General features: G+C 41.9%; 1 protein-coding gene across 3 annotated transcripts; it reads right to left on the reverse strand.

Moving 5' to 3' along the window:
* Window positions 1–16253: 16253 nt before the first annotated feature.
* On the reverse strand, window positions 16254–54915 carry ufd1l (ubiquitin recognition factor in ER associated degradation 1). 3 transcript variants are annotated; one of them, XM_078553900.1, is made up of 12 exons: window positions 54762–54915; window positions 50642–50771; window positions 45887–45919; window positions 45139–45260; window positions 42662–42792; window positions 36513–36585; window positions 32319–32387; window positions 29303–29368; window positions 27755–27805; window positions 25617–25705; window positions 23094–23175; window positions 16254–18406 (listed from the first exon to the last, which is right to left on the reverse strand). In XM_078553900.1, the coding sequence occupies exons 1-12, from the start codon at window positions 54762–54764 to the stop codon at window positions 18332–18334; spliced, it is 924 nt and encodes a 307-aa protein (XP_078410026.1). In that variant the 5' UTR covers window positions 54765–54915; the 3' UTR covers window positions 16254–18331. The 3 variants fall into 3 exon arrangements, with proteins under 3 accessions (XP_078410026.1, XP_078410025.1, XP_078410027.1); XM_078553899.1 differs by lacking the exon at window positions 54762–54915 and adding an exon at window positions 51465–51614; XM_078553901.1 differs by lacking the exon at window positions 54762–54915 and adding an exon at window positions 51465–51600 and having other exon boundaries at window positions 17264–17373.
* Between the last annotated feature and the right edge of the window lie 14435 nt (window positions 54916–69350).

Consider the following 69350-nt stretch of genomic DNA (forward strand, 5'->3'; position numbering starts at 1 on the left):
TGGGGAGGGTGAACAGCCAATCGTCATGGTTCGTATTGGTACCAATGACAGTTAGAAAGAGGGATGAGGTCCTACAGACAGATGCTAGGGAGTTAGGAAAGAAACTAGCAAGCAGAAACTCAAAGGTAGTAATCTCAGGATTAATCATGGTGCCACGTACTAGTGAGCATAGAAATAGGAGGATAGTGCGGATGAATACATGGCTGGAGAGATGGTGTAGGAGGGGAGGCTTTATATTACTGGAACATCGGGACTGGTTATGAGGACATATTAAAAAGACAGGCTGTACTTATCATTGGCCAGTCACCAAGATAGGATCAGATATATCCAAGGATAATGAGGGAGGTAAGGTTAAAAATTGTGGAGGCACTGCTACTCCATAAATACAGGAGTGGTGCCAGAGACTGGAGAATTGCAAATATTCCAGCCTTTTTCAAAAAGGGTGTAAATTTAAGCCCAGCAACTGCAGGCCAGTCAGTTTAATCTTGGTGGTTGGAAAGCTTTCAGAAATGATAATCTGGGACAAAATTAAGAGTCACCTGGTCAATTGTGGATTAATTAAGGAAGGCCAGCACAGATTTGTTAAGGGCAAATCGTATTTAACTAATTTGGTTGTTTTTTAATGACCTAACAGACGATTGATAAACGTAATGTGGTTGATGTGGTGTTCATGAATTTCCAAAAAGCATTTGATAACGTGCCACATATCAGGCTTGTCAGAAAAGGTGAAGCCATGGAATGAAAGGGACAGTGGCAGCATGGATGCAAAGTTGGCTCAGTGACAAGAAACAGAAAGTAGAGGTGAATAGTTGTTTTCCGGACTGGAGGAAGATCTATGGTGGGACTAGATTGGTTGATACTGGCTGAATTCATGAGGCCAATTATACCTTCTACTAGCATGGCAAAATTGCAGAGATCCACTATAAACATGGACTGGGCTTTGCTGTCAACAGCAGATTGATGCACATAATTGAGATGCCTGTCACAACTTCGAACGCCTCATATCTCTTGGTCTACCATCAGACAGAGGCTTTGTCACCATCACCTGTGCTTATGCACCAACCTTGTCTGCAAATACCGAAAACAAAGGTAATTTCTATAACACTCTAGATGATATTCTGGAGCTTCTGCCAAATGGAGAGAAGTTATTTCCCTTGGGGGGACTTTAATGCAAGAGTTGGATCAGGCAGAGTTTCATGGCAAACGTGTCTCGGTCATGGTTTTGGCAAGATGAATGAAAATGGGTAGCATCTACTAAAACTTGGTCGGAGTGTTACCAACACCTTTTATCAGTGCTGACATCAGCACATGGTGTCACAATGCCACTCGAGTTATAGCCACTGGTACAAATCTAATCTGATAATCACAGGAAGACACGATCTGTCCAGTGTTCTTTACATCTGCACCTACCATAGTGAAGATTATGATACCAATCACAAATTTGTCAGTAACAGGGTGAAGGTACAAACATGGAAAATACATAAGACTAAACACAAAAACATGCAGCGTATCAGCATTCCATACACAAGATATGATGTCAAATGTCAGAGGTTCTCACAAGGTCTCAGTCAGTTCCTTTCACCTGAGGACTCATCAGAAAATGCTGACAAAGCATGGAAGTCTTTGCAGTCAATCAAATAAGGTCAGAGTAGGGAAAATGATTAAAAGACAGAATTAAAGGCTCTTCATCTGAATGCATTCATCATTCATTACAAGATGGATGAATTGATAGCACAATAGAAACAAATGTGTATGACATAATAGCCATTACAGAGACATGGTTGCAAAGTGACCATGGCTGGGACCCGAATATTTAAGACTATTCGACATTGCAGAAGGACAGGAAGAAAGGAAAAGGAGGTGGTGTAGCTCTGTTAATAGAGGACGAGATCATTGCGCTAGTGAGAAAGGATCTGGGTTTAGAGGATCAAAACGTAGAATCAGTTTGGCTGGAGCAAAAACAGCAAAAAAGTCACTGGTAGGAGTGGTTTATAGGCCCTCTGACAGTAACTACACTGTAAGACAGAATATAAATCAAGAAATAATGGGGACTTGTAAGAAAGGCACTGCAATAATCGTGGGATACTTTAACCTTCATAAAGTTTGGACAAATCAAATTGGCAAAAGTAGCCTGGAGGATAAGTTCACAGAGTGTATATGGGACATTTTCTTAGAGCAATAAGTTCTGGAACCAGGCAGGGAACAGGCTATTTTAGACCTAGTAATGTGTAATGAGACAGGATTAATTAATGACATCATAGTAAAGGATCCTCTAGGTAAGAGTGAAAATAACATGACAGAACTTCATATTCAGTTTGAGGTGAGAAACTTGGATTTGAAACTAGTGTCTTACCTTCGGGAAGAGCAGCCAGAGAGGCAGACCTGCGGGAGATACACGGAGCGGGGAGAGAATAAATACAGCCCAGGGAGCGCAGCCTACATCACTCACCTTCAGGAGGTGCAGTCAGAGAAGCGGACCTGTCAGATGCTTGGAACTGGCCCGCACTCGAAATGAGAGTGAAAAAACAATTGTGACATCACAGGAAAGAAGCAATTTGATTGGTTGGAGAAGAAGCTAGCTTTTTGGGTGAGTATATGGTGAGTATCTAGTAAGTGTTTAAGGTTCATTCTATTCCTATGGTTTAAAATAAAGTAAGAACTGTACTTTTGGAAAGGTTTATCAAATAATATAAAGTAAAACAAAGTAAAATAAAGTAAACGTAGAAGAAGTACATTGAAGCCACAGCAGGACAGTTCAGTCTTGTGGAATGCATGTCCTGTATTATGTGGGAAGTCATGGATGCTCCCGATGTCCTAGACGGCCATGTGCAGGAAGTGTCAGCTGCAGAACCTGGAGCTTTAGGTTTCAGAGCGCTAGAGGCGGCTGGAGTCACTGTGGCGCATCCGCGAGGCTAAGAGCTATATGGATAGCATGTTCAAAGAGGTGGTCACACCGCAGCTTAGGAGCCTGGAGGTAGAAAGGGAATGGGTGACTACCAGGCAGTCTAAGAAAACAAGGCAGGTAGTGCAGGAGTCCCCTGGGGTCCTGCTCACAAATCAGTTTTCCATTTTGGAAGCTGATGAGCATGCTGGTTCCTCAGAGGAGTGCGGTCAGAGCCAAGTTTGTGGTACCACGAGCAGCTCAGCTGTACTGGAGGGGAGGAAGAAAAAAGTTAGAGTTATAGTGATAGGGGATTTGATAGTTAGGGGAACAGACAGGCATTTCTGTGGCCGTAGACATGACTTCAGGATGGTAGGTTGCCCCCCGCCCTAGTGCCAGGATCAAGGATGTCACTGAGTGGCTGCAGGACATTCTTCTGGAGGAGGGTGATCAGCCAGAGGTCATGGTGCACATTGGTAGCAATGATTTAGGTAGGAAAGGGGATGAGGTCCTGAAAGCAGACTTAAGGGGGCTAAGGAGGAGATTGAAAAGCAGGACCTCTAAAGCAGTAATCTCAGGATTACTCCCAGCCCCACGTGCAAGTGATTATAGAAATAGGAGAATTGAGCAATTAAACACGTGGCTGGAAAGCTGATGTAGGAGGGAGGGCATCAGATTTCTGGGGAATTGGGACCAGTTCTGAGGAAGGTGGGAACTGTACAAGCTGGACGGTCTGCACCTGAACAGGGCTGGGATGAATATCCTCGCATGGAGATTTGCTAGTGCTGTTGGTGTGGAGCTTAAACTAGATTGTTAGGGGGATGAAACCTGAGGGCAAAGTCAGAGCAGGGAACGGGGGATGGAGAATAAGTGAGTGACTCCGAAAGGCAGAAGAAGCACAGGTTAAAAAGTGTACAGCACAGGAATTTGGCAGTGTTAAAAGGTATTTATGTAAATGCAAGGAGTATGGCAAATAAAGCCGATGAGTGGAGGGCACACATAGACACATGGCAACATGACATTGTTGCTATAATGGAAACTTGGCTTAAGGAGGGGCAAAAATGGCAGCTCATATGGATATAGAGTTTTCAGACCAGGATAGGGAGGGGTATAAAAAAGGTGGGGGTGTAGCATTATTGGTTCAAGAATCAATTAAAACTGTGAGGAGGGATAATATACGAAATGAGTCATCAAATGAGGCCATATGGGTTGAGCTCAGAGATAAAAAAGAGGCAGCCATACTTCTTGAGTTATTACAGACCCCCAAACAGTGGAAGAGAGTTAGAAGAGCAAATATGTAGGCAGATTTCGGAGTGCAAAAACAATAGGGCAGTAATAGTTGGGGACTTCAACTACCCTAATATCAATTGGGATATGAACAGTGTGAAGGGCACAGTGGGTGAAAAATTCTTGAATTGCATTCAAGAGGACTTTTTTTAGCCAGCAGGTAACTAGCCCAGCGAGAGGGGGTGCAATTCCAGATTTAGTCTTAGAAAATGAAGCTGGGCAAGTGGATGAAGTAGTAGTGGGGGACCATTTTGAAGATAGTGACCATAATAATTAGATTTAGCATCATTAAGGGAAAGGACAAAGATAGAACAGGAGTGAAAGTTTCAAACTGGGGGAAGACAAATTTTACGAAGCTCAGAGGTGAGCTGGCGAGAGTGGACTAGATACAGCGATTAGAAGGGAAAACAGTGCCAAATCAGTGGGAGGCATTCAAATGCAAGATTCTACGAGCACAGTGTAGACATGTCCCCACAAAAAAAGGGTGGTACTGCCAAATCTAGAGCCTCCTGGTTATCCAGAAGCATACAGGCCAAGATAAAGCAGAAAAAGAAAGCTTATGACAGTCACAAAATATTGAATACTGTAGAAAGCCTAGAGGAGTATAGAAAGTACAGGGGTGAAGTAAAAATGGAAACTATGAAAGCAAAGAGAGGATATGAAAAAATATTGGCAGGTAAAATCAAAGAAAACCCAAAGATGTTTTACCAATACATTAAGTGCAAAAGAATAACTAAGGAAAGAGTTGCACCTATCAGAGATGTACATGGTAACGTGCATTCATGCAGAAGATGTGGGCAGGGTTCTCAATGCCAGTCTTCAATAAGGAGAGGGATGATGCAGACATTCTAATTAATGAGGGGTGTGAAACATTAGATACAATAAGCATCGTGAGAGAGGAAGTACTGGAGCAAGTGACACCCTTGAAGGTGGATAAGTCACCAAGGCCAGATGGATTGTATTCCAGGATGTTAAAGGAAGCCAAGGAGGAAATAACAGATGCTCTGAGGATCATTTTGCAATCCTGACGAGATACAGGTGAGGTACCAGAGGATTGGAGGTCTGCAAATGTTGTACCATCGTTTAAAAAGAGTGCAAGGGATAGACCAGAAAATTATAGACTGGTCAGTCTGACTTCAGTGATGGGCAAATTATTGGAATCAATTCTGAGACACAGGATAAACTGTCACTTAGAAAGGCATGGGTTCATCAGGCACAGTCAGCATGGTTTTGTTAGGGGAAGATTGTGTGTTACTTCCTCAAAAAATTCTATTAAGTTAGTAACAAGGAGGATTGATAGGGTAGTGCAGTGGGTGGTGCACCTGTCAGATACTGGAAAGTGGGATTAAAATGAGCGACCAGTTTCTTTTTCATCTTTTTCTGGCCGGCACAGACATAATGGGATGAATGGCCTCTTTCTGCACCGTCACTTTTTTATGGTTTTATGGTTCTTAAACTTAAGTAAAGGAAATTACATGGGTATGAAGACAGAGTTGGCTAAAGTGGAATGGGTAAAATAGGTTAAAAGGCAAGATAGTAGAGGCAAGCTGTGGTAAACATTTAAGGAAATATTACATAATTCTCAACAAAGCTGTATTCCATTGAGAAAGAAAGCCACGACAAGAAGGATGCACCACCTAGTCAAGGAAGTTAAATATGGTATCGAAATTGAAAGATGTATAATACTACAAATATTAATGGTAGCCCAGAAGTTTAGCAAAATTTTAGAAATCAGCAAAGGATGGCTAAAGGAATAATAAGGAGGCAGAAATTAAAATACAAGAATAAACTAGCAAGATAAAGTTAACGCTTTCACAAGTATATAAGGATAAGCATAGCTAAAGTAAGCACTGGTCCCTTAGAGGGTGAGACTGTGGAATTAATAATGGGTAACAAGGAAATGACAGAGACTTGGAACAAGTATTTTGTATCTGTCTTCACAGTAGAAGACACAGAAAGCATCCCAAGCATAGTAGGAAATCAAGAGGCAAAAGGGAAGGAGGAAAGTGACAGAATCACTTGGGATTGGGACTAAATAATGGGACTAAAGGTTGACAAGTTCCCTGGACCTGACGGCCTGCATCCTGTTGTCTTAAAAGAAGTGGCTGCAAAGATAGTGGATACATTGGTTGTAATCTTCCAAAATTCCCTAGTTCTGGAAGGGTCCCACCGGATTGGAAAACTGCAAATGTAATGCCACTATTCAAGAAAGGAGGGAGACAGAAATCAGGAAACTCTAAGCCAGTTGCCTAACAACTGTCATGGGAAAAATGCTATAATCCATTAAGAAGGTAGTAGCAGGACATTTAGAAAATCATAATACAAGCAGGCACAGTCAACATGGTTTTATAAAAGGGAAATTGTGTTTGAGCAATTTGTTGGAGTGCTTTGAGGATGTAACAAGCAGGGTGGATAAAGGGGAATTCATAGATGTAGTGTATTTGGATTTGCAAAAGATGTTCAATAATTTGCCACATAAAAGATACCACACAAATCAAGAGCCCATGGTGTTGGGGATGCACAGAGAATTGGCAAACTAACAGGAAACACAGTCAGGGTAAATAGTTCATTTTCAGGTTGGCAAACTAACTAGTGGAGTGCCGCAGGGTTCAGTGCTAGGGTTTCAACTATTTACGATCTATATTAATGACTTGAAGGGACAGAGCGTATCGGAGCCAAATTTGCTGATGAAACAAAGGTAGGTAGGAAAGTAAGTTGTGAAGAGGATACAAAGAGTCTGCAAAGGGATATAGATAGGTCAAGTGAGTGAGCAAAAAATTAACAGATGGAGTATGTCGTCGGAAATTGTGAGGTTGAACACTTTGGCAGGAAGAATAGAAAAGCAGAATATTATTTCACTGGAGATTGACTGCAGAGCATTGGGGTGTTCTTGTACATGAATCACAGTTAGTATGTAGGTACATCCAGTTATTAAGGCAAGTAGAATAATGGCCTTTATTACAAGGGGGATGGAGTATGAAAGAAGGAAACTCTTGCTACAACTGTAGAAGGCTTTGGTGAGACTGCACATGGAGTACTGTGTACAGTTTTGGTCTCCTCACTTAAGGAGGGATTATACTTGCATTGGAAACAGTTAAGAGAAGGTTCACTAGGCTGATTCCTGGCATAAAGGGATTGTCTTATGAGGAAAGGTTGAGTTGATTGGGTCTATACTCATTGGAATGTAGAAAAATGAGAAGTGAACTTTTTGAAACAGATAAGATTCTAAGGGGACTTGACTGGTATGAGAAATATATATTTAAAAAATATTTTTGGGGAATGTGTTATTCTGTGGAAAAGCCTGTGCATGCGTATGATTTGATTAAGCTGAGCAGAGATTAATAGGAGACAGGATGTCTGGGAGGGTTTAAAACATAAAAAGGATAGAGGGGTTAGGTTTGAGGTACAAGTAAAAAGGTTAGATCTAACATTTGCCTTTTTAGATAAGTTGAGAGTTTGTTTGACTATTGTTGGGAAGTCAGAGGCAGCAAGAAGCACGTTTGCATCTTGCAAGAGTTCCATAGGTAAACAGAAGTGGGGATATTATATTTTATTGACCCAAAAGTAAAGACAGAATAGAGATGTGAAAGATTTTATATTTGAAAGGATTTGAGTTTCAAAGCAGTGTGAAAACAATGGAACCTGAGGTGAAAGGGGGGAAAAAAGTATTTTAAGAGTTACCATGGAGAGCTTAAGGGAGCTATTTGAGCTGCGGTAGCTGGAACTGGAGCTAAGCTGCTGAGTTGATGCTGAGTTAGGATCAGTGGCTCTGGGCTTGGGAAAGATGCAGGTTTGAATCAGCCATCCAGTCAAGCCAGAAAAGTCTTGGGCTGCAAAAAGCAGTTTTGAAGTTTGGATTTTCACAACAGAGTGGAAGAGAGTTACAAGTTATATGGTATGCCTTTGTTAAAGCTACAACAGTTTGTCTTGGGCAATATTACTGCATTTATACAGTTAAACATCTATAAGGGAGTGTTGCCTGGAAGATATTTACTTGTGGGTCTGACCAATTAGAGTCTTTTATGGGGGATGTGTTGTAAGACTAAGTTTAATGGTGTAACTGCAATCTTGTGTGCTTAAGTTTTCTTTCATTCTTGTTAATAAAACTTCTAATTTTTAAAATCCAAAAAGTGTTACTGGACTTCTTATTGCTGAGATCAATACGCCCGCTTCTTGTTTTCAGAACACAAAAAAACGGTATGTCCATAAGCCAAGTATCCCCCTGGGATTTGGTTCGCACAGCAATTAACATCGGCTGTGGTCATAACACTGGGTAGATGCTGAAAGGATGTTTCCTCTCATGGGGGAACCTAGAAGCAGGGGACACAGTTTAAAAATAAGAGGTCTGCCATTCAAGATGGGGATGAGGAGGAATTTCTTCGAGGAGGGTTTGGAATTCTCTTCCACAGAGCAGTGGAGGCTGGATCATTGAATATATTCAAGACTGAGTTAGGTAGATTTTTGATCAACAAGGGAATTGAGGGTTATGGGGGACAAGCATTAAAGTAGAATTAAGGCCACAATCAGATCAGCAATGATATTATTGAATTATTGAGCAGGCTCAATGGGTCATATGGCCTCCTCCTGTTATTTCTTCTGATTTTATGAACTTCTATAAAACACTAGTTTGGCCGCAACTGAAGTATTGTGTCCATTTCTGGGTACCACACTTTAGGAAGAATATGAAGGCATTTGAGAGGGCACAGAAAAGAGTTGAGCATGTTTCCAGGCATGAATAGATTGCAGAGTCTGGGGCTGTTCTCCTTAGAGAAGAGATTAAGAAGAAATTTGATAGAGGTGTTCAAAATCATGCTTGGCAGAAGGATCTAGAACCAGAGGACACAATGTGAACAGCAACAGAACAAAATGTGACACGTGTTTTTTTTTTAAAAACACAGTCTCTGGATAGGACCTGAAATGCACTGCCTGAGAGTGTGGTGCAGACAGATTCAATCATGCCTTTCTAGAGGAAATTGGGTGATTACCCAAAGAGAAAAAATTACAGCGCTACACAAAATGCGAGAGGCTGGGACTAGTCGAGCGCAGGGTACTCTGCTGGCATAGACATGACAGGCTGAATGGTCTCCTTCTATGCTGTAAATATTTTATAATTGCATGATTCTGTCATGGTCACCTCCTCTGGTTGCCACCATCACAGAAGGCAACTTTCAACCAATTTGATTCAGTCCACATGATACTGGCTGAGCTCACCAGATATGGAAAAGACTGTGGGCTCCAACAACAACTGAGGACTTGTGTTCAGGAACTAGCCATACCTCTAACCAAGCTGTTCCAGCACTGTTGCAACACAAGCAACTACTCAATAAAGTGGATAGTGTATCCGGTATGTACTACCCACAGAAATCAGGGCAATTCCAACCCAGCCAATTACCAGCTCAACACTCTATTCTCAATCGGCAAAGTGAGGAAAATTGTTGTCAACAGTGCAATCAAGTAACACTTGTATAGCAATAATCTGCTTACCGATGCTCAGTTTGGGTTCCGCCAGAATCACTCGAATCCAGAACTCAAAGCCTTGGTCCAAACATGGACAAAAGAGCAGTGCCATGACATCTATGCAGCATTTGACCAAGCGTGGTATCAAGGAGTCCTCATAAAATTTAAGTCAAATGTAATTGGCGGGGGAAGCTCTCTACAGGTTGGAATCATGCCTAGCACAAAGGAAGATTGTTGTAGTTGTTGGGGGCAAATCAATTCTGGTCCAGGCATTACTGCAGGACATCCTTAGGCCATTGTACTGAGCCAAACATTTCCATCTGCTTCATCAATGACCTTCCTATCAAAAGGTCAGAAGTGGGGATGTTCGCTGATGGTTGCAGTTCCAGGTGCATCTCCTTAGATGCTGGAGTAGTCAGTGTCCACACGCAAGACTTGGACAACATTCAGGCTTGGGCTGATGTGTGGTACAAATGTTAACTTCCCACTTAATTGCAATCACCACCTCTAAGAGAAAGTCTAACCTTCTCCCATGGCATTTAATTGCATCACGAAATTGTCCACCTTCAACATCCTCAACTCCACCATCGTCCAGGCCCATAAATATGCTGGTACATGAGCAGGTCTGAGGTTGATTCTTCTGCAGCAAGTTACTCACCTCCTGACTCCACACAGCCTTTCCACCATCACCAATGCACAATTTAGGGAAATTGATAGAATACCCCACTCAGCTGGATGAATGCAGCTCCAACAATACTGAAGGAGCTCGACAATATCTAGGACAAAGCAGCCCATTTGTTTGGCACTCTGTCCGATACCTGGTGCACCATGGCTACAGAGTATACCGTCACAAAATGCACTGTAGCAACTTGAAGGTTTTTTCAAAAGTATGTCCTAAATCCACGATCACCACCCAGAAGGACAAGAATATCTTATGAACATACAACTTAATAGGAGGAGTAGACCATAAGGCCCCTTACACCTGTTCTGCATTCAATACAATCATGGCTGATCTTCAGCCTCAGTTCCATTTGATAGGCACATGGGAATACCCACCAGCTGTGCATTCCTGTCCAAGTCACACACTATCCCTGTTTAGAAATCTATCGCCATTCCTTTATTATTGCCAAGTCAAAATCTAGCACTGACTACCTAACAGCACTGTGAAAGTACCTTCAGCACATGGATGGCAGTGATCAAAAGTGACAGGTCACCAGCACCATCTCAAGGGCAATTAGAGACAGCAATAAATCTGCCAGCAACATCCACATCCCATGAATGAATAACAAAGAAAGAATGGAGAGGACTGACTATGTACCGATTTACTCTGGGAACATGGAATTTATACTTGAGTATTCATTACAACAGCGATTGCATTTCATTAGCTATAAAATGCTTTAGAGCATTCTAAGCTTTTGAAAGGCGCTATATAAATGCAAGTTTTTCTTTGATTGGATTCAACGGGAAATCAATCCAAAACTAAACAAAATTGCTTAGAATTTCCAGGAACATACAGCAGTGCCAATTTGAAAGGTGAAAATGGCATCAAACTTGGAACTAAAGCTTCCAAAAATTTGAAGAATATAACTTGGCTCTCATTCAATAAGTTGTACTTGGAAACAACTGCTTCTGATGTTAGATTTAAGAAAATGACAATTTTATAGAATCATGGAATCTTACAGCACAGACGACTATTTGGTCAATCGTGCTGGTGCCAGCAGGTTAACAGCTATCCAATTACCCCACTCCCCTGCTCTTCCTTCATAGCCCTGCAATTTTTTTTTGTTTTCAAGTATACATCCAGTTTAACTTTTGAAAGATTGTATTGTATCTGCTCCCATCACCCTTTCAGGCAATCTATTCCCGATCATCATAATTCACTGCATAAAAAGAAACTCCTTTCAACGTTCCTGGACTCTTGCCAATTATCTTAAATCTATGTTCTTTGGTTATTGATCCTCTTGCAAGTGGAAACAGTTTCTTCTTGTCCACTCTATTAAAACAGTTCGTAATTTTTAACACCTTAAATTCCTCATAATCACAGAATCACACAGTGCAGAAGAGGCCCTTCGGCCCATCAAGTTTGCACCGTCACATGAGAAACACCTGATCTACCTACCTAATCCCATTTACCAGCACTTGGCCCATAGCCTTGAATGTTATGACGTACCAAGTGCTCATCCAGGTACTTCTTCAAGGATGTGAGGCAACCCACCTCCACCACCTTCCCAGGCAGTGCATTCCAGACCGTCACCACCATCTGGGTAAAAAATTTTTTCTTCACATCCCCCTTAAACCTCCTGCCCCTCACCTTGAGCTATGTCCCCTTGTGACTGACCCTTCAACTAAGGGGAACAGCTGCTCCCTATCCACCCTGTCCATGCCCCTCATAATCTTGTACACCTCGATCAGGTCGCCCCTAAGTCTTCTCTGCTCCAATGAAAACAACCCAAGTCTACCCAACCTCTCTTCATAACTTAAATGTTTCATCCCAGGCAACATCCTGGTGAATCTCCTCTGCACCCCCCTCCAGTGAAATCACATCCTTCCTATAATGTGGCAACTAGAACTTCAGACAACTGTACTCCAGCTGTGGTCTCACCAAGGTTCTATACAACTCCAACATGAACTCCCTACTTTTCTATGCCTCGATTGATAAAGGCAAGTGTCCCATATGTCTTTTTCACCACCCCACTAACATGCCCTTCCGCCTTCAGAGATCTATGGACACACATGCCAAGGTCCCTTTGTTCCTCAGAACTTCCTAGTGTCATGCCGTTCATTGAATACTTCCTTGTCAAATTACTCCTTCCAAAGTGTATCACCTCTCACTTTTCAGGGTTAAATTCCATCTGCCACTTATCTGCCCATTTAACCATCCCGTCTATATCTTCCTGTCGCCCAAGACACTCAACCTCACTGTTAACCACCCGGCCAATCTTTGTGTCATCCGCAAACTTACTAATCCTACCCCCTACATAGTCATCTATGTCGTTTATATAAATGACAAATAATAGGGGACCCAGCACAGATCCCTGCGGTACACCACTGGACACTGGCTTCCAGTCACTAAAGCATCCTTCTGTCATCACCCTCTGTCTCCTACAACTAAGCCAATTTTGAATCCACCTTATCAAATTACCCTGTATCCCATGTGCATTTGCCTTTTTTATAAGTCTCCCATGTGGGACCTTGTCAAAGGCTTTGCTGAAATCCATATAAACTACATCGACTGCACTACCCTCATCTACACACCTGGTCACCTCCTCAAAAAATTCAGTCAAATTTGTTAGGCATTACCTCCCTCTGACAAAGCCATGTTGACTATCCCTGATCAAACCTTGCCTCTCTAAGTGGAGATAGAGTCTCTCCTTCAGAATTTTCTCCAATAGTTTCCCTACCACTGACAGAGACTCACTGGCCTCTAGTTCCCTGGCTTATCTCTACAACCCTTCTTAAATAGCGGGACCACATTAGCTGTTCTCCAGTCCTCTAGCACCTCCTCCGTGGCCAGAGAGGAATTAAAAATTTGGGTCAGAGCCCCTGCAATCTCCTCCTTTGCCTCCCTCAGCAGTCTGGGACACAAATCATCGGGACCTGGAGATTTGTCCACTTTTAATCCTGCCAACACCTCCAATACCTTGTCACTCCCGATATCAATTTGCTTAAGAACCTCGCAGTCTCTCTCCCTGAGTTTGATACCTTCATCCTCATTCTCTTGGGTGAAAACGGATGTGAAGTATTCATTCAACACTCTAGCGATGTCATCTGGCTCCACCCATAGATTTCCCCCTTGGTCCCTTATGGGCCCTACACTCTTTGCCTGGTTATCCTCTTCCCATTGATATACTTATAGAATATCTTGGGATTTTGCCAACTTTGACCAGCCAGAGCTTTATCATATCCCCTTTGCTCTCTTAAGCTCCACCCTGCACTTTCTGTACTCCACTAATGCCTCTGTTGATTTGCTTCCCTTGTACCTGCTAAAAGCCTCTCTTTTCCTTCTCATCGTAACATGAATATCTCTGGTCATCCATGGTTCTCTGGGCTTGTTACTCCTTCCTATCATCCTAGAGGGAACACGTTGAGCCTGTACCCTCCCCGTTTCCTTTTTGAATGTCCCCACTGCTCCTCTGTAGATTTCCCCACAAGCAGCTGTTCCCAGTCTACCTTGGCCAGATCAAGCCTTATTTTACTAAAATCCACTCTCCCCCAATCTAAAACATTTTTTTGTAACTTGTCTATTTCTTTGTCCATAACAAACTTAAACTGTACCATGTTGTGGTTGTTATCACTAACATGCTCCCCCACCACCACCTCAGGCACCTGTCTGGCTTCATTCCCCAGAATTAGGTCCAGCACTGCGCCATCCCTTGTTGGACCCTCTACATATTGACCTAAAAAGTTCTCCTGTGCACATTTCAAGAAATCCACTCCATCCAAGCCCTAAACACTATGTCTATCCAAATTAATGTTGGGAAAATTGAAATCACCTAATACAATTACCCTATTGTTTTTACACACCTCCGCAAATTGTGCACATATTTGCTCCTCAATTTCCGGCTGACTATCTGGGGGTCTATAATAAACACCTAACAATGTGGCTGCCCCTTTTTTATTCCTAAACTCTACCCACAAATCTTAATTTGATGCCCCCTCCAAGATATCATCTCTCCTTATTGCAGTAACTGACTCCTTAACTAATAATGCAATGCCTCCTCCTCTTTTACCCCCTCCTCTGTCTCGCCTGAAGATTCTATATCCCGGAATGTTGAGCTGCCAATCCTGCCCTTCCCTCAACCACATCTCAGTGATGGCTACTATATCACAATTTCACATGTCAATCCTCACCCTTAACTCATCCATTTTACCTCTAATACTCCTGGCATTAGAGGCCATCCAGCCTTGCCTTACTCCCTTGAAACTTAATGCAGCTGTACTCCCTCTGACTTGATTGTTTTACTGTATTATAATGTGTCCCTACTCTGCTAACATTCTGTGTCCTCTCCCCCTGCCGAATTAGTTTAAACTCCTCCCAATAGCACTAGCAAACCTGCCCACAAGGATGTTAGTCCCGCTCTGGTTCAGATGTAGACCGTCCCGCTTGTACAGGTCCTACCTTCCCCAGAAATAGTCCCAGTGATCCAGGAATCTAAAACCCTCCCTCCTGCTCCAACTCTTAAACCACGTATTCATCTGTGCTATTCTCCAATTTCTGAGCTCGCTAGCACGTGGCACTGGGAGTAATCCAGAGATTACAACCTGAGAGGTCTTGCTTTTTAGTCTACTGCTTAACTCCCTGAATTCTTGATGCAAGACCTTTTTACCTATGTCATTGGTACCAACATGTACCATGACCTCTGCCTTATCGCCCTCCCCCTTCAGGATGCCCTGCAGCCATTCAGTGACATCCTGGAACCTGGCACCAGGGAGGCAACATACCATCCTGGAGTCATGATGACGGCCACAGTAGTGCCTACATGTTCCCCTGACTATAGAACCCCTTATTACTATTGCTCTTCCTCCCCTCCTGTACAGACAGGTTGCTTGTGGTGCCAGAAGCTTGGGTCTGTTTGCACTCCCTGGAGGAACCAGCGCCCTCATCAGCCTCTAAAATGGAATACCGATTTGCGAGCGGGACCCCAGGGGACTCCTGATCTACCTGCCTGTTTCTTTTGGACTGCCTGGTGATCACCTATTCCCTTCCTTCCTCAAGTTCCTTCAACTGTGGTATGACCACCTCTCTAAACGTGCTATCCACGATGCTCTCAGACTCACAGATGCTCCAGTGTCCCCAGCCGCCGTTCCAGCTCTGAAACCCGAGCTTCCAGGAGCTGCAGCTGGACACACTTCCTGCACACATGCTGGTCCCGGGCACTGGAAATGTCCCCGGCTTCCCACATGGAGCACGAGGAGCACACCACGGCTTTGACCTCTCCTGCCATGACTTATCCCTTTAAATTAAACCTTTTAAATCAATTACTCTAGGGCCCTTCTTTCCTGATCTTCATTACTATAGAATATACAAACTATAAATCACAAAAAGACCTTAAACTATAAGCGATTAAAGTAGTAAATACTTACCCGCTACTTGCCAGTCATTCCTTTCCCTTCTAGCCTCTACTGCTGCAGCAGGGCAAGACCATTCTTTGAAGATTTAAGAAGTTGGATAGCAAGGAGAAAATGCAAAGAGTGCCTCTTCCCCTATGCACCGAATTCCCACTGTGCACCAAATTGCCAATACCCACACTCACTCTGGCTGTACCTCACTCAGGATGAGCTATCTCCCCTGTTCATGTACAAGCACACTAACCTTCTTAGATCTAAAGAGAACTATCCAAGCTTCTCCAGTTCCTTCACATAACCAATGTCCCTCATCCCTGGTACTATTCTAGGATAAGTCTCCCCTGCACAATCTCCAAGACCTCAACATGACATGTATGTGTAACTAAAATGGGAGATCTTGCAATTTCTGGCTACAACATTGGAGAGAGAGCCTTTTTCTCCTACTGTTCAACTTACTTTAATTAATTATAGTGTGGTTGAAGGCAAGAATAGTTAAATACAAACACATCAAAGTAAAGAAATGGAACAAGGCTGATAACTCCAAGCCAACAGACAGATGATGTAACTTTCATAAACTCAACAAATTTATTGGATTTCCTTGAGAAAGTAATACAGCTGGTTTTAGAAGGTGTTTAATGAGACGCTTCCTGAGATTTGTGCCGAAAGCAAAAATTTGAAATAAAGGATTTGGTACTTCTGGCAAATTATTTAGCCAAAATGTATCAGCGGTAGTCATTTTAAATAGGCATGACCAGAGTATCTCAGATGTCAGCAATGGCAGTTCTGGTATTATTTAGTGACAATTTGATTAGGTTTTAAAATTAATGAAATCTTTAGATAAAATAAACAATTGAGAGAAAATAGGAGTTAGGAAGAAAAGGCTAAAAAATTAATAGAAATCATATACTTCATATTCAAGTAGATTACTAATTGAAATCTGCAGACTGTCATACACATTTATTTCAAATAGGAAATATGAATATAATCCAAAAATTTTATTAGATAAAGGAGTCAGGAAAATGTATCTACTTGTTGACCTAACATTGAAAAATGTCAGTGTGTTCCAATATGGATACCTGCAAAGCATGAAGGGGCACGTGTGCACGTATGTTTTGTGTGTACATATAAAATTTTCATAGGCTCACTTGAACAGATTGAAACATAGAGCAATATCATGGATTTTGACCTTTTATATAGAGAGAGTATCTGAACAATGCAGCAAAATAGTAGTCTGTCGCTGGTGGTAGTAGTGATGGGAGCAGTTTGATGGTTTAATATCACAAAGGCAGCATATTTTATATTGACAGTGTGAAGTTCATTTCTCTCTCTCTGTTCTGGGGTTCTCCAGTTGTAACTACAGCAGAAACCTTAGCGAAATGGTGCTGATGGGAGTTTATAGTGGTGGTATTCATGTTCTTCTCCCAGAGATTAGACTAATCTCTTACCAGTGAAACCTTTTGGAAATTCCAGCAGCAGATTCAAATCATCCAGGTTTTTGAAGTAGAAAATTGATTAGATGGATATGGAGGGGCATTTTGTGTAAAACCAGAAAGCAAAAAGGACATAAGGTAGTCACAATCAAAAACAAACAATTTAAGGAATCATTTCTTCACATTTAACTCTTCACAATTTAATTCTTTACAGTTGTGGGTTGGCTGCCATCTCCTGCATTAAATATGGACCTGTGAATTGAATATACATTAAATTCAAGGAGTTTTTAGGCAGAAAGACAAAAAGTGTGTCAGAATGCATCTTGAAACATGGCCTGAACAATGGGCCAGACTGCCTGGGTTGAACAGCATTTTGAATTCCAAATTCTTATACTCAACTGCATGTTGACTCGATACTCAAATGAAACAATAATTGGCACATTTTAAGTTCATCAGCCAGCCAGGTGTCTCATTCCATCTTGGGAGCTGCCAGACAGCCTCTGAAACCTTGCTCATAATATGACCAAAAAAAATTAAATGATGAATACAGTCTCAAATGCCACAGTGTAGTGTACTGGAGCTTCACTACGCTGCACCAGCCTTAAGCCATCATTTTGAAACCAGTGTTTGGAGAGTTTTACTGCCCATTCTTCAGGGTTTCTGCCTGAGACTGGGTTTAGATTTCAATTTATAGTATGATTGGCTATGACCTCGTGCTTATTGTGTTACAATTGGAACATTAGTCAACAGGGAATAATAACTCTAAATTTACATTGCATACATTCCCATGATATAACTGTGGGCTAATCTCATCATATACTTGATGCAACACTGGCTTCATAGGATCGTTTTTTACACCAAATCAATCTTTAAAAAAAATTGCAAGCCCAGAATGTCAGAAAACTGGTTTACTAAAGGGATATATACAGATCAAAAGTCACGTTTGTAAACACACCTAATAGTTTTCAGTAATGTTTTCGTTTGACCTGTAGTGTCGAATTTCACTCTTAAACCAGTCACTTCAGTTGAAATCGGTTGTTAATATAAAGCCACACTACAGAGAAATCCAGTCCATGGGAGAGACGATGCAAAGAATTCCATTTGAGAATCGTAAAGGTTTCCTTAAAGGGCTGAGTGAACTAGTCCTTTGCAGCTCGTGTTTTTTTACCTCCCCCAAATGGAAAAGGCTATTCTCCTCCCACAAGGTTTTCTAAGGTTTCCTTCCTTTCTTGCGTAAAGACTGTCCTTCTCCAGAGAATGCAATAAACCTGTTGGCCCCAGTATCCTGCACCAACAGAAAAGATCATGAAGATACAATGTGATCCTGCCTGACAAGAGTCAGAGCTGAGAACTTTATAAATCGAATGAAATGCACATTACATAGGAAAGATTGCCTCTGAACGTGAACTCTGAATATTCCAACACAATACAAACCGAACAACAATTTAGCTGAAGACAGAAAGGACAATTATGTCAACTGCTGAAATATCTAGTTTAATAAACTTAAATACAAAATAAAAACTTATGAAATATGAACAAACAGGAAGTAGTCAATTCACAACAGAGATTAAAATGTATTTTTCCACTCTATGAAATAGTTCAAATACAGGCACACAGTTACTTTATATAGAAACATCATCATAATCTGAACAAGTCAATTTTTTGCTGGATTTGATGCTTATACACTAATCTGACATGGTTTTCATTTGCAGATTAATAAACTAGAAAATACAGCTCCCCCAGATTACCAGAGGTTACAACAGAATGTTGATGCAGGCTTGATGAATCTGCTGTTCCTTTCACCTGCCTGGCATTTTTATGTGTAGTTTGGTGCTATTAAATTTTAAATGGATGCATTGGATATTAAGCTGTTCTTTATAAAGACTACAGGGGTAATTTTAACCCCACACCCACGATTACAAATTTTTAAAAATGGGAAGCACAACACTTACCTGCCCAATTCCGGTTATAATAGAGGTGGGCTATGGGGGCAGGCGTAGAGATCAGGCAAGCCTTAAGAAAGGGAACTTTATTTCGCATCTTGCCACATTACATAGAATCTTGGAATGATTACAGAAAAGAAGTAGGCCATTCAGCATGTCTTGACCATCCTGGCACTCTGCAAGTGCCACTCCTCTGCCTTTTCCCCATAGCTCTGCAATTTTTTTCTCTTCAGGTAATTATCTAATAACTTTTGGAAATCCATAATTGAATCTGCCTCCACCACACTTTCAGGCAGCATATTTCAAACCTTAGCCACTCGCTGCATAAAAAAAGTCTTTTGTCATGTTGCCGTTGTTTCTTTTGCCATTCACTTGAAATCGATGTCCTCTGGTTCTTGACCTTTCTGCCATGATTTTGAACATCTATCAAATCTTCTCTCATCCTTTTCTTCTTTAAGAACAGACCTATCTTCTCGAATCTACCCTCATCTCTGGAGCTATTCTTTTAAATCTTTTCTTCATCCTCTCTAATGGGGGGGGACCAAGTCCAGAGAACCCTGGATGTCAAGGGACATAGAGGAGTACAAAACATGCAGGGGCGAACTTAAAAAAGGAAATTAGGAAAGCTAAGCGAGTACATGAGAAAGCATTGACGGGTAGAATAAAGTAAAATCCAAAGGGGTTTTAAAAATATATAAAGAACAAGAGACTAACTAGGGAAAGAGTAGAGCCAATTAGGGACCATAGGAGGTAATCTGTAATCTGGACCTGGAAGACGTGGGTACAGTCCTCGACGAATACTTTGTGTTGGTCTTCACAATGGGAAAGGATGACACAGGCATAGATATCAGGGCAGAGGACTGTGAAATATTAGAGGAAATTAACATAGAGGAGGTACTACCTGCCTTAAAAGTGTATAAATCCGCAGGCCTGGATGAGATGTATCCCAGGCTGTTGAGGAGGCATGGGAAGAGATATCAGGGGCCCTGGCAGTAATTTTCAAATCCTCTCTGGCCACAGGTGAGGTGCCAGAGGACTGCTAACGTTGTCCCATTATTAAAAAAGGGAGGAAGGGATAGACCAGGAAATTACAGCCCAATCTGTCTAACCTCGGTGGCGGGGAAGTTACTAGAAAGAATTCTCAGGGACAGAATATATCTGCACTTGGAGAGAGACACGGATTAATCAGGGATAGTCAGTATGGATTAGTTAAGGGAAGGTCATGTTTGACAAATTTGATCAAATCTTTTGAGGGGTTAACCAGGAGTGTTGATGAGGGTAATACATTTGATGTGGTCCACATGGACTTTAGCAAGGCTTTTGACAAGGTCCCTCATGGCAGACTGATCAAGAAAGTCAGAGCCCATGGGATCCAAGGCAAAGTGGCATGCTGAATCCAAAATTGGCTGAGAGGCAGGAAGCAGGGGTGATGGTAGAGGGATGTTTCTTGACTGGAAGTCTGTTTCCAGTGGGGTTCCACAGGGCTCGGTGATGGGGCCCTTGCTGTTTGTGGTGTACATAAATGATTTGGACTTAAATATAGGAGATATCAAGAAGTTCGTGGATGACACGAAAATTGGTAGGGTGGTAAATAGTGAGGAGGATAGCCATAAACTGCAGGAGGATATCAATGGACTGGGCAGGTGGGCAGAGCAGTGGCAAATGGAATTCAACCCGGAAAAGTGGGAGGTAATGAACTTGGAGAAGGCTAACAAGGCAAGGGATTACACTATGAATGGTAGGACCCTGGAAAGTACTGAAGATCAGAGGGACCTTGGTGAGCATATCAACAGATCCCTGAAGGTAGATAGGTAGCAGGCAAGTAGATAAGATAGTTAAGAAGGCATATGAGATAATTGCCTGTATTAGCCAAGGCATAGAATACAAGAGCAGAGAGGTTCTGCTGGAATTGTATAAAATGCTAGTTAGGCCACAGCTGGAGTACTGTGAGCAGTTCTGGTCACCACATTATAGGAAGAATGTGATTGCACTGGAGAGGGTGCAGAGGAGATTTACCAGGATGCTGCCTGGGCTGGAGGGTCTGAGCTATGAGGAAAGATTGGATAGGCTGGGATTGTTTTCCTTGGAACAGCGAAGGTTGAGAGGGGACCTGATAGAGGTGTATAAGATTATGAGGGGCATAGGTAAAGTGGAAAGGAAGGCAATTTTTCCATTAGTGGAGGGATCAATACCCAGGGGGCATAGATTCAAGGTAAGAGGTAGAAGGTTAAGAGGGGAGTTGAGGGGAAATCCTTTCACCCAGACGGTGGTGGGAGTCTGGAACTCACTGCCTGAAAGGGTGGTTGAGTCAGAAACTCTAACATTTAAGAAGTATTCAGATACTCACTTGCGTTGCCATAGCCTCCAGGGCTATGGGCCAAGTGCTGGAAAATGGGACTAGTGTAGTCAGATCTTTGTTGACCAGCGCAGTCACGAAGGGCTGAATGGCCTCCTTCTGTACTGTAAAAGTCTATGAGCCTTCATATCGTTCCTAAAGTATAGTGTCCAGAATTGGACACAGAACCCCAGTTTTTTTATAAAAGGTTCACCATAACCTCCTTGCTTTGTACTCTACACCTCTGTTTATAAAGACTTGGATCCTGTATGCCTTATTAACTGCTTTCTAAACTTGTCCTGTCATCTTGCACAATTTATGCACATACAAACTAGGTCCCTCTGCTCCAGCATCCCCTTTATAATTGTATTATTTTATATTGCCTTTTCTCATTCTTCCTACCAAACTATCACTTCACACTTCTCTGCATTAAATTTAATCCTCTACATGTCCACCCATTCCACAAGCCTGTCCATGTCCTATTGAAATTGATCACTACCCTTCTCAGTTCACAATCCTTTAAGTTTTGCGTCATTCACAAATTTTGAAATTGTGCCCTGCACACCAAGTCTAAGCCATTAATATAGATAAAGAAAAGCAATGGTTGTAATATTGACCCCTGGAGAACCCCACTATATACCTTCATCCAAAAAACAACCACTCCCTGCTAATGATGAAAGGTCAGACTTGAAATGTTAAGTCTGTTTTCTCTCCACAGATGTTGCCAGATCTGCTGAGTATTCCCACCATTTTCTTTATTTTGTTCGCCACTACTCTATTTCTTGTCACTTAGCCAACTTTGTATTCATGCTGCCTTTTATTCCTTACATTTCCTACATTACGACAGTGAATGCACTTCAAAAAGAACTTTGTTGACTAGTCTGTTGTGTGGCACTTTTATCAAATACCTTTTGGAAGTCCATGTACATCACATCAACCACAATACCATCATAAACCCCCTCTGTTGGCTGAACAAAAAACACTTTGCCCTTAACAAATCCATTCTTTCTTTTCTTGATTAATCTATATTTGTCAAACTGGCTGCTAATTTTGCCTCAGATTATTGTTTCTAAAAGTTTTCCTACCACTGAGGTTAAACTGACCAACCTGTAGATGCTGGGATTATCATTAAACCCTTTTTTGAGTAAGGATGTAACATTTTTAATTCTCCAGTCCTCTGGCACCACCCCTACGTCCAAAGAAAGTTGCAGGATTATGGCCAGTGCCTCTGTAATTTCCCCCCTTACTTCCCTTAGTATCTTTGGATGCATCTGATCCAATCGTGGTGACTTATTAACATCTGACCCTGGACTACTCAATGTAGATACTTGATGCCTTCGTTCCATTTCTTAGCCTGAGCACAAAATTTACAAGAGAAATAAATTATGATGATTGACCAAGGCAAAACGTATCTCTACAAATGCAGGTTCAAATCTAATATACGCAATTCAAATCCAGTACTGTCGAGCCACATTGCAAGCTGATTGGTGGAAGAAATTTTATTTTCCTGTTTGACTAACTTGCATTTAGAACCCATGTCAGATTAGTAGGGAGAGCAGCAAGGCTGACACCAGGTATGCTACCTCGTAAAACTTACTTCATTGTGTAATTACTTATTACACATAAATGTGCTCTTAGCTGCTTCTTTCAAGTTAACATTTGAAACAGATTTACTCCCTCTAATATTCACTCACCTCTTCTATTCGTTTGGGCTGTGGTCGGGAATTCCTGATAAAGGTGATTTTTCCTATTTTGAACTCATAGTTTGGGATTCCTCTGTGATATAATGGTAAAAAAAAGTTAGTTTGCAGTTTCTGTTAACTGACAGTCCAGAAATTATGAACATATTTCAATCTTAAGTACTTTTTAGATACTTGGTAAATTTGCATTGTTCTCTAGTCATTTGGTCACTGTTTAAACATAAATATCATAAATACAGCCTTCGCCTAATGGTAGCACTCTCATGTCTGTCAAGAAGTCACAGGTTCAAGCCCACTCCAGAGTCTTGAGCACATAATTTTGAAGGACGCTTTAATGCGGTACTGAGGGAGCACTGCACTGTTGTAGCTGCCTCTTTCTTGGATGAGATGTCAAAACAAGGTCCTATCTGCTCTTTCAGGTGGATGAAAAAGGATCCATGGCACATTTGAAAAACAGAGTTTTCCTGTGTCCCGACCATTTATGAAACAAGTAGTGGTTCAAGAAAGTCAGTTAGAGAAGTATATTACTGGAGCCAATTTTTACTCAGACTAACATTCTTCACAGAGCAGAAGGTTGCAAGCATTCAACTACACCATAGTTTCAGTCAGTGTCTCTTTATATCTGCCCAGGTGAAGGCACAATAAATGCCCTCTGCTTATACATAGATAAACAAAATTGATTTTCAATTAACAACGTCATTCAAACTGGTAATTTATCTGTTTGTGGGACCTTGCTACATGTACACAAATTGGCTGCTGCCTTTCCCTAAAATAGTAACTATACTTTCAAAGTAACTCGTTGGCTGAGTGCTTTACAACATCCTGAAGTCATGAAAGGTGCTATACAAATGCAAGTTTACTTTTTCTATATACATCTCCATTATCCACAATTTTAAGTATTTCAAATGCAAGTAATGTTGAAAAAAAAACAGCAAAAAAATGAATAGATTATTTTACTTTCAATTTCCCAATCTTAAACAGTGCTCAGAGGTTTGGGAATAAATCACCTGACTTCTCAGCCATAGGTGGTGCATGAGGTAGTAAGGAAGGATGGACTGTGTATCACTATGCTCTTTACTCTGACATGAAATTAGCTTTACTTTTTTAATTACTCTAACAATTTTTGAATTTTTCAATAATGCTTTTTACACACATCTGTCCTCTTCCAATTTTGTCATATTCTTTTGAAGATAAATGTCCAAAATTGCACACAGCATTCCAAATGTGACTTAACTGATTATACAAGATTAAAATAATCTGTTCTGTAAAGGCGACCAAAGACAGAAATACATCCCAACTCTTCTTCCTTGAAGTCAGTGTGAGGCTTTTGATTATCCATATAATGTTCAAGGTGATTAATAAAATAATTTCTAGCTTCACTTTCAGAGAAAAGTTTGTCCATGAACAGTCAAATCTGGTTGTGGAACCAAATATATTATAGGTCACTTTTTAATCCAATGGGAATGGTTGAAGTTGTACAAATGAACAGAACAACTCAGTCTATGATGGCTGCCTTTTCTTTTAAGAAATTCTCTCCGTTCTCTAGCTCTAAAATCATGTAGGTCTCTGCTCAAAGCCAAATTTTTTTAATACTGGTGAACATCACTGGTCAGGTTGGCATTTATTGACATCCCTAACTGCCCTTGAGAAGGTGTTGAACTGCTTCAATCCATGTGGTGTAGACACCTACAATGGTGTTTCGTAGAAGTTTTATACAACTGAATAGCTTACTTTTGCCATTTCAGAGGGCAGTTAAAAGTCAACCACATGGTTGTGGATCTCGAGTCTTTTGTAGGCCAGACCATGTAAGGATGGCAGACTTCCTCCCCCAGAAGGACATTAGTGAACCAGTTTTAACAATGAACTAATACAGCGATAGTCATTATGATATAGGAGGAGGCCATTGGGTCCAGAGTCTATGATGGCTTTCCATACAGCAATTTAAACAGTCCTATTCCCCTGCTCTATCCCCATAGCCCTGAAAGATTATTTTCCTTAAGTGCCCGGCCAATTTCCTTTTGAAATCATTGATCATCTCCGCTTTCACCACCATCAAAGGCAGCGAGTTCCAGGTCATTACCATTTGCTGCATAAAAAAAAATTCCTCACTCCCTCTGCATCTGTAATTTCATGATCATTATTAATGAGACTAGCATTTTATTCCAGATTTATTAATTAATTGAATTTAATTTCCTCACAGCTGCCATGATGGGATGTGAGCTCCGGAGCATTAGTCCAGTTCTCTGGATTCTCTCTATACTACTGTCCCTAAGTTCAGAGATGGACAGCGAAAGAGAGAGCACACAAGAGTGTGATAAGTAAAGGCTCTGATTAAAAGGCTCCTTTAGAACCATGAGAACTCAAAGGCAGAGACCACAATGACCTTAGGACACTCAAAAACACCCAAGATTGCTGAGGCACTAAAATACAGTATATGATTAGTCAGTTACTTGATACACATCATTAATGATGGCAGACAGTACTTTTTTTGACAATTGATAACAGTCTGACACTAACCTTTTAATATCTTCTGGGTTGATTTGTGCTGGACTGGGATCAACTCCTTTCTTCTTCCCATCTAACCGGTTCCCAGCACCAGTAAATGCCTGAGAGCACAACAAACCAAGACAAATGCATAACTATCTTAATCACATATAATAGGGTGCATTATCCCTTGGAATACTCATGGAATTTGATCTCTGTAGATCGCTAATTCAAAGTGTGGGAGCTGGATAGAAAAGGCAATAGATAAAGCAAGATGAAGAGGAGTTTATTGGGCTATATGTGGACCAGACAAAAGTTCTGTATTTTGGTCTGATGTTTTGGCAGCTGTCACTTCAAAACACAATCTGCAAAATGAGTTTACCAACCAGCCATAGTTTATACTCATGCAATGTTGCAAGATTTATTGTTTTAGTCTCCCTGCTGACAGGTTTAAGAGGCCATGAGTTTATATTTTTTCTAGGGATATGGAAAAGGCTGAGAAAGTTGCATTTCTTGCCTATTCCCTAGCAGCCCTAAGATTGTGGTGATAGGCCTGCTCCTTGAATCATTGCAGTTCTTGTGATGATGACACTTCCACAATGGTGTTAGGCAGGGATATTAACCCTGTATTGATGAACGAATATCATTGATCCTGGAGTGGTGAATATTCCATCATACACCTGACTTGAGCTTTTTAAAGCACCCAATCTCTACTCTTGCAGCCACTGTATTGATGTAGCTAGTCCAGTTTATCATGCTCAATGGTGACCCGCAGGATGTTGATGTTGGGGGACTAGATGATGATGATAGGCTTTTTCTTGTTCCAGACTGTTACCTATGACATGCCAGCCCAGGCCTTGATGTTACCCAGGTTTTGCTGCAAACTCACACTATCGGAGGAGTGAACACTGTGGAATTGTCAGTGCAGCAGCCCATTGTTGGCCTTCTAATGGAGGGACAGTCATTGTTGAAGATGATTGGACTCAGAACCTTGCGGTGACATCTTAGGTGATGACTTTTGTCTGACAACTACATTCATTTTCCTTTACATGAGATTATACTCCAACCATTCGTGGAATTTCTCTTTGAACCCCACTGACATAAATCTCGCTAGGGTTCCATGGTGCCATTCTCAACCAAAGGTTCTTGGAGGTCAAGAGCAGCTACTCTCACCTCTCCTGTAGCACTCAGCTCTTGCATCCATGGCTGAATCAAGCCTGTGATGAGTTTGGGATCAGAAGGCAGGAATCAATTGATGGCGTGACTAATGACTCCTTCCTTCACTTAGCAGATGATTGAGAGAAGGTTGATTGGGCAGTAAGTGGCTGGGTGAAGTTTATCTAGTTTTTTTTTGCAGTTCATCTTTTAAATTGAGAAGTCATATATTAAGAATCTAGGATGTCCTGGGAACACATCTCCTCCATACAAGACGCACTTTTGTTTGATTCTAGGCAGTTGGAGAATCTCATAAGGCAGCTTGCAAATCTTAAAAGTAAGCAGGAAACCATTTTAAAAGAACCAAAGGTTAATACTGCAACATGTACAGAAATACAATTTGTATTTGAAAGTCAATTTGAAGAGATTAAGTTAGTTCTGAAGAATTAAGATTGAAATTAATTTATCGACTTGACACTGGAACAGATATCCTACCTCCCCTCCAAATATGCGACTATGCATATTTCAGATTTCAAATTTCCAGCATCTGCAGTATTTTGCTTTTATGCAACTATGCTGACTGTTTATTACTTGTTCTAAAATTTATTTATTATCAGCTTTGAATAAGGGTTCATGGGCATTATATCGCTTTCAAAGATTAGATGTGATACTTAATGGGGACATAAGATAATCTCGTATGCAAAAGCCTTTCCCAAAATGTGCTTGCCATTTCTTTGCCTGGGTAGGTTACGAAACACTTGCTTAATTTTCAGGCAAGGACAGACAAATCTTCCACATTTGGCGAGTTGGGACTGATCCATTAGGGCAATCTCATGTCCAACATTCAACATAATCCAGAGCAAAGAGGTTAGAATAGAACATGCTGACAAGATTGGAGGCAGATTGCATAGAGACTGAAATTGAGAAGATAGCTAGTTTAACAAAATGCACTTTAACTAAAACTGAATCCCAGGTATCATATTACAGGACATAAATGTGTTTTGTTTTCTACTTACCCTGAACCCTAAATCAATTGGCACAAAAGCAGTGTGGTCAGTTTCAATATCCTAGAAACAAAACGATAATCCATGTAAAACATCAGACAGTAAGTATGAAGAAGTTGAAACAGATTTGTATAAAATTGACTTGAGTGTTACTGCTAAAAAGACTGGCAAGAGGTGATCTAGAAGTAAATTAGTTTTATATTAAAATAAATAAGTGCTCAGTTGGGGTGTCATTTCCACAACACTTCTAAATCACAGAATACTTTAGTGATCAAATTTGAAATTTCTTGAAGACCTTCAAACAGTTTTTAATCTGTTGAGTTTAAACATTAGATCAACAAACATTTAGTTACACCGAAGGATCAAAATCACACAAGAAAATAATAGATGAGAAACACAAATCGAGGGGTCAGTTCCACCCACCTCCTCAATGCCAAGGTAATGGTTTCTGCCAATTCCAGAAAATGTTTTGCATGTACTAAAGTGAGCTGAAGACTGAGATTAACTTTTTATAGCTTAAGTAAAATAATAAGAACCAGGTGGGTCACTATCTTTGTTATACTAAGAAAAACACAGGGAAGAATAAATTCACCAATAATGTTGGTCACTTTTGGCCACTGCATTTTCATGCATCTTCAGGCCAGCGCAAAAACTACAACTGAACAGGATCTAATTTGTCATTTGAGGTCTCAGAGCAGGAGGACATAAAACATGATCAGTGAGAAACAGCAAGATTCTGGTCAAGAATATCAGAGCAGATTTAGCAGTCACAAGGATCTCTAAATTATGACAGACCTGTTCCAACACGTTCTTTTCTTTTTATATAGCAATAAAAAAAAAACTTGAAAGCAAAATATTGGTGCCTTTCACAACCTCAGGACACCCCAAAGTGCTTTGCACCCAAGTGTCATCACCATCGAAATGTAGGAAACAGTGGCCAATTTGTACATAGCAAAGCCCCACAAAAAGCAGTGTGATAAGGACCAAATAATTTGTTTTAATGACATTGCTTTGGAGATAAATATTAACCCAATATTGGTAGTTCTGAGCCTCTCTTTGCAACTTTTAACATGCTTTCCAACAAACCACGATTAGCACTCTGGACCACAATTTAGTAAGGATAAGCAGGTGTACATAGCCCATGGCTTCAGACCTGGTAGAATATCAAATAAGCATTGCTTTTTCTTCATGGGAGCTGAATCACAAAAAGCTCTCCAGGTTGTATGTAGATATCATTCATATACATACAGAGGTCGGTTCTACTAACTAAATAACGGAACCAGCAACGGAGTGGCCAAAGGTTCAGCCAACTTCAAGTTGCAAATTAAGTAGCTTTTTGCATATATTCTTTAATTTTTTTTTAAACCTCGAATGTAATTCATTAAAATGCATGGATACACACTAAGACCTTACAGATGCAAATATCTGTGCAACAAACTAACGTTATCACATCAAGAAACAGCACAAATACAAATCTGTTCCATATCTGGCTGTAACCCTTCTCTGTATGATCATCTAAAACTGAGTAACTAAAAAGACTTGGTGACATTATTTTCATACCGAAGTGTCTTCAGGCTGGTAATGTCTCTCGGGCTCTTTATACCCTAATGGAGCATCAAAATCTACCTGTGCATTAAACAGAAAAAACATGAATGGTTATGGCTTCCCTGATGCCAGACAGAAGGAAACAACAAACGCAGAAGATGCACATTTGTACATTCTTCTAACTAATGTTGTGAAAATCTTTCACAGAAGACTAACAAATTTGTAGCATAGTAATCCTTATGACTTCCAAGTTGTTCACCACCCTTGGTTGGACAAGGCTACCTGAAACTCTGTACATCCAACCCAATGGTGCAACAAATGTATGTATGCAGTGGCTGAGCTTCCCAGATTTGATCACCGGTTAGTGTTGGGTTTTGCTCAACTGTGGATATGCTGATAGCAGATATGCTACAATTTGCCTTCCGCACCACTGGATTTTGAATGTGCCAAAATATAATCAAACAGGGTTCCCACACCTGATTGCTTTGCAACAATCTCCGCTGGAATCAGAGGAGGTGAGAACAGGAACAAAAATACCTGGAAAAACTCAGCAGGTCTGACAGCATCTGCGGAGAGGAACACAGTTAACGTTTCAAGTCCGTATGACTCTTCAACAGAACTAAGGAAAAATAGAAGAGGTGAAATAAAAGCTGGTTTAAGGCGGGGGGGGACAGGTAGAGCTGGACAGAGGGCCAGTCATAGGTGAAGATAACCAAAAGATGTCATAGACAAAAGGACAAAGAGGTGTTAAAGCTGATGATGTTATCTAAGGAATGTGATAATAAAGGTACAGATAACCCTAGTGGGGGTGGGGTGGGGGGAAGGGATCGAAATAGGCTAAAAGGTAGAGATAAAACAATGGATGGAAATACATTTTAAAATAATGGAAATAGGTGGGAAAATAAAAATCTATATAAATGATTGGAAAAAAGGGGGATCGGAAAGGGGGTGGGGATGGAGGAGAGAGTTCATGATCTGAAATTGTTGAACTCAATATTCAGTCTGGAAGGCTGTAAAGTGCCTAGTTGGAAGATGAGGTGCTGTTCCTCCAGTTTGCGTTGAGCTTCACTAGAACATTGCAGCAGGCCAAGGACAGACATGTGGGCATGAGAGCAGGGTGGAGTGTTGAAATGGCAAGCGACAGGGAGGTCTGGGTCATGCTTATGGAAAGACTGAAGGTGTTCCGCAAAGCGGTCACCCATTCTGCGTTTGGTCTCTCCAATGTAGAGGAATCCGCATTGGGAGCAGCGAATGCAGTAGACTAAATTAAGGGAAGTGCAAATGAAATGCTGCTTCACTTGAAAGGAATATTTGGGCCCTTGGACGGTGAGGAGAGGGGAAGTAAAGGGGCAGGTGTTGCACCTTCTGCAGTTGTATGGGAAGGTGCCGTGGGAGGGGGTTGAGGTGTAGGGGGTGATGGAGGAGTGGACCAGGGTGTCCCGGAGGGAATGATCCCTGCGGAATGCCGCCAAGGGGGGGGGGGGTGGAGGAAAGATGTGTTTGGTGGTGGCATCATGCTGGAGTTGGCGGAAATGGCAGAGGATGATCCTTTGAATGCGGAGGCTGGTGGGGTGATAAGTGAGGACAAGGGGGACCCTATCATGGTTCTGGGAGGGAGAGGAAGGCGTGAGGACGGATGCGCGGGAGATGGGCCAGACACGGTTGAGGGCCCTGTCAACCACCGTGAGTGGAAAACCTCAGTTAAGGAAGAAGACAGACATGTCAGAGGAATCGTTTTTGAAAGTGGCATCAGCAGAACAGATGCGACGGAGGCAAAGGAACTGAGAGAATGGGATAGAGTCCTTACAGGAAGCGCGATGTGAGGAGCTGTAGTCGAGGTAGCTGTGGGAGTCGGTAGGCTTGTAATGAATATTGGTGGACAGTCTAACACCAGAAATTGAGACAGAGAGGTCAAGGAAGGGAAGGGAAGTGTCAGAGATGGACCATGTGAAAATGATGGAGGGGTGGCAATTGGAAGCAAAATTAATAAATTTTTCCAGGTCCAGACGAGAGCATGAAACAGCACCAAAGCAATCATCGATGTACCGGAGAAAGAGTTGTGGGAGGGGGATTGGGCTTGGTACGAATGAGGTTTGGCCAAACATTCTACTGACACAACCTCAGGACTCTCACATCAACAATGGCCATCTAAATTAAGTGCTAATCCCCTGTGCAAGACTTTAACACCTTCAGAACAGCAGTGGAAGAAATTGGTGATGAAAAAGATTGAACGTTCTTGAGTCTTTTAATTGCAGCATGATCACAACTCCAAATATGGAACTGGTGCAAAGGCCTTTCCTCTGAGCATGAGAAATAACAGGTGAAGCGTTTAACTGCTTTTCAAATTTAACATGAGTTGCTATGTGGTAGATACTGGACCTCAGTACTTTGATTTATTCTATATTTTATAAGCAGGGAAATGAGCAAAAAGCAGTAAAAGAAAGGTCGAAGTAAGACTTGCATTTCTGTAGCAATTATTATGTCCTCTGGATGTCCCAAGGCACTTCACAGCCAACAAATTACTTTTAAAATGTAGTCACAGTTGTAATGTAGGGTAACATGGAAGCTAATTTGCATGTAGCAAGGTTCTCGCAATCAGATAAATCACCTACTAAACAGTTTTAATGGTACTGTTTGAAGGATAAATGTTGGCCAAGACACCAACTTCCTTACCCTTCAATTTTGCTGTGGGATCTTTTGTCTACCTGAGTGGGCAGACAGACTGTCAGTTTAACATCTCAATTGAAAGTAGGCACCTCCAACAGTGTAGCACTTCATCAGTACTGCACTGAAGTTCCAGATGAGATACGGTGCTCAAAAGGCTTCAGTAGGGAGAGAACCCAGAACCTTCTGACTCAGCTGAGAATGTTAGCATTGAGCCACAATCAAAACCTTTTAATAACTGTAGATCATGCGGTGGGGTGCTACACATCAGTAGATGAGGCAAGCGCCTTCTCTTTACCACACACTAGAGTTTCACAATTAGTCACAACAAGAAACATTAAACTCCGAGCTTATTGATTGGACTTACATTCATATCACATTCAATGATTGAAACAGCTTTATCTGGTTTTGTTTCCATGACCCGAAGCTCATAGATCTGAAACACAGAAACTCTTTAACAGCCTTTCCCATATTTACAGGTCAAATTGCCACAGTACATTAGCTTCACTTAGTAACATTCTGCATACACTTTGAATTTGTTGAAATAGATGCACAATGTGTCCTAATACATATACAATGGTATAGGGGGTTAATGGTCAGGTCTGAGGGGAGGGACATTGAGTTTTATCAATGCAGTTGCACTGATTGAATTACAACAAGCCTCCCCCACCTGTACCCTGCCCTTTATATTTTCAGTACCAAGGTTTTCATGCTTGAGAGGGTGGGTGGAGGAGACAGTGTTACATCATGTGGATCTCCAGGAAGGCATCACACACATACCATTCTAAGAAGAAATGTACAGGAGTTTCAGGGGCAGGGAAAAGGGGGTTCATATTTTTAGTCCTGTAACTTTATCACAAATCCTGTGGGTTTACACCAGGATTGCTACATGGATACTGCAAGTACATGGGTTTATATTGATGGGATTACATCAACAATAGTACTAACTTCTTAGACAGCACCTTCCAAACTCATGACTGCTACCATGTAGAAGGTCAAGGGCAGCAGGCACATGGGAACACCACCACCTTGAAGTTCCCCTCCAAGCCACTCGCCATCCTGACTTGGAACTATATCGCCATTCCTTTACTGTCACTGGGTCAAAATCCTGGAACTCCCTCCCTAACAGCGTGTTATTATCTGAATGGCTATAAATTGAGAGAGGGGAATGTGCAACGAGACCTTGGTGTCCTCGTACACCAGTCGCTGACGGTAAGCATGCAGATGCAGCAGGTGGTAAAGAAGGTAAATGGTATGTTGGCCTTCATAACCAGAAGATTCAAGTACAGGAGCAGGGATGTCTTGCTGCAATTGTACAGGGCCTTGGTGAGACCACACCTGGAATATTGTGTGCAGTTTTGGTCTCCTTATCTGAGGAAGGATGTACTTGCTATAGAGGGAGTGCAGCGAAGGTTTACTCGACTACTTCCTGGGATGGCGGGACTGACATATGAGGAGAGGTTGAGTCGATTAGGATTATATTCACTGGAGTTCAGAAGAATGAGGGGGGATCTCATAGAAACCTACAAAATTCTAACAGGACTAGACAGGGTAGATGCAGGAAGGATGTTCCTGATGGTGGGGGAGTCCAGAACCAGGGGGTTACAGTCTGAGGACTGAAATGAGGAGAAATTTCTTCACCCAGAGAGTGGTGTGCCTGTGGAATTCGTTACCATGGAAAGTAGTTGAGACCAAAACATTGTATGTTTTCAAGAAGGAGTTAGATATAGCTCTTGGGGCGAAAGGATCAAAGGGTATGGGGAGAAAGCAGGAGCAGGCTATTGAGTTCGATGATCAGCCATGATCATAATGAATGGCGGAGCAGACTCGAAGGGCCGAATGGCTTACTCCTGCTCCTAGTTTCTAAGTTTCTATGAACCTTGGTGAATTCTTGCAGTGCATGTTGTAGATGGTACACACTGCTGCTACTGTGCGTCAGTAGTGAAGGGAGTGGATGTTTGTGGACGTGGTGCCAATCAAGCAGGCTGTTTTGTCCTGGATGGTGTCAAGCTTCTGGTGTTGTGGGAGCTGCACTCAGGCAGGCAAGTGGGGAGTATTCCATCACACTCTTGACTTGTGCATTGTAGATGGTGGACAGGCTTTGGGGAGTCAGTAGGTGAGTTACTGGTTGCACAATTCCTAGCCTCTGACCTGCTCTTGTAGCCACAGTATTTATATGGCTTTTCCAGTTCAGTTTCTGGTCAATGATAACCCTCAGGATGTTGATAGTGGGGGATTCAGTGATGGTAATGCCATTGAACATCAAGGGACAATGGTTGGATTCCCTCTTGTTGGAGATGATCATTGTCTGGCACTTGTGTGGTGCGAATGTTACTTGCCACTTGTCAGCCCAAGCCTGGATATTGTCCAGGTGTTGCTGAATTTGGACACGAACTGCTTCAGTATTTGAGGAGTCACGAATGGTGCTGAACAATGTGCAATCAGTGAACATCCCCATTTCTGACCTTATGATGGAAGGAAGGTCATTGATGAAGCAGCTGAAGATGGTTGGGCCTAGGACACTACCCTGAGGAACTCCTGCAGTGATGTCCTGGAGCTGAGATGACTGACCTCCAACAACCACAAACATCTTTCTTTGTGCTAGGTATGACTCCAACCAGCGGAGAGTTTTCCCCCTGATTCCCATTGACCCCAGTTTTGCTAGGGGTCTTTGATGCCACACTCAGTCCAATGCTGCCTTGATGGCAAGGGCAGTCACTCTCACCTCACCTCAGGAGTTCAGCTCTTTTGTCTATGTTTGAACCATGGCTGTAATGAGATCAGGAGCTGAGCGGCCCTGGCGGAACCCAAACTGGGCATCAGTGAGCAGGTTATTGCTAAGCAAGTGCTGCTTGATAGCACTGTTGATGACCCCTTCCATTATGTTACTGATGATCGAGAGTAGACTGATGGGGCGGTAATTGTCTGGGTTGGATTTATCCTGCTTTTTGTGTACAGGACATATCTGGGAAATTTTCCACATAGCCAGTTTGATGCCAGTGTTGTAGCTGTACTGGAACAGCTTGGCTAGGGGCACAGCAAATTCTGGATCACAAGTCTTCAGTACTATTGCCGGAATATTGTCAGGGCCCATAGCCTTTGCAATATCCAGTGCCTTCAGCCATTTCTTGATATCACGTGGAGTGAATCGAATTGGCTGAAGACTGGCATCTGTGATGCTGGGGACCTCCGGGGGAGGCCGAGATGGATCATCCACTTGGCACTTCTGGCCGAAGATTGTTGCGAATGCTTCAGCCTTATCTTTTGCACTGCTGTGCTGGGCTCCTCCATCATTGAGGATGGGGATATTTGTGGAGCCACCTCCTCCAGTGATTTGTTTAATTGTCCACCATCATTCACGACTGGATGTGGCAGGACTACAGAGCTTAGATCTGATCCATTGGTTGTGGCATCACTAAGCTCTGTCTATCACTTGCTGCTTATGCTGTTTGGCACTACTTGGGCAAGTAGTCCTGTTTTAAAGCTTCACCAGGTTGACACCTCATTTTTAGGTTTGTCTGGTGCTGCTCCTGGCATGCCCTCCTGCATTCTTCATTGAACCAGGGTTGATCCCCTGGCTTGATGGTAATGGTAGAGTGGGGGATATGCCGGGCCATGAGGTTACGGGTTGTGTTCAAGTACAATTCTGTTGCTGCTGATGGTCCACAGCACCTCATGGATGCCCAGTCTTGAGTTGCTAGATCTGTTCGAAATCTATCCCATTTAGCACGATGGTAATGCCACACAACACGATGGAGGGTATCCTCAATCTGAAGGCAGGACTTCATCTCCACAATAACTGCGGTGGTCACTCCTACCGATACTGTCATGGACAGATGCATCTGCAGCATGCAAGTTGGCGAGGATGAGGTCAAGTATGTTTTTCCCTCACCACTCAATCTAGTAACAGGTGGTGAGGGAACCAACAAGAGCTTAAATCTGATCGTTGGTTGTGGGATCGCTTAGCACTGTCTATCACTTGCTGCTTATGCTGTCTGGCACGCAAGTAGTCCTGTTTTATAGCTTCACCAGGTTGACACCTCATTTTTAGGCATGCCTGGTGCTGCTCCTGGCATGCCCTCCTGCACTCTTAATTGAACCAGGGTTGATCCCCTGGCTTGATGGTAATGGTAGAGTGGGGGATATGCCAGGCCATGAGGTTACAGATTGTGTTTTGAGTACAATTCTGCTGCTGCTGCAGATGGCCCAGCGCACCTCATCATGCATGATACCTTCCAAATCATGTACAGCAGTTACTGAGGGATTACTCTGGCAAGGTTACATAAATACCATAAGCACTCTCTTGGGATATTTTTGGTGCATTTTCCCTAATATATGCTATTGCAGCACGCTATTCCATAATGGAGAGGAAAACTCCTCTTTAGAGTCCCATTTGTGTTAACTTGCTTTCAGTTTCATTCTTGAGTTATCAATCTGACTCAGTTTAAAATCAAATCTATGACTCCTTATTCATTCTCTCTTGTGTAACATACATACATAGCCACCAATGTGAAATAATTAGAACCTGGAGTTCCATCTCCATAGACCACTGACCACTCACCTTCTCATTGTAGTTGATAGCAATGACATCACCAGTGGTCAAGCAAGCAAAGTTCCTCAAGGCATTTTCCAATCTGAGAGGAGGATATTAAGAAAAAGTACAGAACATAGGAGCTAGACAACTAGATAATTAATTTCCAGCAAAATCAGTGAACATTTTCAGCATTAAACTTAAGTACATGTTCAGCCGATTCTAGGTAACACAAATATATGGATAATAAAACTATTATGTTACGTTGCCTTCTGTGGATCTTAAGCTACCATGTACCCTCTTGGTAAATCAAGTGAGCCAACAGTAAGTGGTTCCTCTGTTAGAATCTAGGCCCTCTCTTATAAAACTAGAACAGAATCTGACTAAGATTTAGTGGCTGTTTTATAGTAGGACAAACTTCTCTATACACTGTATTGTACCCCTGGATATTTGTACAAAAAAAGATATTCGTATTAAAAAAATGTATCTGGCTTGCAGCTGAAACATTGAAACATCTATCAGTTACACAGTGCTTCCAGTAGGGTAAATGGCTTCTGCCACATAGATCCATATACAGGAAGAATTTCTGACAGCAGCATTTTTGACTGATTCTGATTTGCAGTCATTATATCGGTGACCTTAGACAAAGATTAGGAGGAAAAAGGTGAGAAAGGGATTTGGGGAAAAAGAGAATATTTTTTAAACCCATGTTCAACTCCCACATTGAGGGGGAGGCAATGGCGTCGTGTTGTTGTCACTGGACTAGTAATCCAGGGACCCAGGGTAATGTCCTGGGGACCCACGTTCAAATCCTGCCACAGTAGATGGTGGAATTTGAGTTCAATAAAAATCTGGAATTAAAAGCCTAATGATAACCATTGTCGATTGTTGTAAAAACCCATCTGGTTCACTAATGTCCTTCAGGGAAGGAAATCTGCTGTCCTTACCTGGTCTGGCCTATATGTGATTCTAGACCCATAGCAATGTGGTTCACTCTTAAAATGCCTTCTGAACAAGGGCAATTCAGGGTGGACAATAAATGCTTGCCTAGCCAGCAATGCCCACATCCCATGAATAAATAAATAAAAAATCAAAGCTGGATGCACAAACACAAAGTGGGAGGGTTACAAATATCAATAAGACAACCTTCACTGATGGTTTAAGTGGTCCAGTATAGTACGTTTATTCTACAGCTACTTTACCACACATGGTGTTGCACATGTGGAATAAGATCTTCAAGTGAAGCACAGTTGGAGGGAGGGAATGGATAATTGAACTAGGGTTAGGACATAGAGTCTCTGCAGCACAGGTGAGATACAAAACTAGCAGGCAAGAGGGCAACTAGTGGGGAGAGGGTATAATTACAGCATGGCAAGTTTATCTAGGCTGTTTCTATTATAAATGTGGAAATAGGAATTTATAATGGCAAATGTTAAAAAAAGGAAATAAGGTTTTGTGGACAGAAAGTATGCACAGACATGAAGGGCCTGCATTTTTCTCAAAATAATCGTGTGGCTAATGGTGTTTGCTGTTATTTGTGTGCAAACTGTAAAACAAATTCAGGTGGGATGATGATGTAGGGCTAAACAGTAATATCCAAAAGTTGCTGTCTGAGTAATGCCACTCCATTGTTGGCTTTGCGAAAGCAACATCTCACTGTCTGCCTCAACAGTAAAATGCATTGAGTGGCTTGAAGTTGTTGTATTTGTGTGGTAAATACACTAACCTCACCAGAAAAAGTTTCATCATTTTAAGTACCCCTTTAACGGCATGATAATTGCTAATTGTCAATCAATCTCACACTGAAAAGTAGCTATTACAACTGAGAAGTCTCATTCCTTCAGGCATTAATTGCTGTTGGAGATTTTAAAACATCAAATTTTGAAAAAAGGCTTCCTTTCTGTCTTTTTGTCCTCTCAGTCCAATTTTTCTTTCCCTCGTTTTAATTTTCTTTCCATAACTGATTTGACATTGAATTTATCTACTAATTTACACTTCTTTCTCTGTTCATTCTCTATAGTTCTCAATCCCTCAGAGTAGTTAACGAGATATAGACTGACCCTGATCACTCAGGTCCGAGGTGCCTGGCTTCCATGACTGCACAAATATTAGCTCACGTTTTCAGCAACTTGCCACACAAAAATTTTTAAAAACCTAAATATGCGAAGGCAAGCCCAACTAATGGCAAATGCCATTAAATACCCTGCCTGCCCATTGCAGAGCAGGCTCAAGGAGCCATATGATCTACTCCTGCTCCTATTTCTTATGTTCTCAGATCTGGGCCCAGATATTTAATATATTGCAGAGTGCCATGTACTAGTTAAGTCAGGCTTTGAAAACATAGATGTAATGAAGCTATACCTCATGGAGGAGTTCAAAACTAAGGCCCATAAATAGAAAGATAGTCATTAGTAAGTCCAATAAAGAGTTCAGGAGAAACTTCCTCTGTCTCATCATGCTGAGTATGGAAGTAGCTGAGGGAGAAAGGAATAGAAGAATATGTTGCTAGGGTGCGACGAACATGTAGAGTGGGAGGACCTGAACAGTAGATGTTTATTTTGTGAATGAATCGCTATCAGTTAGAAATCATCCATAAAATATTATTGGAATTGCCAATGCAAATTCAAAAACTGACTCCAGCTAATCAGGAATAGCATGGGGACAAATTCAATATTTAACAGGTGCTCATTGCTCTTACAGGGGGAGCTATACCCACAAGCAACATAGCCTCTCATTTTTGTTGTAGAGCGCAGGCTCTTTAATTTTTTGCACAGCCATGCACACGCGGTAATCTAAAGGGGCCATCTTGTGTGCGGGTTTGTATGAAATTTCAGATTGCGTGACCGCGCAGCTGAGGGAATATTGCCTATGAGTATGAAGAATTGAGTACTCCCGATGGAGTAAGCACGAAAGTAAACTAGTTAAGTCATTGAAATTATAAAGCTACAGCTTCCCATTCCCACAAAGCTATATTAATTCACATTCGAGGAGTTGCTATCCTCAAGTGTTAGAATGCTGTCTTATGGCTGCTGCATAACGTTGGTGTTTAAGGGACCGATCACTTTGGAGATCAGTTACACATTCTGTTTCTTGTCTTCGGTCACTGCCAGCGTGCTAATAGTGAGGAAAGATATTAGCTCCGACAATGTGGAATCTGTATGGGTAGAGCTGAGAAACACTAAGGGGCAAAAACCGTTAGTGGAGGTTGTATATAGACCCCCAAACTGTAGTGGTGATGTTGGGAATGGCATTAAACAGGAAATTAGAGATGCATGCAATAAAGGAACATCTGTAATTATGGGTGACTTTAATCTGCATATAGATTGGGCAAATCAAATTAGTAACAATACCGTAGAGGAGGAATTCTTGGAGTGTTTATGGGATGTTTTTCTGGACCAGTACATTGAGGAACCAACTAGAGAACAGGCCATCCTCGACTGGGTATTGTGTAATGAGAAAGGAATAATTGGCATCGACTGGGTATTGTGTAATGAGAAAGGAATAATTGGCAATCTAGTTGTGCGAGGCCCCTTGGGGATGAACGACCATAATATGATAGAATTCTTCATCAAGATGGAGAGTGACGTAGTTGATTCTGAGACTTGGGTCCTGAATCTTAATAAAGGAAACTACGATGGTATGAGGCGCGAGTTGGCTATGATGGACTGGGAAACATTACTTAAAGGGATGACGGTGGATAGGCAATGGCAAACATTCAAAGAGCGCATGGGTGAACTGCAACAATTGTTTATTCCTGTCTTGCACAAAAGTAAAACAGGAAAGGTGGCCAAACCATGGCTTACAAGGAAATTAGAGATAGTATTAGATGCAAGGAAGAGGCATACAAATTGGCCAGAAAAAACAACAGACCTGAGGATTGGGAGCAGTTTAGAATTCAGCAAAGGAGGACCAAAGGATTGATTAAGAAGGGGAAAATAGAGTACGAAAGTAAGCTTGCAGGGAACATAAAAACTGACTGTAAAAGTTTCTATAGGTATGTGAAGAGAAAAAGATTGGTGAAGACAAATGTAGGTCCCTTACAGTCAGAAACAGGGGAATTTATAATGGGGAACAAAGAAATGGCTGACCAACTAAATACATACTTTGGTTCTGTCTTCACAAAGGAGGACACTAATAACATACCAGAAATGTTGGGGAACACAGGGTTTAGTGAGAGGGAGGAACTGAAAGAAATCAGTATTAGTAGGGAAATGGTGTTGCGGAAATTGATGGGATTGAAGGCCAATAAATCCCCGGGGCCTGATAACCTACATCCCAGAGTACTTAAGGAAGTGGCCCAAGAAGTAGTGGATGCATTGGTGGTCATCTTCTGAGATTCTATAGACTCTGGAACAGTTCCTACAGATTGGAGGGTAGCTAATGTAACCCCACTATTTAAAAAGGGAGGCAGAGAGAAAACAGGTAATTATAGACCAGTCAGCCCGACGTCGGTAGTGGGGAAAATTCTAGAGTCCATTATAAAAGATTTAATAGCCGAGCACATGGAAAACAGTGGCAGAATCGGACAGAGTCAGCATGGATTTATGAAAGGGAAATCATGCTTGACAAATCTACTGGAATTTTGAGAGGATGTAACTAGTAGAGCTGATGAGGGGGAGCCAGTGGATATGGTTTATTTGAACGTTCAGAAGGTTTTCGACAAAGTCCCACAGAGATTGGATTGTAAAATTAAAGCGCATGGGATTGGGGGTAGTGTACTGAGATGGATAGAAAACTGGTTGGCAGACAGGAAACAAAGAGTAGGAATAAACGGGTCTTTTTCCAAATGGCAGGCATTGACTAGTGGGGTACCGCAGGGATCAGTGCTGGGACCCCAGTTATTCACAATATATATTAATGATTTAGATAAGGGAATTAAATGTAATATCCCCAAATTTGCAGATGACACAAAGCTGGGTGGGAGGGTGAGCTGTGAGGAGGATGCAGAGATGCTTCAGTGTGATTTAAACAAGCTGAGTGGGCAAATGCATGGCAGATGCAGTATAATGTGGATAAATGCGAGATTATCTATTTTGGTAGCAAAAACAGGAAGGCAGATTATCTGAATGGCTATAAGTTGCGAGGGGGGAATATGCAACGAGACCTGGGTGTCCTCGTACACCAGTCGCTGAAGGTAAGCATGCAGGTGCAGCAGGCGGTAAAGAAGGTAAATGGTATGTTGGGCCTTCATAGCCAGAGGATTAGAGTACAGGAACAGGGATGTCTTGCTGCAATTGTACAGGGCCTTGGTGAGACCACACCCGGAATATTGTGTGCAGTTTTGGTCTCCCTATCTGAGGAAGGATGTACTTGTTATAGAGGGAGTGCAGCGAAGGTTTACCCAACTGATTCCTGGGATGGCTGGACTGACATATGAGGAGAGATTGAGTCGATTGGGATTATATTCGCTGGAGTTCAGAAGAATGAGGAGGGATCTCATAGAAACCTATAAAATTCTAACAGGACTAGACAGGGTAGATGCAGGAAGGGTGTTCCCGATGGTGGGGGAGTCCAGAAACAGGGGTCACAGTCTGAGGATACGGGGTAGACCATTTAGGACTGAAATGTGGAGAAATTTCTTCACCAAGAGAGTGGTGAGCCTGTGGAAGTCGTTACCACAGAAAGTAGTTGAGACCAAAACACTGTATGCTTTCAAGAAGGAGTTAGATATAGCGCTCGGGGCGAACGGGATCAAAGGGTATGGGGAGAAAGTGGGTGCAGGCTATTGAGTTGGTTGATCAGTCATGATAATAATGAATGGCGGAGCAGGCTCAAAGGGCCGAATGGCCTTTTCCTGCTTCTAGTTTCTATGTTAAAATAATTTACTGCCACTATTATCTAGAGTAAGTACTTACTTAAAACCACATTGATGTACAGAGTTCAATTTCAAAGTACAAGCCAGATTAGTGTAGGCTTGAGGTGAATGCAAACACAGAAAATGAGACAGGAAAAAGATCTACTGGTTCATCCAGCCTGTACCATAATTGTGCCATCTTGAGCATCACAATACTGTACATACACTCCTCACCTAGAAGCTGTGTAATCTCTGGGTGAGGCCAAAACCCACTTAAATACTAAGGCCAATTAGGGAAAATAAAAGCTGGAAAATTCCTCTCCAAACCAGATCAGACTCTGTCCACCTCAGGTCTAACCACCTCTGGGGAGTGACTGAAGGATACACAGCTTTGGGGTTGGTGATATCCAGGAAGTCTGGAGCCTGTGGCTGAAATTTGGAGTAAGTGGCAACCATGAGGTTCACGCTCTCAACCTGGACTAGGCCACCTTCCTCCAGCAGCAGGTTCTGCATCATCTAGAAACAAAGATATGTTAATTATAACACAGAGATAGAGGATAACAACAACGTGCCAGTGTATTCTTAGTGTGTCACGAACTGGCATACATCAATCAAGTAACCATTTTACATGTTCAGTACATCCATCCAGGTGGGCAAAGTTAGACTAATTATTTGGAGCACTGCTGCTGTAGATGCAGATTCGTGCATGTCACCTCTCCTAAAATGGTTCACTTAATCTTAGCTGTGCCATCAAATTGGTGTGTCGAGCAGAGAGCAGACACACACTTCTCTTATGGGATTGGGGGTGGAGTGGGGGCAGGTGGTGATGGGCAAGAAGGAGTAAAATGTACCACAGGTAGAGTGAGCTCAGTTCATGTGTTTTAGTGGCTGTATGAACAGAAGTCAGCTATTCAACCCCTTGAACCTGTTGTGCCATTTCATTATAACATGGCAGGTCTGTAGCTCAACTTGGTGTCAGCTGTGGCTCAGTTCATAGCACCCTCGCCTTTGAGTCAGAGGGTTGTGGGTTCATGTCCCACTCCCGGAAAACCAAGAACTGTGATTGTACTCGACAGAGTTGCAATCTGTGACTGTTGATAACTCGAAAGAGTTTCATTTATCAGTCATTGCTCTATATTGTTAATTGGTATCAATTGAGGTTAAGTACATACAAGTGGGCAGTGATTGGATGGTTACTTCAGCACATTTAAAGAGACGCTCCTTCCGTGACCAGTGGGCATCAGTGGGGCTGGAATGCATCATCAGCCCCCAGAATGGTATTTTAATTTAATTTTGATAAGTTTCTGCTTTTAATTACTGTGCCCCTAAGGGGCTGTTAATTAGTTGATTTGTTTTTTTCGTTTGCTCAAAAGAGTATAAGAAACACTTACTGACACGGGTGGAGTCAGGAAATATATACCCATAAATGTTTCCCTTTGTGAATATACCTATTCAAATAAAGACTGGCTGTGGCTTCTTCCTTCACCAACTGGCTATCAGGAGTATAACGTGCATGCATGTGTGTACATGTGCAAGTGCAAGTAACAGAAAAAGTGTTTCAGAATACTACTACCTATTTTGTGAGAAAAATTATTCCTGGATGTAAGTAATTCCTGAATGGCCTAGCTCAAATTTTAAGATGGTGTCCCCATATCTTAAATTCCTCCACCAGACCAAAGAGTTTTTCAGTATATGCACCACTGACTCTTTTTAATGTTTTAAACACCTTTACCAGATCAATGCTCAATCTTCTATACTCAAGGGAATATAAGCCAAGGTAATGCAAATAGTTTAAGCCCCAGTATAATTCTGATGAATCTATGCTGTACCAGTACAGGGCCAATGTTGATCACTTCATAAATGAAACAGGAACAGTCACCCACTCAATTCTACCTCAGGGGAGACATGCGGAGGGCTGGAGCACTGCAATTATTTTTCTTAGCATTTCTGGGCCTCCACAGATCTCAAAACATTTGAGTTTTAAGGCTATTCCTTCAGTTAAGTAAACGTCTTCAACACAGAGTTCATTCTGAGGCACACAGTAGAGGCATCAAGCACTATCCATCAAGGTGGAACAGCAGACACGAATATTGAAATAATCCAATTTCTTTAAAATCGGAGATACACACATCAGGGTAAAAATAGCACATTTTTCAAACATTTCAAAGCACTTCAAGTGCAATGAATTACTCAACTGCAGTGGTTGTTTTTATGGTACAAATGCAGTAGACATTTTATGCACAGAAAAAGTGTCAACAGAGTTAAATACACAGTTTGCCCGCTTTTTGTGGTGTTGGTTGAGGGAGTATTGTTGGCCAGGACACCGAAGGAACCATCTGTTGGCCTTCCAAAAGCATCATGATAACTTCAACATCCCACAGAAGGAAACTGGGTTTAATCTCCAATCCAAAGGAAATCAATCGTAACGTAATTGTCTATTTAATTAGAAGCTGTTTCATTCAATTTATATAATTTAATAGTTCTAGCATCGAATTCCTACTATGCTGAATGATATATGTTGCTTAATTCAAATTATTAGATAATTCAATTTTTTGAAGCATACGACAGCTTCTCATTATTGGGTATTATTAAATCTGCACTCAAAAAAAAAACTTACTCTGAAGTATTGAAAGACATCTCTGTAAATATAATTTTTTTTTTAAATCCATGATGTCTGGCTTCTTGATTACAGCTGTTATCATCACGGCACTCCTGGCACGAGGTGTTGAAACACATGCCTTCCCCCAGTATCCTCTGGAAATTGGTTCAAGGTTGGTAAAATATTCACAGGGCTATCTTGTTAACAGCAATCCTCCTCAAAATATGGTGCTGTGGTTATGCTCCCCACCAATCTCTACTCACCCAGTGAGGCAGATAACAGATCCCTTCCTCTGCCACAAATTCCAGGACGCCACAGTGTGTCATTCGATCAGTTTTCCTGTTAGTAAGTTTAAAAAGCATTGGATATGTAATGTTCAGGCGACCTGATGGAAAATAGAGCAATATAAATGGTTTCAGCATAGCCATGAAATGAAAGGAACTGTTTTAGGCATAGGAAAACTCCAGCAGGCCCATCCCCTTTTGGAATACGAAATCCCACCTGCCTGCCTTCTTGTCACATTCCTCATTCCTACTTAATTGCTTTTCAAACCCATTTCTATAGTTTGCTGTGAGGGGCTCCAATTGTAACTTATTCCACACGTACATCGGCCTTTGGGCGTAGAAAGGTCCGCACAACTTCCCTTCTTGCTCCTGGATTCCTAGTTTTAATCTTCTTAGTAAAGTCTTCACCCAAATCAATTTTGCCAATCCCTTTCAGAAAGTTAAAAATTAAAAAGGGAAACTCTTAAATCAGAATGCAGCACATTTCTCAAGGCAAAAAGGAACCTTGATATGGGGATTTATGACATGCTTTAGGAATGAGCGTTGTAGAGGGAGTTGCTTTTAAAAAAAAATTTTCCAGGACCTTTATAGACACAAATACTAAACAAATGATAGGATCCAATCCTTTTTAGGAACTGCTGCTGGCACAATTACAACACAAAATTTCACTTTTAAAAGTGTCCTTAACTTGATATCAAACAGTGGTAAAGGCTGTTTAGGTACTTACTTAGTTGATCCAGAGCGGATGGTGGCATTATTACTGCAGAAGAAATCAAACACAATCCAGGTAAGTATAATAAAGAACAAGGCACCCTCATTTTTATTATAGAAACAACAGTAACTTCTATTTATTTGCCTCTTTAACATAATAAGCCATCCCAAGGTGCTTAAGAGCATTATAAATTAAAATATTACACTGAGCCTCCAAGATACATTAGGTTAAATGACCAGAAGCTTAGTCAAAGAGCTGGGTTTTAAGGAGTATCTTAAAGGAGAAGGGAGAGGCATAGAGGTTTAGGGAGGGAATTCCAGAGCTCAGGGCTGAGGCAACTGAAGACGTAGCCACCAATAGTGGAGCGATTTAAATTGTGGATGCACAAGAGACCAAAATTAGATGAGCACAGGTATGTCAGAGGATTGTGAAGCTGGAGGAAATTACAGAGATAGGAAGGAGTGAGGCCATGGGGATTTGAAAGCAAAGGTAAGAATTTTAAAATCAAGATGTCGAAAGATCAGAAGCCAGTGAGCAGAGGGGTGATCATTTAACTTGGTGTGAGTAATGACACAGTCAGCAGTCTTTGATCACCTTAAGCTTACTGAAAATGGGAGACCAGTCAGGAGTACATTGGAATATGAAGTCCAAGGGTAACAAAGGTATGAATGAAGGTTTCAGCAGCAGATGAGTAAGACAGGGATGAAGTCAGACAATGTTACAAGAGCAGGAAATAGGCAGCCTTAGTGAAGGTACACAAATGGGAGGTTGGAAGCTCAATTCAGAATCAAATATTCCACCAAGGTTGCAAACAGACTGGCTTAGTCTCAGAATTGCTGGGGAGAGGGATGGATTCAATAGCTGGGAAATAGGGTTTAGAGTGGGGACCAAAACAATGGCTTCAGTCTTCCCAATATTTAAAGTCATAGAGGTCGACAGCACAGAAAAAAGGCCCTTTGGCCCATCGAGTCTGTGCCGGTCAAACAAGTACCTAACTATTCTAATCCCATTTTCCAGCACTAGGACCATAGCCTTGTATGCCATGGCATCGCAAGTGCACATCCAAATACTTCTTAAGTGTTATGAGGGTTTCGGCCTCTACCACCCTTTCAGGCAGTGAGTTCCAGATTCCCACCGCCCTCTGGGTGAAAACATTTTTCCTCACATCCCCTCTAAACCTCCTGCCTCTTACCTTAAATCTGTGCCCCCTGGTTATTGATCCCTCCACCAAGGGGAAAAGTTCCTTCCTGTCTACCTTATCTATGCCCCTCATAATTTTATACACCTCAATCATGTCCCCCCTCAATCTCCTCTGCTCCAGGGAAAATAACCCCATAACCTCAACTAAAATTCTCCTGCCCAGGCAACATCCTGGTAAATCTCCTCTGCACTCTCTCTAGTGCAATCACATCCTTCCTTTAATGCGGGATTCCAGAACTGCACGCAATACTTTAATTTAATTTGAGGAAATTTCTGCTCATCCAGTACTGGATGTCAGATAAGTAGTCTGATAATTTAGCAGCAGTGGAGGAGTCGAGAGAGGTAGTGGTGATGTAGACATGGAAATCGTCAATGTACATGTGAAAACTGTCGCTGTGCTATTGTATGATGTCGCCAGAGGGCGGCACATGGATGAAAAATAAGATGGGCCCAAGGATAGATGCTTAGGGGACACCAGGGGTAACAGTTCAGAGCAGGAAGTGAAGCCATTGCAAGTGATGATAAAATAGATAAGAATGGAACCATGTGAGAGAAGTCCCACCTAGCTGGACAGCAGTGAAGAGACATTGGAAGAGGATGCTCTGCTCAGCCATGTCAAAGGCTGCGGATAAGTTAAGACAGATGAGGAGGAATAGTTTGCCTTTGTCGCAGTCACATAGGATGTCATTTGCGACTTTGGTAAGCTATTTCAGTACGGTGGGAGCGGCAGAAATGTGATTGGAGGGATTCAAACATGGAGTTCTGGGAAAGATGGGCATGGATTTGTGAAGCAACAAGTTCAAGGACTCTAGAAAGGAAAGGGAGGTTAGAGATGGAGTGATAGTTTGCAAGGTCTGTGGGGCAATGGCTAGTCTTTTTTTCTGAGGAGAGGGGTGATGACAACAGATTTAAAGGAGATTGGAAAATCTGAAGGGAGAGAGCCCATTAATAATATCGGCTAACGTGAGGACCAGGAAGGGAAGTTGGGTGGTCAACAATTTAATGGGAATAGGACTGAGAGAGCAGAACGTGGGTCTCTGGGACAAGGTAAGGTCAGAAGGGGAATGAGCGGAGATTGAAGAAAAATAATAAGATGCAAGTTCAGTGCTAGAACAGGGAGGAAAACATTAGGGTATGCTTGGTTCAGTGAGCCAATGGAAGGGAGGGATACAGCAGAGGCAGCTGGTCAGGTGCTCTTGATCTTATTGACAAGGAAGTCCATGAATCCTCACACTTATTGTTGGAGATGATGGTGGAGGAGACAGGAGACAGGGATTTAAGAAGGTGGTCTGCAGTAGAGAAAAGCTGAGAGTTAACTTTGCGTTTTAAAATGACTCCCACCCCCAAGTTCTGAATTAAGTTGCCTCTAAGGCAGCATCAAAAAAATATAGTCGTAAAAAAGCTCAGCAAGATTCAGCCTAATAATGAGTCAGAAAAACTAATCAGCCATTAACTGTGATAAAAGAATGGCAAGTTGTAGAGTAACATCCTATTAATGATTAATTGATCAAGGTCAGTCTGCTGCAAAAACATCTGTGGTGGGGATGGAACTTTCCAAATGGAAAAAAAGGATATTATTGCAAGTAACCAATAAACAGAGGTAAATCACCTATTTGCCTTTTAATGCAGGGCATTATACACAGTGCAGAAAGCATCTTTGATGCGTGAAAGTTTCGGAAAGTTCATATAATTTTCAATATCAATTTTCCTTAGCACAAACCCAATGGTACAGTGGGTTAGCAGGTATCTCTTCAGCTCTGGCACATCTTCCAATCCAGTTCAGGCTGTTCGGATACAAAGACCCAAAGTAAAATGAGTTTTGGTAGCTTCGACTTAGTTCTTGGTGACCCACAATTTGGCACTAAATTACCAACATCACTCAAGCCATAAGCATAACAGGGTGGCAAATGTAGCAAACCCACTGATTAAGAATCAGTGCAGATGCAACTTTACTCTGCATCTGACCTTTGCTGAACATGATTTGGGAGCACCTAATGTCAATACCTGATGAGAAGCGGAACAGTATTCTATTTGCAACATTCACTCCCTCCACCACCAAGCAGCAGTGTGTACAATTTACAAGATGCACCGCAGCATTTTTCCAAGGCTCCATTAACAGCACCTTTCAAACCCGCAATCTCTACCGCCAAGAAGGACAAGGCAGCAGATGCAGGGACACAGCCACCTGCAAGTTCCCTCTGAGCCACACACCATCCTGATTTGGAACTATATTGCTGTTCCTTCACTGTTGCTGGGTCAAATTCCTGGAGCTCCCTTCCTAACAGCACTGTGGGTGTTCCTACAATGGAACAAGAAGGCAGCTCACCACCACCCTCTCAAGGGCAAATAGGGATGGGCAATAAATGCTGGTGTAGCCAGTGACATCCACATCCCGTGAAAGAATAAAAAGTCATTCTCAGTTTGATTCAGGGCACAACAGTACAACGGCAAGCAAAAAGATCAAATGGGAAAACCCTGATGTCAATAATGGCATAGGTCTCTCCAGCAATTTGCCAACTTATCTCTAATTATTTTTTTTTTTGCACAGAATTTAAAGCGTTGAATTTTTGCCCAAACAGTCAGTGCTGGCATTTATGCTCCTCACAAGCTTCCTCTAAACCATTCAGCAGATCTTTCATTTGCTTATTTAGTTTCCCCTTATTAGCCTCAACTGCTCCATGTGGTGAAAAATTTCATATGCTAACTACTCTCTGGGTAAAGAAGTTTCTCCTGAATTCCTTTCTGGATTTATTGGTGATTATCTTATGACTCCTAGTTTTGAGCTCCCCAAAAACATAATCTCTATATCTATCCTATCAGAGTTCATAATTCTGTAGACCACTATTAGGTCACCCATAGCTTCTCTTTTAGAGTTCCAGCTGTTCAGTCTTTCTTGACAGTTATACCGTCTCACTTCTGGTTTCATCCTGGTAAATCTTTTCTGCACTTTTTCCAGTGCCACTAATCCTTTTGCTAATAGGCAGGGTAGAACAGTACACAGTACTTTACCTTGGGTATTGGTTGGTGAGATACATGAGGAATTCCCTTGTTATTCTTTGACCAGTGCCATGGGATTCTTTATAATTACTGAAAAAGGCCAGTGCAGCACTGATTTAATGTCTCATCTCAAAGGCATATCTAATGGTGCAGCAGTCCTTCAGTACTGCACTGAGATATCAGCCCAAATTTTTTAATCAGGTCCTGGAGCAGGGCTTGAACCCAGAACCTTGGGAGTTAGAGATGAGAATGCTACCACTGAGTCAAGCTGCACTCATCTCACAAAACAGTCTTCTCCGCAGAACTCCCCTTTTTATTCTGGTCCAAATCTTCTCAATTACTAATTCTCCTGACTTTTGCAAATAGAGATTTTAAAAAGTACTTATATTTCATGGCAATAACTAACATTTCTGGCAAAAAGTGATTATTCACCAACAGAATACAGAGTATCAAATCTCTTTCACCTACATAACTCATTGTTCAGCCTGCCTCATTCACAGAAAAAATTCCTTTCACAACAGCTTGCTAGGATTGTTCAATCCTACCGACAATCCCATTTCCCCATCCACTTACTTTTCCCTCCTTTCTCTACATCTGATCGATCGCTGCCTGCAAACATAGAGACTGAGTAGCATCGGTACTGTGTTGAGAACCGATTCCGAAACGCATGCGGAATCGCCTGGTCGAACATATTGAAGGCGAACTATATCAAGAAGGAAAAAAAAAACGACAGAATCAGGCAATGGTTATCACAAGAAAGACATCATAATGCATCATGCCAAGAAAAAAAGCAGAAAAAATGTTACTAAATCTCCTGTGGGGTTTACCAAAGGGAAGTCAGAGAATATGCTGGAAAGTTTCATTTATTCTGGTCTTTCTTTCTTTCTTTCTTGTTTGAACACTCCAGGTCCCTCTTTTCGGGGTCCTAATGTATCACAGAGGGATTCTAGACACTAGGCTGCCTAATCGACAGAAATAAAATTAATTCACTGGAAGTAACAACAACTTTAATTTATATAGCACATTTAATGTAGTAAAGTGCCCCAAAGCGCTTCACAGGAACATTATGAAAGAATATTTGTCACCAGGCCACATAAGGAGATATTAAGACAGGTGACCAAAAGCTGGGTCAGAGGTAGGTTTTAAAAGGATCTTAATGGAGAGAGCAGGTGAACTTCATATATGTAATATTCTACGCTGAAGATAATGCTCTGCACTGCACATAAAAATGTTTAAGTTAAGAATATATTTGAGTATTTTAACACTCATTAGGTGATCTAATATTCAATAAAAAATCTATTCAATTTTTTAAATCAGAGATTGATTTGAAAATAAATATTGCAATCTTGTTGCTCCTTCAAATCTTATTGAAAGTGAGAACACCAAGTACATTTACTTTGAGCATCTTGAAGTATACAAGGGCACACAGATGGAATTTCTTCAGCATTCCAGCACACCCTTTTGCATGGTTCTCAACTTGGGAGAGCTCTTCAGGCCTTTTTCTAATAGCATTAAGGTCTGTTCTTGGGCCCTCAGACAATGGGCATTTTCCTAAAAATTTTCCTTAAAAAATTCCAGCGTGTTAAGAATTTTCATTGACTGGTATTCAAGACAGTCACAGTTAGCGGAGCTACATTGTACATATAAACACAAAAAAAAGTTAGTTCCATCTCGGATGAAAATTCAAATTCAGCTCTGGCTTTTTCAACAACCCATCCTCTAAACTAACATTTGTAAAAGTTGATGCAGAAACAAGTCAACATTCATATATGGAATTACAGTGGATAAATGAAATGACAGCTATTAGCCTTTATGGATGCTGAACACTGGCATACATTGGTTGAGCCATATGTTTCCATGTTGTAAATTCCATAAAATATTTAATATTCTAGAAATTCTACATTTCTCTAAAATAAAAGACTGTCTTAATTTTCAAAAGATGGCATTGGCCGTCCAATGGAAAAACTGCCTTCAGTTTAAACCAACAAAAAAAAAGTATAGCAGAAAAAAAAAATTTGTTGACAGGTTCACAAAAAATATAATGACTTATCAGTCCTCAGACCCCTAATTGTAAACCTAAAGTTGCAGCAATCCAGTAAGTGTTACTGTAAGTTAAACACTTCTCTTGATGAGGGGTGATCCCAACTATGGTCCAGCATTATAAGTCATCTTACAACGCCACTTAGAAAACACTGTTCAGCAATGAATTTACTATATGAAACCCAATTTCCCCAAGTCAACTTCTCAACCTTGCCCATCTCAGAAGGTGGTTAGTGAAGCAGGGCTCATCATTTCAGGCTGCACTCACACTTCCTTGTAGTGAAGGCGCTTTGTAGCAGTGATCATAATATGATTGAATTTCACATTCAGTTTGAAGGAGATAGGAGCGGATCTAAGACTAGTGTTTTAAACTTAAATAAGGGCAATTATGAGGGCATGAAGACAGAGCTGGCTAAAGTGAACTGGGAAATTAGAATAAGGGCCAGGTCAGTAGAGATGCAGTGGCAGACATTTATGGAAATATTTCAGAATACTCAGAAAAGATACATTCCAGTGAGAAAGAAAGACTCCGAGGGGAGGATGCACCATCCGTGGCTAACTAAAGTTGTTAAAGATGGTAACAAATTGAAAGAAAAAACATATATTTCTGGCAAAGATGAGTAGCAGGTCAGAAGGTTGGACAGAATATAAAGAATAGCAAAAATTAATAAATAATAAGGAGGGACATATTTGAGTACTCTGTGAGACAAAGCTAGCTAGAAATATAAAAATAGATAGTATGAGTTTCTACAGGTATTTAGAAAGGAAAAGAGTAAGTAAAGTGAGTCTTGGTCCTCTAGGGAACAAGAATGGGGAATTAATAATGTAAAATAAAGAAATGACAGGTGAATTGAACAGATATTTTGCATCCATCTTCACTGTAGAGGATACAAGTAACATAACAGAAATAATTGTGAATCAGAAGGTGAAAAGGAGAGAGGAACTTAAAACAATTACCATCACCAGGGAAATGGTACTGAGAAAATTATTAGAAATAAAAGCTGACAAGTCTCCAGATTCTGATGGACTATGAAGTCTTAAAAGAAGTGGCTGCTGAGATAGTAGATACATTGGTTTTAATTTTCCAAAATTCCCTAGATTCTGGAAAGGTCCCATCAGATTGGAAAATAGCAAATGTGACTCCTCTGTTCAAGAAAGGATGGAGACAGAAAGCAGGAAACTACAGGCCAATTGGCTTAACATCTGTCGTAAGGAAACTGCTGGAATCCATTAATAAGGAGGTTATGGTTGGGTACTTGGAAAATCTCAATGCCATCAAGCAGAGTCAATATGGGTTCATGCAAGGGAAATCATGTTTGACTAATTTATTGAAGCTCTTTGAGGAAGTAACAAGCAACATAAAGGGGAACCTGCGGATTTCCAGAAGGCATTTGACAAGGTGCGACATCAAAGGTTACAATGTAAATTAAGAGCTCATGGTGTAGGGGGTAACATATTAACATGGAGTATAATGTGGGAAAATGTGAACTTGTCCATTTTGGCAGGAAGAATTAATATTATTTAAATGGAGAGAGGTTGCAGAACTCGGTGGTACAGAGGGATCTGGGTGTCTTGGTTCATGTATCAGGAAAAGTTAGTATGCAGGTACAGCAAGAGATTAGGAAGACAAATGAAACATTGTCATTTATTGCAAGGGGGATGGAATATAAAAGTAGGGATGTTACAGTTGTACAGGGTGTTGGTGAGACCACATCTAGAGTGCTGTGTACAGTTTTGGTCTTATTTAAGAAAGGATATAAATGCATTAGAAGCAGTTCAGAGAAGGCTCACTCCACTGATACCTGGGATGGGGATATTATCTTACGAGGAAAGGTTGGATAGGCTGGGCCTGTATTCACTGGTAATTAGAAGATTGAGAGATGATCTTTTTGAAACATATAACATTCTGAAGGAACTTGACAGGGTGGGTGCTGAAAGGATGTTTCCCCTCGTGGGAGAGAATAGAACTAGGGGACACGGTTTAAAAATAAGGAGTCCCCCATTTAAGACAGAAATGAGAAGAAATTTCTTTCAGAGGGTCATGAATCTTTGGAACTGTCTTCCCCAGAGAGCAGTGGAGGCAGGGTCAATGAATATTTTAAGGCAGAAGTAGATAGATTCTTGACCAACAAGGCAGTCAAAGGTTCTCAGGGGTAAGCGGAATGTGGAGTTGAGGCCACAATCAGATCAGCCATGATCTTATTGAATGGCGGAGCATGCTTGAGGGGCTGAATGGCCTACTCCTGCTCCAAATTTGTATGTTCACCTGGGGGTGGCAAATTCTTGGGAACAGGCCACCAACAGATATGGTACGCAACACAAAGTCACCACAGTCGCGCATAATTCATCCATTAAAGGCAGTGGCAAACTTTCAAGGTTCGGGTTATTGCAATATCAGTTGAACCTCCCCCTCGTATTATGACAGCACAAACCCTATCCTCCGTTACTGTTGGCAGTTGCTAATGATGTTTTAGCACAGAGCCTTTGTCAGCTCCCCATCGCCCATGTTACACTCCCAAACTCTATACAGGGGTTCTGTAGGGACTGACTGAGGCCAGATATGATGCCCACGGACATACAATGACTATGCAGTCTCACTTCTCCCCTCCCCCACGCAATGGCAGCACCTCCCATATCACTCCGGATACTTTACCATATTTAAATATATCCTGGTTGCGATGGTAGAGTGAGTCGTTAATCGGTTTCACTCTTTGCCCAATAATTCGGCCGTCAGCACATAGAAACACACACAGTAAACTGACTGACTCCACGTCGCCGCTCTCCAGTGCAACCACCTCCACGGCCCTGCAAGAAAGGGACGGGCTTCTATTGGTCAATGTCAATAACGCTCAAGCATTATTGGCTGCTTCGGTGCGACCAATCACTTGCCGCATTAACTGAGCCGTCTTGCGAGTCAGCGGGTCATTCAACCGACCAATCAATGCTAGATTAACAAGACTAGCGAGTTTTAATTGGGTGGTTCAGGCCAGTTCTATCCAATCACACCGCACTTACTGACACGATGAGCGGAGCCTGTGACGGAGTGGATGGGCCTTTGCAGCTGAGATGTACGAAACTGGGTCTGGAGTTATGATAGCGGTTCATGGCTTTTAGAAATACTTAATTGCAATTATATAATCCCCAATCGATTAGTTAAAGGCGAGGAGTGAAATGTTTCAAGTTAATATGGCTTAAAATGTATTAATTTTGAGAAAATACAAAATCAAGTATCATAAAATAAAACTAAATAAAAATAGGTCATATCAATATATTTTCTTATCAGTGTGGGTTTACCAACCCTCCAGGATTGGCCTGGAGTCTCCAGGAATTGAAGATCAATCTGCAGGACGCTGCTGTGTGCAAAAACAAAAAACTACTGCGGATGCTGGAAATCCAAAACAAAAACAGAATTACCTGGAAAAACTCAGCAGGTCTGGCAGCATCAGCGGAGAAGAAAAGAGTTGACGTTTCAAGTCCTCATGACCCTTCAGCAGAACTGAGTAAAGTTAGGAGAGGGGTGAAATATAAGTTGGTTTAAGTTTGGCGGGGGGGGGTTGGTTGTAGGGACAAGCAAGCAGTGATAGGAGCAGATAATCAAAAGCTGTCACAGACAAAAGGAACAAAGAGGTGTTAAAGGTGGTGATATTATCTAAGAAAATGTGCTAATTAAGAATGGATGGCAGGACACTCAAGGTACAGCTCTAGTGGGGGTGGGGTGGAAAGACTGACAGGGCATTACAGTTATAGATTTAAAAATAATGGAAATAGGTGGGAAAAGAAAAATCTGTATAAATGATTGGAAAAAACAAAAGGGAGGGGGAAGAAATGGGAAGGGGGTGGGGATGGAGGAGGGAGTTTAAGATCTAAAGTTGTTGAATTTAATATTCAGCCCGGAAGGCAGTAAAGTGCCTAGTCGGAAGATGAGGTGCTATTCCTCCAGTTTGCGTTGGGCTTGACTGGAACAATGCAGCAAGCCAAGGACAGACGTGGGCAAGAGAGCAGGGTGGAGTGTTAAAATGGCAAGCGGCAGGGAGGTTTGGGTCTTTCTTGCGGACAGACCGCAGGTGTTCTGCAAAGCGGTCGCCCAGTTTGCGTTTGGTCTCTCCAATGTAGAGGAGACCGCATTGGGAGCAACGAATGCAGTAGACTAAGTTAGGGGAAATGCAAGTGAAATGCTGCTTCACTTGAAAGGAGTGTTTGGGCCCTTGGACAGTGAGGAGAGAGGAAGTGAAGGGGCAGGTGTTGCATCTTCTGCGTGAGCATGGGGAGGTGCCATAGGTGAGGGTTGAGGAGTAGGGGGTGATGGAGGAGTGGACCAGGGTGTCCCAGAGGGAACGATCCCTACGGAATGCCGCCGGGGGGGGTGAAGGGAAGATGTGTTTGGCGGTGGCATCATGCTGGAGTTGGCGGAAATGGCGGAGGATGATCCTTTGAATGCGGAGGCTGGTGGGGTGATATGGGGTGATATCAAGTGAAGCAGCATTTCACTTGCATTTCCCCTAACTTAGTCTACTGCATTCGTTGCTCCCAATGCGGTCTTCTCTACATTGGAGAGACCAAACGCAAACTGGGCAACCGCTTTGCAGAACACCTGCGGTCTGTCTGCAAGAAAGACCCAAACCTCCCTGTCGCTTGCCATTTTAACACTCCACCCTGCTCTCTTGCCCACATGTCTGTCCTTGGCTTGCTGCATTGTTCCAGTGAAGCCCAACGCAAACTGGAGGAACAGCACCTCATCTTCCGACTAGGCACTTTACAGCTTTCCGGGCTGAATATTGAATTCAACAACTTTAGATCTTAAACTCCCTCCCCCATCCCCACCCCCTTCCCGGTTCTTCCCCCTCCCTTTTGTTTTTTCCAATAATTTATATAGATTTTTCTTTTCCCACCTATTTCCATTATTTTTAAATCTATAACTGTAATACCCCACCCCCACTAGAGCTGTACCTTGAGTGTCCTGCCATCCATTCTTAATTAGCATATTTTCTTAGATAATATCACCACCTTTAACACCTCTTTGTTCCTTTTGTCTGTGACATCTTTTGATTATCTGCTCCTATCACTGCTTGCTTGTCCCTACAACCACCACCCCCCCCACAACTTCTCTCCCCACCCACCCCCCCCAACCTTAAACCAGCTTATATTTCACCCCTCTCCTAACTTTACTCAGTTCTGCTGAAGGGTCATGAGGACTCGAAACGTCAACTCTTCTCTGCCGATGCTGAGATTTTCCAGGTAATTCTGTTTTTGTTTTGCTGCTGTGTGCAACCCTGGAGAAAGTCACTGGGACATTAAAAAATATTTTTGTCATTTCCTTTGTACATTTCTCTTTACCAGGCATTAAAAATATTGAAAAGCAGCGGGGGGGGGGGGGGGGGGGGGATGGCGGGAGGTGTGGAGAGACTGTTTGGCTAACAGTCAAACATCATCCAATTGGCAATGAGTCTTTTTGCTTTTCATTTGGCGTAGGAAGGTAGTGCACCACAAGGATGGATGTGTTCACGGACTAATGGCTGGCGCCTTGGGGCAAGTCATGTGATTAAACCTCCAGGAATACATGTAGTTACAGTTGGCACCCCTTATCAGTATAACCTAAACTTGTCAATATTCTCTGTTTTGATGCACACTGACCAGTATAGCTTGGCAACAAACTGATGGCATGAGAGGAGAGACATGACTTTATAGCCCTTTCTGCCACACAAATAATGAAGAGTTGCACAATTTTGTGAAGCCCAATAGACATTTTACACACAAAATTACTTGGCAACTATTTACTAAGTGATACCCCAGCTACCCTCTTTACAACTTAGAATCATAGAATGTGATATCGTAGAAATAAGTCTGTACTGGTTTAATCTCCAGCTCACACCTGAACTCGTTAATAATTCTCTTTGTCAAACAACTATAAACTGTCTTTTAAAAGAAAGTATGGACCCAGTTTCAGCAAGAAGCTGTGGCACAGAATTCCACATTGTAACCAACTGCTGTGAAAAGATTTTTTCTAACTGCCCAATGCCCCTTTGTTTCTCGTGTTACCATCTCACTGAGAAATGGAAACAATTTATCACTATTCACCTTATCATAAACCTACATAATCTTAAATACCTCCATAATGTCACCCCTTAAAAAGGCTCGAGATATCTTGGTCATATATTAAATACCTTTGAGATGTCATCATGCTAGGTTACTGCATGTGGATTGCTACAGCTGTACATTGATACAGCACAAATATGCAAGGCTAAGCTGACGGCTGGGCAAAAAAATGTGCAACACAAGGACTGGAATGACAAATATTACTGATTTTTCAACCGTGGCTCAGTGGAAGTACACCCATCTAAGTCAAAAATTTATGTCTTCAAATCCCACTCATTAGGGTTGGGCAATAAATGCTGGCCTAGCCAGTAACACCCACATCCCATGAATGAATAAAAAAACTCATGAGGATTGCACATACGATCTAGGCTGATTCTCTCAGTACTGCACCAAAGTGTGTGGTATTGTTGGAGGTACTGTCCTTCAGATGAGACATTAATCGAGGCTCTGTTTTGCCTCCTCAGGTGGATGTAAGGGATCCTATGGTAATATTTGAAGGAGAGTGGGAAATTCACCTGCTGGTCATTCTCATTGCTGATTATGTGACACTGTGCGTCAACTGACTGCTACATTTCCCTCAATTACAAAAGTGGCTAAACTTCAAACAAGTTCCTCATTTGTTTAAAGGACTTTGGGACATCGTGAGGTCACAAATGATGCTATAAAATACATGTTATTTTTCTGTTCAAGGACGAAGGACCTTTAGGCTCTGTGATAAAGCTAATGAAAAACTGCTTCAATTACTGAATGTTCCAGTTGAAAGACTGTTCCCTGTTTTGGACAGCAGACTTATCTTGAGTAGTTGAATTATTAGGTAAGACTCACCCCATTGGAATACAAGTAAATGTCTCCTTTTAAAGGGATTACACTACTAAAATATTTCAGGAGGGGTTGGTTCATTTAAGATTATTTTTAACACAAAATAAAAAGTAAATCAAAGGGGTCACATTTGGAGAAGTCAAAACAAAATTCCATCTGGTGCTAAATGGTCAAGGAAAGTGTCCAGCTGGTTAGTACTGTATTCTGTTGTTCAAGGCAGTTGGACAATCAATTAGAAGAAACCTGCCTGGGAATCTTGTGCACCTTGGTGTACCAGGGTATTGGGTATCCAGGATCCAGTTGGCATGATCAATTCTCCTGCCCTAGACTAAATGTTCTCAGCAGAGTTCAAAACAGGGATATTTTACAACTTCATGCTTTATGCAGAAATGGTATATACACGAACAGTAATATAAAGTAACATATACAAGTCCAAGTAAACAAACACTGATGCCGGAGTATGAATTAACCCTCATTGCATCTCCTAGTTTAAAGAGGTGCCTGATAAACAACTGGTACCACTGGCACATATTAGTTTCATTCTGTGTCATTGTGTATGATTGGGTTATAGAGGGGAATGCTATCTGGAGCAATAGAATTGCATATTGCAATTGGAAAAAAAAACCACGGAATAATTAACTGGACAAGAGCCAGCTTCGATGGGGCAAGAACAGAGCTGGGCCAGATAGACTGGAATGAAAGATTGGCAGGAAAAACTGTAGCTGAACAATGGGCTACCTTCAAAAAATAATTGGTTTGGGCACAGTCAAGGTATATTCCACTGAAAGGGAAAAGTAGGACAAACAAATCCAGAGCTCCCTGGATGAAAAAAGGAGATTGAAATTAAGATAAAGAAGAAAAAGTGCACTTATGACAGGTGTCAGGTAGAAAATACAAATGAGAACCAAGAGGAATACAGGAGGTTCAGAGCGGAGGTGAAAAAGCATATTAGAGAAGCAAAGAGGGATTATGAGAAAAGACTGGCAGCCAATATAAAGGGGAATCCCAAAGTCTTCTATAGACTTATAAATAGTAAAAGGGCGGTAAAAGGGGGAGTAGGGCTGATTAGGAACCTAAAAGGGAATTTATACATGGATGAAGGCTGAGGTATTAAAGGAATACTTTGCATCTGTCTTTACCAAGGAGGTATATGTTACCCATGCCATGGTGACAGATGAGGAAACTCTGCCACTAGAAGGGTTCAAAATTGATAAGGAGGAAATATTGGATAAACTGTCGGTACTTAAAGTTGACAAGGCACCGGGACCGGATGAGATGCATCCAAGAAAATTGAAGGAAGTGAGAGTAGAATTTGCAGGAGCACCGGCCATAATCTTTCAGTCTTCCCTAGACTCAGGGGTGGTGCCAGAGGACTGGAGAATTGCAAACATTATGCCCTTGTTCAAAAAAGGTTGTAAGGATAAGCCCAGCAATTACAGACCAGTTAGTTTAACTTCACTGCTGGGCAAGATTCTAGAAACAATTATTTGGGATAGACTTAGTAGTCAAATGGAAAAATATGGGTTGATAAGGAAGAGCCAGCATGGAGTTCTAAAGGGGAAATTGTGTTTAACTGACTTGCTGGAGTTTTTTGAACAAGTTATAGAAAGGTCGATGAGGGTAATGCTGCTGATGTGGTGTACATGGACTGTCAAAAGGCATTTTACACAGTTCCACACAACAGACTTGTGAGAAAAGTTATTGCTCATGGAATAAAAGGGACAGTAGCAACATGGATACAAAATGGGCTGAAAAATAGGAAGCAAGGAGTAATGGTCAATGGATATTTTTCGGGCTGGAGGAAGGTTTGTAGTGGAGTTCCCTAGAAGTCAGTATTGGGACCCTTGCTTTTCCTGATATATATATTAATGATCTAGATCTTGGTGTGCAGGGGACAATTTCAAAGTTTACGGATGATACGAAGTTTGGGAGTGTTGTGAACTGTGAGGAGGACGGTGTGGAACTTCAAGAGGAAATAGACAAGTTGGTGGAGTGGGCAGATAGGTGGCAGATGAAGTTCAATGTAGAGAAGTGAGAGGTGATGCATTTTGGTAGGAAGAACATGGACAGACAATATAAAATAAGGGGTGAAATTTTGAAGGGGGTGCAGGAGTATAAAAACTTGGGTGTATATGTGCATAGATCATTGAAGGTGGCAGAACAGGTGGAGAGAGCAGTTAACAAAGCATATAGTATCCTGGGCTTTATTAATAGGGGCATAGAGTACAGGAGCAGGGAGGTTACGCTGAATTTATATGATACTTGTTAGACCTCAGCTGAATATTGTGTACAGTTCTGGATGCCACATTATAGGAAGGATGTGAACACATTGGAAAGAGGGCAGAAGAGGTTTACAAGAATGGTTCCAAGGATGAGAAACGTCAGCTATGAGGATAGATTGGAGAGGTTGGGACTGTTCTCCTTGGAGAAAAGAAGGCTAAGAGGAGATTTAATAGAAATGTTCAAAATCATGAGGGGGCTGGACAGAGTAGATAGGGAGAAGCTGTTCCCACTCATAACAGGATCAAGAACAAGAGGGCACAGATTTAAAGCGATTTGCAAAAGAAGCAAATGTGACGTGAGAAAAAACGTTTTCACACAACAAGTGGTTCGGGCCTGGAATGCACTGTCTGGAAGTGTGGTGGGGGCAGGTTCAATTGTGGCATTCGATGATTATTAGATGATTATTTGAATTGAAACAAAGTGCAGGAGTAAAGGGAAAAGGCAGGGCAATGGTCACAATGCTCATTTGGAGAACCGGTGCAGACACAATGGCCTCTTTCTGTCCTGTTAAAATTCTGTGATTTTTGTGATTATTTTATATAATTTTCATCCACTTTTCTCTCTTTTCCTTAAGGTGCTGGTTCATGCTGAAGTATGATTCCATGGGCACTGATCATTTATATTATCCAATCCAAATAGTCATCTTCTCTGAAATTAGTGGGCTCATCCCCCATGGGAAGCCATCTTGCCTTCTCTAGTAGCTAGTCACAAGGTAGAAAACAGAAACAGAACTATTTTCAGAGATACTAACCACATTCACTGATACCAGTTGTGAAATTCAGACCACTACCTGCAGTGAACTGATCACAAACTTGAGATGGACTTTACTCGTTTGTAAATATAAATATATAAATGCAAGTTGTTGTATCAGTACTACATTATGTGGCACTGAGCTACTGACTGGAATAAAATATAGCAGTGCTTAGAACTTCTGGTGGGTGGCTTGATAAGGAAGTCTTCCCGGCATTTTGGCATCTGCAAGGCATCCAGGGAAAGCAACTTTCACACAAAAGTATCTCTGAATAATGTGCCAACTCTTTTCTAAATTGACTACTAAACATTAAGTAGAGGGAATTTGACGCCGTTGAGAATGTACATTATTTATCTGCTTTTAACTTCTGCAAGATAAAATGGTACCCCAACCTTCAGCAGGAGTATTGTATAAAACTACAAATTCTAATTACACTCATAAATTCCATTAGTTTTTGACTGTATGCTATTTCAAAAAGCTAATTATCCTGGCAGAAAGTACTGTTCTATATTTGGAAATATTGCTGAAGGTATGATTATTTTTAATATCAGATTCTTCTTCTCTGATTCGAGAGACAGCTAGACTTTGATTGGTTGCTTGGATTTTTTTTAATAAAAGAGTTCTTTGGTTTTCACTTTTGAATTCAAGGTTTGTTCATTTATTCATTTTATTCTGATTCTGATTCCTTTTCTCTTTCATTCATTCCTCGATTGCTTTCTAGACATTCCTGGTAAGAGATCCTTTGACATCATTCAAAGGCCATTTTCTTTCTTCAACACTTCTTTTCAATTCCTTGGCCATTCAAGCCACCTATCACTTGCCAGTAAGATATTGGGCAAATAACCTACTTTTTCAGGTTCCCATTGGGAGTCATTCTTGAATTGAATTTTGAGTCACAAAGGAATGGCGCCCTTTGCTTTCTATGCCATTTGACATCTCCTTGGTTTGGTATGGCTTATGAGGGTGCCTGGACACTTTGCATCAATGCTAAGTTGCACATCTGTCAGAATACTAGTGGAGATTTAAAAAGATTCGTACTTCTAAACAAGAAATGTGAATAGGTCGGATTCTGCAAACGTGTTGTTATAAAGCTTGACACAGGTAGTAGAAGTTACTGCTACTTCACTGTGAAAACGTTGACTCATTTGAACAATCTGCAAAACCTTAACAGCCTCCATCCTCATAATTCCCCAGCCCTGAACAGCAAGCTTCTATCTCCTATCTCCGCAAACAGGACTGCCTGATAGACCCATCGTTTCACCCTGTTCTTTCCCCACAATGCTGACTTGTTCCTATCTCGACTCTTTTTTTCTCCCTTTGTCCAGTTCTCCTCACCAAAATCTGAGACTCTTCTGATGCTCTCTGCCACTTTAGCAGTTTCCAGTTTCCTGCCATAAGTCTTTTTTTTCACCATGGATGTCCAATTTCTCCACATCTCCATCTCCCACCAGGATGGCATGAGAACTCTCCGCTTCTTCCCTTAAATGAGGGCCCAAACAGTCCCCATCCACTATCACCCTCTTCTGCCTGGCTGAACTTGGTTTCACGTTGAACAACAACTCCCTTTATCCCCACTCACTTCCTCCAAATAAAAACTGTTGCTATGGGATCCCATATGGGTCCTAGCTATGCCTCCTTTTCATAGGATATGTACAACATTTTGTTCCAGTCCTACTCACTTCTTTGTCTTGTACATTAATGACTATTGATGCTATTTCTAGCTCTTGTCCTGACCTGGAAAATGTAATCAGTTTTGCTTACAATTTCCACCCTTCCCTCACCTCCAAAGCACACATCTCAGGCTCTTCTCTCTCTCAACTTTTCTGTCTCCATTTCTGGAGACAGTCTGCTGATAAGTGTTTGGTATAATACGTTCACTGACTTACATAGCTACTTTGATGGCACTTCCTCACACACTGCATCTTGTAAGGATACTGTTCCATTCTTCCAGTTTTTTCATCTCCTTCACCTATGCTCTGATGATGCAACCTTCCTTGCCAGTGCTTCTGTATTACTTTTTTATCAAACAAGGAAACCCCACCGTGGTTGGTGGGGACTTTGATTGTGTCCATTCCATTTCCTCCACTTCTGCTCTACTCCGTCTGTCCTCACAGAATCATAAAAGGGTTCCCCTTGTTCTTAGCTTCCACTTCACCAGCCTAGGCATTCAGTAGATCATCCTGCGATATTTCCACCACCTCCAGCATGGTCCCACTATATCTTTGTCCCTCCCCTTTCAACCTTCCAAAGGGACTGTTCCCTCCATGACACCTTAGTCCACTCCTCAGTCATCTCTAACAGTCCTTCTCCTTCTCAAGGCATCTCCCCATGCAAGATACAACTGCTGCCCTTTTACCTCTTTCCTTCTCACTGTCCAAGGCCCTAAACACTCCTTTCAGGTGAAACAGTGATTTACTTGTACTTCTTTCAATTTGGTGCAATGTATTCGCTGCTCACAATGTGTCATTTGTCCACACACAGGTTGGGTGATTGCTTTGCAGAACACGTTCACTCTGTCCACATGCATGACCAAGAGCATCCAGCCACCCGTCATTTTAATTCTCAGTTCCACTGCTACTCTTACATTTCTGTCCTTCGCAATCCTACACTGTTCCAATGAAGTTTAACATAAGCTCTGGAACAACACCCAAATTTCTCACCTATTCACTTCACAGCCTTCGAGACTCAACATTAAGTCTAACAATTTCAGATCAAACGTATGCCCCTTTTTTGGATGGCTGATGTTGGTGATGATTCTCCCTTCCCATTTATAGCTCTTCCAAACATTGCTTTCCCAATAGCAGCCTTCTATCTCGTAAGACAATGGTTTGTGCCATGGTGGTAACTCTGTGTGAAGCATTGCCTGGTATGGCTCATACCGGTCACCCCCTGACCTGGCAATCTTTGCAGCATTTGCTGCAGAGGAAGACAGTGGGCTGAGAAGGTGCACAATTCACTGGTCCCTGTTTTATCTGGGCCCTCTTCTTGGCCATCAGGGACTGTCTCCCAGATGTCAGTGTCAATGTCTGCTATCTTCATATCTTGTTTGCAGGTGTCCTTGTCATGGAGGAATGGATGCCCAAGAGTTCGTTGCCTAGCTGCCAGTTCACCATACAGAAGATCTTTGGATATAAGGCGGTCATACATCCGGCGAATGTGGTCGAGCTAACGCAGACGTTGTTGGCTTAGCAATGGGTGTATGCTGGTGGAATTAGCACGCTCCAGGACCTCTGAGTTAGTGACCTTGTCCTGTCAAGAGATGCCAAGGATACGTCTGAGACAGCGACAGTGGAAACTGTTCAAACTTTTCTCCTGCTTAGCATATGTTGTCCAGGTCTCTCAACTGTAGAGAAGTATGCTGAGGGCGCAGGCTTGGTAGATTCGCAGTTTGATGTTCTCAATTAGGTTGCTGTTGCTCCACGCTCTTTTACTCAGCTTGGACACAAGAACTGCAGCTTTTGCGATGTGTGTACTGATTTCAGCATCAAGTGACAGATTGCTCGTGATTGTAGTACCTATTTTGAAGCTATAACAGCCTGCAGGGTCATATTATCAATGTTAATAGATGGTGATATGGCAACATCCTGAGTCATGCTATTTGGTCTTCCTGATGTCAATGATCAAACCAAATGCTTTTACAAGTGTGAGAGAGTCTGTCCATTTGCTTCTGAAGGTCTTCCTCAGTATGGAATGCTAGTGCGGCATTGTCAGCCAAGAGCAACTCTCTAATGAAGGCATGGCACACTTTTGTCTAGGATCTTAGGCAAGCAGGTTGAACAACTTTCTATCAGTTCGGGTATGTAAGTAGACACCCTCTGTAGTTGATAAAAACAAAAAGCTAAAAGCTACTGCGGATGCTGGAAATCCAAAACAAAAACAGAATTACCTGGAAAAACTCAGCAAGTCTGGCAGCATCGGCGGAGAAGAAATCAGTTAACGTTTCGAGCCTTCACGGCCCTTCGGCAGAACTGCAGCATAGTTTCAACAAGGGAGAAATATAAATTGGTTTAAGGTGGGTTGGGTGGGGGGGGGGGGGCGGAAGAGACACATTGAGGGTGTGGTGTGAGCAGATAATCAAAAGATGTCACAGACAAAAGGGTCAAAGAGGTGTTGAAGGTGGTGGTCTTTGTCTGAGAAAAGTGCTAATTAAGAATGTAGTTGATCTGAAGGCATATGACAACAGCAAAGAGAAGGACATGCCAAATGGTTTCAGTGTCAGAACATAACCCTGTTTCACCCCACAGCAGATCTCAAAAGGATTCTGATATTTCCCCATCATAGCAGACCTTACCCATCATGTTGTCATGGAAAGAGAACACCTTGAGCAACTTCAGCAGGCAGTCAATTTTCTCCAGCAGCTAAATAGACCATCTCAGCTCACATGGTGAGATTGATGAAGTGGATCCTTTGTTCACAGTATTTCTTTTGCAGCTGCCAGACTGAGAAGATCATGCCAATTGTAGATCTTCCAGTTCTGAAACCACACTGGGATTCAAGGTAGATACTTTCAGCCAGGATCTGCAGTCTGACAAGGGCAACATGGGCAAATACTTTTCCCATGATGTTCAACAGGGCGATGCCTCAAGAGTTATTGCATCACGCATATCCTGGGGCACTGCCCTCTCCGTCCAGTGGCGACAGGGAAGTTTATGCAAATGCTGCAGGAGTGCCAGTTTCCCATGCTTGATGAATTCAAGCGGTATAGCATTAACATCTGGAGCTTTGCCCATGGCAAGTGGATCAATAGCTTTACTATTCTCCTCCACTGTGGGTTCAATATTCAGCTCTGCCATGACAGGCAAGCTTTCTATAGCCACCAGAGCTTCTTCAGTGACAGTGCTCTCCCCAGAGTACAACTCAAGATAGTGTTCCACCCATCTCTCCAGCTGTTGGTGACCTCCCCGGCCTTTGTTTTCAATGGAGCTGTTTTCTTTGCTGATGGATCTGTTGCCTTTTTGATCCCTTCAGCCATGCGCCTCTCATTCCATGTTGGAAGACAACTGAATATTCCGGCAAAGTTGTAACCAGTAATCTTTGGTGTACTGCCTAGCAGTCCGTTGGACTTTACTTTGAATGGCTCTTAGTGCATTCAGAGTCTTTTTGCTTGGATCTCTCTTGTAATTAATGTCATAGACTCATTTACGACACAAAAGGAGGCCATTCGGCCCATTGAGTCCATGCCATCTTTCTGTCAATCAATCCAATCAGTCCCATTCTCCCTGTTCCATCCCCGTGGCCCAGTCAACTTATTTCCCTCAAGTGCCATTTAATTTCATTTGGAAATCTTTGATTGTCTCCGCTTCCACCACCTTCGTATGCAGCAAGTTCCAGGTCATTAACACTCACTGCATAAAAAAGTTCTTCCTCATCTCCTCCCTGCCTATCTTTCCCAAAACCTTAAATCTGTCCCCACAAAGATGTTGAAGATTCCATGGCAGTATGTGAAAAGGATGAGAGCAGTCTCCTGATGTTCTGGTCAATATTCCTCCCTTAACCAACATCACTAAATGACCAAAAACAGACTCACTGCTAGTTGAGTTCATGACTGCCTCTGGATCCTTGCTATCTGCCAAATGCCTGCCATGTGTGCTTTCAGTGTGCTCAAATGAAAAAGCACCCCCCAAATCCATTAGAGGGGGAACCAGCTGGCAGTCATTGTAACAGCAAGGGCAGATGCTGCTGATTACATTTGATCTTTTTTAAATCACCCACTGACTGGCATATTTTGCATCAACTGATGCTATACCAGGGTCAGTAACAATTTCTACCTCAGTCCTTCACCAGCCTTAAGGATCACTTCCTAAGCTGTGTATTTGAATAAACAGTAACAAAACCAATTTTAAATTTCCAACTATGACTCAATAGTAAAAATATTGTGCGCACACTTCAGTTAGAATGGGATCGGTGACTAACGACAATCGCAGCAAGCAATGATAGAATCAGAGAGCAATACAGCACACAAGGAAGCCATTTGGCCCATTGTGCCTGTGCTGGCTCTTTGAAAGAACGATTTAATTTATCTCACTCCCCCTGCTTTTTCCCCATAGTGCTATAAATTTTTCTTCAAGTTTTTATCCAATTCTCTTTTGAAAGTTATTATTGAATTTGCTTCCACCGCCCTTTCAGGCAGCACGTTCTAGATCATAATTCACTGTGTAAAAACATTCCCATTAACCCAGGTTTTGTTATCAATCATGTTCAATCTGTGTCCTTTTGGTTACCGACCCTGCTGCCACTGGAAATATTTTCTCCTTATTTATTGTATTTTGAACACCTCTCTTTGAGCAAATCTCCCTTTAACCTTCTCTGCTCTAAGGAAAACAATCCCTGCTTCTCCAGTCTATCTACATTAACTGAAGTCTGTCATCCCTGGTACCATTCTGGTAAATCTCCTCCGCACCCTCCGGAAAGCCTCTACATCCTTCCTAAAGTGTGATGGCCAAAACTGGACATAATTTTCCAGCTGGGACATTACCAGCTTTAGCATAACGTCCTTGATTTTGTACTCTATGCTTTTGTTAATGAAGCCAAGGATCACATATACCCTTTTTAAACATCCTTCTCAACTTGTTCTACCACCCTCAAAAATGTGTGTACATGAATGAACTTTGTTCCATACACCCACCCCTACTATGAGAACTCCCCCACTGACTGTAATCAGAGTTATCTGTGCAAGGCCACCAGACCAGTTAATTGTTGAGCAAAAGCTGTGTGTGAAGCAGTATGTTGCATGTACGAGAAGTTAGCAATGTGTCAGTGCAGGAATAAGGTGTGTGGGGAAACAGGATAGTGACAGCACTGAGCATTTACTGGAGGCAGAGATCTGTGAAAGCCACAGCTCCTCATTCCTCACCATGGTTCCCCAGCCAGGAGTGATACCAAGTGAGCATGAGTAACAAAGCAAACTTCAACTAGAGGTGGCAGAGCCCACAGTAGCTCCGCTGAAGTTTCACTTATTTCCTCTCTCCAACATTTTGGGTCTTCAGTCCTCCTTCACGCCCTGTGCCAGTAACCTTGGATTGAACACTTGGCCCTCGGGATCTGTATGTGGAGTACTTTCAAACATGAATCCAAACAGAGCCTGTAAATATCACTTCACCAAAACTGTAATTTTGAACAATCTAGTTGAGTAAATAACTGCCGACTATGTTAATAAATCCTGACTTTCGGCACAGATTGAACACAGATTTTCCTTCCTGACTGCTGTCTACCGCCCTGTCCTTCCATAGGAGCTGCACTTTGTCTAGCTTGCCTGCCAGTTAGAAAAAGAATATAATGGAGAAAGAATTTTATGTT

This window comes from Cetorhinus maximus, chromosome 12 (genome assembly GCF_964194155.1).
Source record: "Cetorhinus maximus chromosome 12, sCetMax3.hap1.1, whole genome shotgun sequence".
Taxonomy (NCBI): Eukaryota; Metazoa; Chordata; class Chondrichthyes; order Lamniformes; family Cetorhinidae; genus Cetorhinus; species Cetorhinus maximus.

Excerpts from the sequence above, each read along its gene's own strand:
- ufd1l (XM_078553899.1), bottom strand. The coding sequence starts at position 51,515 with ATGCTGAAGAAATTCCATCTGTGTGCCCTTGTATACTTCAAGATGCTC. Across the intron at positions 29,369-32,318 it reads TCATTGAATGTGATATGAAT|GTAGATTTTGATGCTCCATT; the intron begins GTAAGTCCAATC and ends TTTAATGCACAG. Across the intron at positions 23,176-25,616 it reads AACCCAGAAGATATTAAAAG|AGGAATCCCAAACTATGAGT; the intron begins GTTAGTGTCAGA and ends ATTATATCACAG.